General features: G+C 40.0%; 2 long non-coding RNA genes across 5 annotated transcripts; one reads left to right on the forward strand and one right to left on the reverse strand.

Annotated features, from left to right (window-relative positions):
- Window positions 1-40,590: 40,590 nt before the first annotated feature.
- LOC133804241 (uncharacterized) lies at window positions 40,591-45,527 on the reverse strand. Of its 2 annotated transcripts, XR_009878382.1 has the most exons (7): window positions 45,443-45,527; window positions 45,145-45,279; window positions 44,434-44,549; window positions 43,665-43,731; window positions 42,236-42,319; window positions 41,030-41,291; window positions 40,591-40,803 (listed from the first exon to the last, which is right to left on the reverse strand). It is a non-coding gene; the product is annotated as an uncharacterized LOC133804241 (long non-coding RNA). The 2 variants fall into 2 exon arrangements; XR_009878380.1 differs by having other exon boundaries at window positions 41,030-42,319.
- Window positions 45,528-45,641: 114 nt separating this feature from the next.
- LOC133804240 (uncharacterized) lies at window positions 45,642-50,508 on the forward strand. Of its 3 annotated transcripts, XR_009878379.1 has the most exons (7): window positions 45,642-45,763; window positions 45,885-45,964; window positions 46,750-46,809; window positions 46,914-47,097; window positions 47,465-47,544; window positions 48,685-48,845; window positions 49,769-50,508. It is a non-coding gene; the product is annotated as an uncharacterized LOC133804240 (long non-coding RNA). The 3 variants fall into 3 exon arrangements; XR_009878377.1 differs by having other exon boundaries at window positions 45,885-46,809; XR_009878378.1 differs by having other exon boundaries at window positions 45,671-45,767; window positions 45,885-46,809.
- Window positions 50,509-72,089: the final 21,581 nt, after the last annotated feature.

Here is a 72,089-nt window from a genome sequence, read left to right on the forward strand (position 1 = left end):
CTTCGGATTGAAAAACGCAGGTGCGACTTACCAGCGGTTAGTTAACCACATGTTTAAAGAATTGATCAGGGTAAACATGGAGGTATACGTGGATGACATGCTGGTAAAGTCCAAAAAGGCAGAAGGACATGTGAAGGATTTACAAGAATGTTTCGATGTATTGAACAAGTACCAGATGAAACTAAATCCTCTCAAATGTTCCTTTGGAGTTAGATCAGGGAAGTTTTTGGGTTTCATTGTAAATTCAAGAGGAATCGAGGCCAACCCCGAAAAGATAAAAGCCCTGATCGACATGAAATCGCCAGAAAAGATCAAAGATGTACAAAGTTTAACCGGGAGGATTGCAGCCCTAAGTAGATTTATTTCAAAATCAACAGACAAGTGCGTCCCTTTTTTCAATCTACTTAGGGGCAATAAGAAATTTGCATGGACGGAAGATTGCGAGCAAGCTTTTCAGGCCTTGAAGGCCCGCATGGCACAGCCTCCTATTTTATCAAAGCCAATCAAAGGAGAAATTTTGTTCATTTACCTGGCGATCACTGAAGTTGCTGCTAGTGCGGTACTAGTACGAGAGGAGGAGGGCGTACAAAAAGCAGTGTACTATATAAGCAAGAGATTGATCGGAGTAGAACTGCGATATCCTCCCATCGAGAGGTTAGCATACTATTTAATCTTGGCCTCGAGGAAGCTACGTCCTTACTTTCAAGCCCACCCTTTCACAGTTTTAACTGACCAGCCCCTTCGGCAAGTCTTCCAAAAACCAGAGGCGGCTGGGCGTTTACTAAAATGGGCAGTCGAACTAGGGCAATTCGATATCGCATATTCACCGTGAGCAGCAGTAAAGGGACAAGTCTTGGTTGATCTTATTGCAGAGTTCACCGAACTCCCAGACAGCGAGCAGTGCGAGCAGCCTAGTGTGCCTGAGCCCCAAGATGAAACTCCTTCGTGGAAGTTATTCACGGACGGGTCGTCCAACGAATCCCACGCAGGAGCAGGAGTGATATTGATAACGCCGGAAGGGCATCGATTTCACTGCGCCATTAGATTCGATTTCACCGCGTCAAATAATGAAGCCAAATACGAAGCACTCCTCGCTGGGTTGAGAATGGCGAAAGATATGAGCATAAAGACGCTTGATATTTACAGTGATTCACAGTTGGTCGTGAATCAAATTCTTGGGGAATATCAAGCACGAGGCCTAAAGATGGTGGCCTACTTGAATAAAACCAAAGACCTGCCAGCCTAGTTCACAAAGTATACCCTCCAGCAAATACCGCGGGATCAGAATTCGAATGCAGATGCTTTAGCCAAACTCGCGAGCACGAAAGATGCTGATACTTTGAACATTGTGCCAGTAGAAAGATTGAGTGGGCCAAGCATACGAGCAATAGAAGCCAGTATGGAAATCCGAATGGGAGATACATGGATGGTGCCTTACTTGGAGTATCTAACAGATGGTGTGCTACCAACAGATAGAAACAAAGCCAGAACTCTACAAAGGTAGGCTGCTAGGTACATACTGGTCGATGGTGTTATGTACAGAAAAGGATATTCAATGCCATTACTCAGGTGCATTACACCAGAAAAAGCTAAGGAGCTCATGAAAGAGGTACATGGAGGTTTCTGCGGAGACCACGCTGGGGGGAAAAGTTTGGCAAAAAATATTCTAAGGCAAGGTTACTTCTGGCCGACTATGAACGAAGATTCAATGGAGTTTGTACGAAAATGCGATAAATGTCAAAAGTTCTCCAAAATTCCACGAGCAGCTCCAAATGAGTTAAAACAGATGCAGAGTCCGTGGCCTTTTGCAATATGGGGGATAGATTTGATTGGATCCCTGCCAACCGGAAAGGGCGGAGTGAAATACTCAGTTGTGGCAGTTGACTACTTCACCAAATGGGCCGAAGTTGAACCACTCGCTACCATAACGGCCAAGAAAGTTCTCGACTTTGTCATCAAGAACATTGTTTGCCGCTATGGTTTGCCTCGGAAGATTGTTTCAGACAACGGAACCCAATTTGATAGCGACTTATTCACCGACTTCTGCGAAACGCACGGGATTATCAAAAGCTTTTCTTCAGTTGCGCATCCACAAGCAAACGGGCAAGTCGAGGCTGTGAACAAAACTCTTAAGGACACCCTGAAGAAGAGGCTTGAAGACGCTAAAGGAGCATGGCCAGAGCAGCTGCCTGAGGTCCTCTGGTCGTACAGAACTTCTCACCGAACGGCGACAGGTCATACCCCATTTTCCTTAGCCTACGGATATGAGGCCATGTTACCTGTCGAGTTAGATCCCCCCTCACATCGACGCATAACATACGACCAGGACCAGAACAGCCAACTGATGATGGAGTCCCTAGACTCAATTGACGAAATACGAGAAAAAGCCCAACTCCGAGTAGCTGCGTACCAGCAAAAGGTTGCTCGGTACTTTAACTCGAAAGTGAAAGAAAGTAAATTCAACGTCGGTGACTTGGTACTACGACGAGTTTTCTTGAACACCCGCGACCCCACTGCTGGAGTACTCGGACCCAATTGGGAAGAATCGCACCAGATTGAAGAAGTCCTTCACCCGGGCACCTACAAACTTGCATGCCTAAACGGAGATCTTGTTCCACGCTATTGGAATGGAGAACACCTGCGCAAGTATTATCAGTAAATAGCCCTTTTTAAAGGACTGGCTTGTATTAAATTTTACTTTTTACAAGTTTTGAAAAAAAAAGGGTTAGCCACGTTGTATGGCTAATCTCTTATAAATGTAAGATCCTTTTTTAGGATCACTCGTAAAGACATGATTAGTCCATTTTTAATACGAGATTATAAGGGACTGTGCGCAGCCAGTCATTCTTGCCAACCTTTGTAAATTTATTTTTACAAGTATTTGTTCATTACGTGTGTTGTTTTGCTGTATTACAAGTGTTAAATTTTGCAACGAGCAGTAATGTTCGCACAGGTCGTGGTCAAGGCAAGTGACCGAGGACCTAAAGCTCCTCGATCACTTGGGGGGCATATAAGGTACATCGATAGCAAAGCATACCATGAGGTATGTAAACACATGAACAAAATAAGTGAAAGCATGCTACGGTACTTAGAGCATTTTTTCAAAAATTTATGTTTTGTAAAATCAAAAATAAGTACTATGCTAAGTTTGGTCATGCAAACAGGTATTATAATAAAAGAAACATTATAATATCATAAAGGCAATCGTTTACACCGCGAGCATTGGTGCTCGGATGTAAATATGAAATTAAAAGGAAAAGACCTTTACACCGCGAGCACTACTGCTTGGATGTAATTGTTCAAGCATAAGTAAAAAAGCTGCCCTCGCAACAATAAAAGAAAAAAAATTGTCTTTACAAAAAGACCCGTGGGCCATAAAAGCTGAAAAAAATAATAAGAAATATTAATTTTGCTGGGGAGCAGGAGGGTCCTCTGGGTTAGGAGCATTCTGATCAGCCGGAGGTCCAGCCGCAGCATCAGCAGCAAGGGTTTTGGCCTTGGCTCTCTCTTCCGCCTCCAACCGAGCAGCGCACTGCGCCATCAGCGTCCTTTGCAGCCGCTCGAAGAGATAGTTAATGTTGGCCTCCCAATTGTGCTTCCAGAAGTCGTAGAAGCAAAGGAAGGTGGCTTCCTTGTACTTCTTCAGAGTTTTGGCACTATCCTCCTCGAGCTCGCGCACCCGCTCCTCAAGCTTCTTTGCCTCATCCCTGCTGGCGGTCAGATCGAGAGTGAGTTGCTTACACTCTTGGGTGTGGAGTATGGAATGCTCCCTCCATGTGTGCCGCTCATCGATGGCTTTCTTCAGAGCCCCTTGAATTTCCTGAAGCTCCTGGGTGAGGGTGGCTTGGACCTCACATAGCTGTTCATTTAGCTTGGACAGCTCCTTGTTTTCCTCGAGCAGCTTTTGCTTCTCATCCTTGAGTGCTTGCTTAGCCTGAGTAAGCCTAGAGTCAAAGTTCTGTCCGTGAGAAACCAACGCCCCGGTACGGCGCCAGCCAGCAGTCAGAGACAGCAGTCCCTGAAAACAAAAAATGAAAAAGTAAGGAATAGAAGTCAGAATAAATGATGAAACAACAGAAATTGACTTACGCTGACTATTTCATTCAACCCTCGGTTGATGATTTGATCGACCTCCATCGAGGCAGTTTCATTGATGGTGGCCTGGCTGCGCCTGTGCTTCAAGAGCTTATAAATTCTCTCCCTGGCCGACCCGACCACAAGGCTGGACAGAGAGCCTTCAGACAAGTTGTCCAGAGTCTCTCTACCAGCGGCCCTAGAAGAGGGCTGCCGATTCTCAGGCACAGGCGACGACTGTTCGGTGGGAGGCAGAGGTGTCGTATTCTCCTTAGAAGGGCCGGCGCCGGGAGCATCCTCTGTTCGAGCCTTCTTTGAGGGAGTTTTACTGCTTTCTCCTCGAGCCCTTTTGCTGTCCTTCAGGACAGAAGCAGCAGCAGCGGTTTGGTAATGCTCTAAGAATTCCTCAGAGTCCATACCTGCACAAAGGAAAACAATTCGAACAGTTAGATTAGAGGATCACGAGGAGCAGAGATCGAAGTGAAAGGATTACAAGTAAAATACCCAAGCTACACCTACTGGTTGTAACATTATCTACTGAACTACCTAGTTCCTGGAAGAAATCTGAGTTTAAAGAAGGGGCGTTCCTAAAGTTGCCATCCCCATCAAATAGATGGGAAGGAATTGGCAGATTATAAAAAAATGAGAATGATATACCGTTTACTTCCGACGAGTCGTCAGACTGTTCGGTAGGCTCAACAGCCTTTTGTTTCCCCTTGCCCTTGGGGACCGACGGTTCTACTGCTTGGTGGGAAACAGCAGGTTCCCTTATTGTAACCCCAGTTGGCCTCCTTTTAGGAGGAGGCGCCTGAGGTTGCTGCTCGGGTCCCTGCTCAGGTCCCACATCAGCGTGAACACCACCCGCCGCGGGTTCGCTGGTCGCAGGTTGAGAGCCCTTAAGGCCAGCCAACCTAAGGTTAACCTCATTGATCAAGTTTTTTACACTCTTAGCAGCATTTGACATACTGGCTAAGAGTGCTACCCTCGACTCCATTCCTAGAGTGGGGGTCGGGCGTAACCATGAACCTGGAACACAATGGAACAGTGAAGTATTACGACAAGAAAGATTTAAAACGCAGGAACTACCATTTAAAGGATCATTATTTTCCTTACCTCCTCAGGTGAAGGCCAGATTGTCCGCGGCGATGTCGGGCGTAAGGAAGTACTCCATATGATACTTCCCCACGTTGGAGATATGAGTGGTCTCGGATAGAAAGGTGCATCCGGTCTCCTGGTGGAAAAAATGGAAAAACCCCGTACCATCTTGGTTGGGGTTGGACTTGAGATCAAACAGATAATTGACCTCGTGAGGAGAAGGGGCTGGCCATTTCTTGAGTTTATAAAGAATATAGAGCGCGGCCAGCATCCTATACCCGTTCGGGGTAATTTGAAAAGGGGCCACCCCAAAGTAGTTTGCCACCCCTTGGAAAAATGAATGAAGAGGCAGGGTGGCACCCGCCTCAATATGGTATCTCGACCAGGCGCTATAAGCCCCCCCTGGCAGGTTGGCTCGCTGGTCGATGGAAGGTCTGACTAGGGTTATCCCCGTCAGATTGTACTTATTTAAATAGTTGCTGATCATGCGAATTGTCACCGTACTTGGGGATACCACGTGCCACTCGACAGCCGGCTGGTCGGCATGGCGAGGATGGGCACGCCCCTGAACTTCGGTTTCAGGAGGGAATTCTCCTCGACCACTGGTCGAGGGGGCATCAGCAGGAGGTTGACTTGGAGAAGAAGGGTTGCGTCTTTTTCTGGCCTTAGTTTTTGTTCTGGCCATTTTCTGGGTAGGAGCTGGTGGAGGAGTTGGGTTAGAACGTGAAAATGGAATTACTGGAATTAGCGTGGATGGATTCTCTTCGCCTTCGAGTAGTTGGGCTAAGAGTTCGTCTTTGATAGGTCTTTCTCCCCCCCAAGGGTCTTGCATATGAACTGCAAACAGACAATGGAGGAGATAAGACACAATCCGCGAAGTAGTGTTGGGAAGTTGGGATAACGTTGTTCGTGCCTAAATAGCCAACAGCATCCTAATCCTACACTAACTTCAACGTGGGTAGCTTAAAAGACGGATAAAATCGAAAAAGGAAGGAAAAACGTTTTCTGAAAAGAACTTTTTTCGACCTCTGAAGGGCGGGAAAAAATTTCGGTTTTTTTCGCCTAACTTAAAGATTGAATCTTTCGTCAACTTAACGTCCCAAATCAGAGATTCTATCTACCAAAGTATTGACCTAACCTATACAAGGCATAAAGACGCACTTTTACCAAATATTAGGCGGTTTATACCAAAAACCCTATTCAAGAACGCAGACATATCAGAGCATAAAAACGGCATGCATGGCGTAATAAAGAGCTTAAAAGATGGAATCCTAACCTAAGAGAAGAAGGAGACTCGGAAGAAAATGAAGACTCGAACTGGAAAACATTTGGCTAGGCGTCGGACTGATATTCGGAGCTCTGAACTCTGGTGCAAGTTCTTGAGAATATTGGCGAAAATGGTGAATAAAAATTTTCTTAATGGGAAAGAAAAGTTTATTTATAGGGATTGAGGGTATGGCAGAAAGGTGGTAATCATAATTTCCCACTTTCGAAATGTGGGGAAGTGTATAAGCCATCAAAAGTTTCTTTTTGGAAACCGAAAAGGCTTAATTAGACATAATTATATCATGGTTTTCAAAAACGCACGGGGGTTCTAACAAACATCATGGGGATATGAACGGTTGATCCCTTAAGTTTCTTTATCGCTGGTCGCACTAAACAAACTTGGGGGGCAAATGTTATCCCAAAAATCAGAAGTAAATGACATGGCAAGCATTAATTACACATGGCTGACACCTGGAAGAATCTGTGTTCGAATATCGACCAGGAAAGCACCCCCGTGTCATACGATCGGTTTCTCCATACGACCAGCCTGGTCGTACGTACATTATATGCGGAGAAGATCTTAAGCAGTTATGATGGAATCCGAAATTATCTCCCATGATTTCCTGAGTATTCGATTATTTAGGAAATAATATCTGTAACAAATCAATGTAAATCTTCCCTGAGCTTATAAATAGAAGAGGAGGGCTCAGGGAAGATGATCGATCTTTTTTCTTCTTTTCTGACTTCTAGATCGCTGGAGATTAGAGTTATCAAATTAATCATATTGTATTGTTCTTCAGAAGTTGGTGAAACTCATTGAACCCTAGTTCTTTGATCACTCCTTTTGATCTCACATCAATAACAATCTAAGTGGATGTAGGTTATTACCAGATCCTGGGGCCGAACCACTATAAAATATCGTGTTCTTATTATTTTCGTCATCACGTTCTTTTCAACGCATTCATCCACATCAAGCGTATTTTGACTCCGTGTCAGTTGCCCAAAATCAAGGTCAACAAGTCTCATCACTACATGCATGAACCATGTCAATTCTCTTTGGGTTATCATACATTCCTCATCGAATGCATTAATTCAATTAAGGTCACAAAGATCTCATCATAAATTGTATTGACCTTAATCTCATTATGGTTAATTTTACAATTTTCATATCTCACATGATGATCAATAACTTTACAAACAAAACAAGTACAACAATAACCCTTGAATTGTTTATTAACATTCACCATTATACTCTTAATATAAACAATAATCTCAAACTCACAAAAATATGGCAGCAAACACATTTCATTCAAATTCTTGAAATCTACACATTTAAAAATAAGGAACTTAATGATACCAATCTCCTTAAGCATGTAATCTCATTGAGTTGTCTCATCCTTTGTTGATGAAGACCTTGAATCCATATCCATATTCATGTAGAGCATTTCCATATAGAACTTTCTTTGATCTTTCATGGTGATGTATCCAACACAAACCAAATCTTGAAACAAGGATTTGAAGGTTGTAGAAGATGAGCCAATTTCCCCCATTGCTGATTATGCAAAACACAAAATGAAAGTAATTAGAATTAGAGATTTTGATTGTTGGGAATATATGGTTTTACTCTTTGCAAATCAACAATAAATTATGATAATAATGCAATATTCCAAACCCTAGATGTTGATCTAGATTCAAATTCAAAGTATGAAGGCAATTCTTGATAATCAAATAAACAAGTTCATGATATGAATGTTAATCTTGAATATAATGAACTAAATGATGATAATATGAATTTAGATACTGTAAATGTGGAATTTTTTCCTTGTGAATTCTATTCACAAGTGAAGCTCTATACTACGAGACATCTTGAAAGGGCATCGCGTGATGGTGAGGGAGTTGGGGTAAGAGAGTCACCCTCACTAGGCGAGGGACTTCGGCCACTTGCCAAGCTTCACCCTCGCTATGCGAAGGTCCCCAGCTGGCCATCCGCGTGCGCCCCATTCCAGCAGGCATCAAGCCTCGTCCACACTCGGAGGAAGAACGTCAGCCTCGCTATGCGAGGGTGAGGGCTGTGTTGAGGTGTCCGTGCTCCTAGCCTCGCGACGCTGCACCTCAGAGGAAGAACGTCAGCCTCGCTATGCGAGGGTGAGGTCTGTGTTGAGGTATCCGTGTTCCTAGCCTCGCGACGCTGCGCTCAGAAGGAGGAGAGGCAGCCTCGCTATGCAAGGGTGAGGGGTGTGTTGAGGTACCCGTGCTCCTAGCCTCGTGTCTATGCGATCCGCATAGGCCGGCCCTGACCCTCGGCACCTCGACTTCTCAGGACATGCATAGGATGAAGCCTCCTTGGCACAGGCATGAGATCACTTAGGGGAATCTTGTTGATATGCCAAACGAACATGGAGCATTGAACGGGAATTGATGAGGAGCACCGAGTACGGAACACGTGCGCTGACACGGGGTGTACGATTATGGAGAGAACAGAGGCACGACCCTATGATCTGCGTCTGAGGAGTAGTGGCGGTACGGACCTGTACGAAGAGTGGTGAGACCACTTGGACACCCCCGACCATGCGCCAGAGCCGACAGTACTATGTCCAAGGCCACGACTCTGACACCATCAGGGTAGACACCACTACGCCCTGAGCCACTACTTTATCAGAGTACCTATGTACGTCCCAGTGGTCTGGGACTTGTTTGTATCCTGGGCCAATAGAGCCTCCCCTATAAATAGGCTCCAACCCCTCAGGCTAGGGGGTTGGAAAACTGAATGTAAAAATGAGACTTATGAAATATATGCTTCTGGTTCTCATGCTTTCCTGAGTTTTCTCCTGTTGTTTAGAGTGCTTTCTATCTAATTCATGGCTTCTTATAGTATAGAGATTGAAGTTTTCTAACCATCAATCGTTGACGAGTTCTTACCGTCAACAGTTTGGCGCCGTCTGTGGGAACGTAAGCACCAAGCTACTGTTCTTCCATTACTTCCGGCAAGGAGAAATGTCAAGACGTTCGGAGCGACTCAGGGAGCCTCGAGAGGTGGAGGTCCACCTTACCAGAGTCCAACTGAAGGCCTCCATGATGGAGCCACCTCCACCCCGAGACGCAGAGCCCCCAAGGGACCCTAAGGTTCACGATAATGACAGGGAGGCCTCGTCACCGGCCTCCCCGCCTGGTGGGAATCCTCCAAGGACAACTACTGTAACACTCGGGAATGCCAACGAGTTCCCTCCTCCTAAACCACTACAGGAACCGAACTCCGGCCGGCAAGACCCGGGTCCCTCGACGGGTAGACATGATAAGCAACCCCGGGTCCATTCCGTGAGCTCGAGTTCTAAATCTCGTTTCTATGAAGAGGAGATTCATGAACTGCACCGTAAAAACCAAAGACTGGAGACTACCCTGGAGAACATGCAGGAGGTGCTAAATGGCCTGGTGCAAGGAAAGTCGAATGTGACCCTGCCCAAGAGGGAAGAGAAGGGTCGGGAAACCACTGTCCCAGTAGGCGACGAGAGGACCAGGCACTCCACCAGTAACACCCCTAGGAGAGAAAGGCCGAAGTCGGAGGGTGAGCCAGTGATATCTAAGACGCAAGGAGATGCTCCAGAGACCCGGGGAGAAGTGGGAACTATTTTCGGAGGTCCGGGGTTTGGAGGGGACTCCCGCAGAGGACGAGATCGGTATGCTAGAGAAGCCAGGCGAAGTCCACCACCCTGTGTCATGAGTTTGGAACAACGACCCCCGAAAAGCTTCAAGGGAGAAAACGATTCGATCACCTTCACTGAGGAGGACGCGCGGGGGGTACACTTTCCCCACAATGATCCGCTGGTGTTGACAGTTCAATTGGCGAACATGCGTGTGCATCGAGTCCTAGTGGACAACGGGAGCTCAGTGGACATCCTATATCGCCCTGCTTTGGAAAAGATGGGACTGGGCATTCGTCATCTGAAACCCTGCCAGTCGTCCCTATACGGATTCACAGGGGACTCAGTACAACCCCTTGGAATGATCGAACTGACACTTACCATGGGGGAGCAACCCCGACAGACTACAGTCATGTCTAACTTTGTTGTAGTAGATTGTGCATCAGCTTTCAACGCGGTATTGGGGAGACCCTCCCTGAAAGAGTTGAAAGCCATAACTTCAATATATCACTTGGTTGTCAAGTTCCCGACTCCAGGAGGGGTCGCAAGTATGAAGGGAGAACAGAAGGAGGCGAGGGAGTGTTACAACACCTCACTCCGCACGCCTGTAAAGCCGCGAGAGCCAATGGCCATGGTGGTACATGAGGCGCTATGTATGCCCACAGGGGGTCCACAGGAGCTGGACCCTCGGGTCGTGGATGAGTCAAGAGCAGCACCAGTGGAAGAAGTAGAGGAGGTTACAGTGACGGAAGAACCCTTAAGGAAATTGAAGATAGGGAGGAGCCTGCAAGGTGACGTGAAGGAGGAATTGATGAAATTTTTGAAAGATAATCTAGACGTGTTTGCATGGAGTCATGAGGACATGGTGGGCATAGACCCCAGCGTGATGTGCCACCACCTGAACATCTCCCCAGAAGCAAGGCCCGTCAGGCAAAAGAGGCGGGCGCTAGACCCAACGAGATACGCAGCATTAAAGGAAGAGGTCGACAAGTTGAAGGCCAACGGGTTCATCCGTGAGTCTTTCTACCCTGTGTGGGTATCAAACCCAGTACTCGTGCCGAAGCCAAATGGGAAGTGGAGAACTTGCGTCGATTTCACGAACTTGAATAAAGCTTGTCCTAAGGACAGCTTCCCACTTCCCAGGATAGATCAGCTAGTAGACGCGACAGCAGGACATGAGTTACTAAGTTTCATGGACGCCTACTCAGGATACAACCAAATCCCAATGAACCCGGCAGATGAAGAGCACACATCATTCATTACAGACAAAGGGCTCTACTGTTACAAGGTGATGCCCTTCGGGCTCAAAAACGCAGGGGCCACCTATCAGAGGCTGGTGAATAAAATGTTCGCCAATCAGATAGGAAGGAATATGGAGGTGTATGTGGATGACATGTTAGTGAAGACCAAAGAAGCAACGGAGCTCAACAAAGACCTTGGTGAGATGTTTGACACGCTAAGGAAATACCGGATGAAGTTGAACCCAGTCAAGTGCACCTTCGGGGTATCCTCAGGAAAATTCTTGGGCTTCATGGTCAATTCCAGGGGCATCGAATCCAATTCTGACAAGATAAAGGCACTAATAGAGATGAGCTCGCCGAAGAATAAAAAGGAGGTGCAGTGCCTAACGGGAAGGGTAGCGGCCCTTAACAGGTTTATCTCCAGGTCCACTGACAAGTGCCTCCCATTCTTTGACATCCTCAAAGGGAGCAAAAAGTTCGCTTGGGATGAAAGATGCGAGGAAGCATTGTCAAGCTGAAAGAGCACCTGGGGAAGCCACCCCTGTTGGCAAAGCCAGAGAAGGGCGAGAAGCTGTACCTGTACTTAGCAGTGTCTGAGCATGCCATCAGTGCAGCTTTGGTTAAGGGAGAGAAGAAGCAACAACAACCTGTATATTATATCAGCAAGCGTTTGGTGGACGCAGAGAGCCGGTATCCAGAGATCGAAAAATTGGCCTATGCGCTAGTGGTGGCTTCGAGAAAGTTGAGGCCTTACTTCCATGCACATACAATTGAAGTCCTAACAGATAGTCCGTTGAGACAGGTCTTACATAAGCCTGAGACTTTGGGAAGACTAATGAAATGGTCGATCGAACTAAGTCAATTTGATATTGTATACACTCCAAGGGCCTCCATCAATGGACAGGTGCTGGCAGATTTTATAGTAGAGCTCACCCATCAGCTGAATGAAAGAAGGAGTGAAGGAGGGGAGTTGTCTGTTATGGAGGAAGAACTAGGAGGTGTAGAGGAGTGGAGTTTGCACGTTGATGGGGCGTCAAATGAAGGAGGATCAAGAGCGGGCATCATGATGACCGGGCCCGAGGGACATAGAATGTATTGCGCAATCCGATTTGGGTTTGAGGCCTCCAATAATGAGGCAGAGTACGAGGCGCTCTTAGCTGGCCTGCGTTTGGCCCAGGAACTGAGAGTGACGCGCCTTCAAATCTTCAGCGACTCTCAGTTGGTGGTATGCCAAGTAAAGGGAGAATACCAGGCAAGGGGACCCAAGATGGCAGCATACTTGGAGAGGGTGAAGGGCTATTTGGGGTGGTTGGTGGCATATACTATAGAGCAAATCCCCAGAGAAAAGAACACCCATGCCGATGCACTCGCAAAGCTAGCATCCACCAAGGATAGTGATGTCTTGGAATCAATACCCGTGGAGTACTTACCAAAACCCAGCATCGAGGGCGCAGACGTGCACATGATTAGCGTCCCAAGGGAATCATGGACCGAGCCAATCAAGAGGTACCTGGAAGAAGGAACCTTGCCTGCGGATAAAAACGAATCCCGGAGATTGGTGTACAAGGCCGCAAGATACACCCTGGTAAATGGGGTCCTTTACAAAAGAGGATTCTCAATGCCACTCCTGCGGTGTGTAGAAGAAGAGGAGGCGTTGAAGGTGTTACAGGAGATACATGAGGGAGAGTGCGGCAACCACGAGAGCGGACCCTCCACGGCTAGGAAGGCCATGAGACAAGGATACTACTGGCCTTCCATGGAGAGAGATGCGCATGACTTTGCCACGAAATGCGACAAATGCCAGAGGCACGCCAATTACCCTCGGAAACCTCCAAGCGAACTGACCAGCATGACCAGCCCCTGGCCCTTCGCTATCTGGGGAATAGACTTAATCGGCGATCTTCCTACAGGCAGGGGTGGAGCGAAGTACGCAGTGGTGGCGGTGGATTATTTCACTAAGTGGGTAGAAGCGGAACCCCTTGTGAAGATAACCGCCAAGCACATCACCTCTTTCGTCAACAAATTCATTGTGTGTCGATATGGAGTACCCTACAAGATTATTTCCGACAATGGTACCCAGTTCGAGGGAGGAGCTTTCGATGAATATTGTAAGGAAAGAGGCATAAGGAGGAGCTTCTCCGCGGTTGTGCACCCCTAGGCCAATGGGCAAGTGGAGGCCATCAACAGGGTCCTTAAGAAGAACCTAAAGACAAAGCTGGAAAAGATGAAGGGAGCCTATCTGATTGGCGATATCCTTACAAGTAATCAAAGTGCACCAACGGACATGGATCACCCAGCAATACCACCAGAGCATAGGGAGTGTAGCATTAATATGAGTCTACCAAGAAGCCTAAAGACTTCCCAATAGACTGGGGGGCAAGTGTGAATGCCAAAAATTGACCAGAGCCATTGTCAACACTCAAGAGAAAAATTGAGGGTTACCCTCAATTAGCCTCGGGCAAGCAAAGCAGCCCAATACCTTGCCCCACGCGAGACCCATGTCGCATAGAAGCCCTTAGCGAAAATGCCCAAAAGGACCTAAGGGGCCTCGTTGTGCAAGGCTGCCCTTCCCCCGCGCATGCCTGGCAAGGCATCAAGGGTCTCACTATGCGAGGCTACCCTTCCCCCGCATGCACCTGCCAAGGCCACAAGGGTCTCACTATGCGAGGCTGCCCTTCCCTCGCATGCGAGGCTACCCTTCCCCCGCGCATGCCTGGCAAGGCATCAAGGGTCTCACTATGCGAGGCTACCCTTCCCCCGCATGCGAGGCTACCCTTCCCCAGCATGCGCCTGCCAAGGCCACAAGGGTCTCACTATGCGAGGCTACCCTTCCCCCGCATGCGAGAGTACCCTTCCCCTGCATGCGCCTGCCAAGGCCACAAGGGTCTCTGCGAGGCTACCCTTCCCCCGCATGCGAGGCTACCCTTCCCCCGCATGCGCCTGCCAAGGCCACAAGGGTCTCACTATGCGAGGCTGCCCTTCCCCCGCATGCGCCTGCCAAGGCCACAAGGGTCTCACAATGCGAGGCTGCCCTCACCCGGGCGCCTCGCGACCCAGATGCGTGCCAATGCCTCGCACAGCAAGACACACCTCACCACGCTAGGCACCAAGGGTCTTGCCTTGTGATACCCATCCCCATGCCTCGTGAATGCCCAAGTCATGCCTGGATACTCGCTTAGGCACCAAGGGTCTTGCCTTGTGAGACCCATCCCCAAGCCTCGTACATACCTATTTCCAGGCCTCCTACCTGGAGGTAAGGACGGGATAAAAGAAGTATGGATCGACACTTACTAAAATATAAAGAAACCTAGAGAAGATATTTATGTAAAGGGGACCACTAGGGATGAGATAAATGTACAAGCACGGGATGTTCAACCCTGAAAAAGGGCAAAGGCATGACTCTGACATCTGTGTCCTACAAGTAGTGGAGGTATAGATTTGTACAGAGAGTGGAAGCACTACATGCATACCTCTGACTATGTACTAGGCCGACACCATAACCTTCTGCTCCACCACAACTTGTGCCACTACCCTGAAAATGTACCTATGCACAATCTTGTCCCCTGGGACCACAATGTATGAGGAGCCATTAGAGCTCCAGTATAAATAGATCATCACCCCTCTAGAAAAGGGGTTGGAAAAATTGATTGTATGCTAAGGCTGTTAAGTAATATACAATTTCGACTCCATTGGAGTTCTACATATTTACTCTTTCAAGTTTTCTCCATCTTCTTCTGAGATACCTTTGGCAATATAGTCTTAGTTTCCTAACCTTATATCGTTGACGAGATTTCACCGTCAACAGATACATTAAATCATCAATACTAACAATGAATAATATAATAGAATTACAAAATACAAGATTAGGGTTAGAGAGATATAACATTTATATTGAGCAACTTGAACCTTCAACTTGGGGGACTTCTAAGGTTTATACACAATATGAATATTGTTGTCCAAAATCTCTATTCCAAGTCTTCCCAATTGCTTGAAGCTTCAACTAAGTAGAATGAGATTTGAGATTGAACAAGCCTTGAAACTTAAGAAAGTCAAGCAAACTTGATGAGTTTCTTTGAGAAAACTTTGGTCTTAAAGAGCTAGAGAGAGAATGAGTTTTAAAGAGAGAGTTGGAAAGTGTGATCAAGATTTTTTGTAACGCCCTACTACCCAGGGACCGTAATACTGTGTATTTTAAATAGTGCTAAACTAGATAAATGAGTCATTTGGCTATAATCGTGTAGATAAACATGATTAACGGTTTAGGGTTAAAATATTTGGTCAAAGACAGAAACGTTTCACTAAAACGTTTTCAGTATACATGGGATCTCAAAATATATTTAAAAGGTTAATTACAATAAAAGAGTTATAACCAGTCGACCTAAGCGGAAAAATAGAGTTTAACCTTAGTTCCTCTTTAAACCCTCACCCGTGATGGTCGAGCAGCCGCATATGTACACATCGTCACCTGAGCTCTCCAACTCAAGGATGGTCCAGCTTTCTTTTCCTTTTACCTGCACCACATAGCACCCGTGAGCCGAGGCTCAACAAGAAAACTTAAACATGCTCATAAGCAATTAATAACATGTTACCAAATCATAATAAGCATGCTTAGCAATAATAACCATACTCATGCATGCAGGCAAGTACATATAAATGATTATGGAATCATTCTGGCTCAACGCCGTAGGATATGGGACTAATGAGTCACCCTGGGGCCCTGTCCTATGTATAACCAGCTTTGGAGCTAATCTAGCGTACATGGCGCTAAGTTGTCTCCGACCAATAGATCGATCAAACGTAAGATGCGCTCCTGGTTAGGCTGGATAATATGGACCAACGCTTAGCGCGGTATCCCCCTACTTGACTTAATAAGTCAATGCCTTACGACCAACATTTAGTGTGTTAATGTCGTTCTTGACTAATAAGTCAATGCTTTACAACCAGCACTCGCTATGCTAATGTCGTCCTTGACTAATAAGTCAATACTAGGATATGTGACTATTAAGTCACCTCAGGTCTCTTAGCCATATCCTCTATATAAGCATACCTGGCGCTGACCAGCACTCAACGTGCTAAGGTCATTCATGACTAATAAGTCAATGCTAGGATATGTGACTATTAAGTCACCTCAGGTCTCTTAGCCATATCCTCTGTATAAGCATACCTAGCGCTGACCAGCACTCAACGTGCTAAGGTCATTCTTGACTAATAAGTCAATGCTAGGATATGTAACTATTAAGTCACCTCAGATCTCTTAGCCATATCCAATGTATAAGAGTACATGGCGTTGACTAGCACTCAACGTGCTAAGGCCGTTCTTGACTAATAAGTCAATGCTAGGATATGTGACTATTAATTCACCCCGGGTCCCATAGCCCTATCCTTTGTATAAGCGTACTTGACGCTTCTGGTTCGCCTAACCAAAACGATCAGCACTCAACGCTATTGTTGCCCTTGATTGATAAGTCAATGCCTTTATACCAGCGCTCAGTGCTATTGCCGATCTTGACTGATAAGTCAATGCTTTATGACCAACGCTCAGTGTTATTGTCATCCTTGACTAATAAGTCAAGCCTTTCTCAATAAGATAATGCAAACAAGCATATATCATATGTCAAATATCCAGATATAAAGCATTCAACATGCTTAATCAATAATCACAAGCATAATCATAATCATGCATCCATGTACCATATACTGGGTGCAGTTTTCTTACCTTTGGTCCAAGCACATGTTACCAATAAATGATCATTGAGCATGATCCTGATTCTGAACCTCTAGCGATAATCTAGTCACAACCATAATATAGAATCCCATAAAAAATGAGTAAATAAAGGCTTTCGAACCGAGTTCTAGCCTCTGGGACGTCGAATCCTACCAAACCGGGTAGTAGGATCGATCCCGAGTCCTTAGATTTAAGTTCCCATGACTAAAAACACAACCTGGCCAAAAATTCTCAGGCAGGTCGCGACCTAGTCCTGGGGGTCGCGGCGCGCCTTCCAAACAGACAGCCCTTTGCCTGGGCTTCAGAATGCGGGTCGCGACTTGCCCTCTAGAGTCACGGCATAGCCCCCAGGCAAAACCCCTCCTGGTCTTGGGTTCACACAGGTCGCAGCGCCCAAGAACAATGCTGCGACCTAACTCGAACCCATCCATTTTCTCCATTTTTCCCATCTCAAAATCCTCCAAAAACCTGCCCGAACTTATCCAAATCCCCAAAACAAAGTTCCCAAACATCTCAATGGCCCAAAACCATCAAAACCCAAGTCCCAAACCATTCAAAAATTCTTCAAAACATAAAATCCAATGAAAGCTTAAAAACTCAAAAATTCAAAACTTAAAGCTTGGATTACCTCTTATTGAGTTGTTTCCCAGCTAAATCATCTATCTAGCTTCTAATCTTTCCTAGAATCGTCATGTCTCTAACCTTGCTTAAATCTGAGTTCTAAAACTCGAGTTTCCTTCAAAAATGCTAACGGGCGTCAAATGAACGAACAACAGAGAGATAGAACGTACCGAACGTTCTTTTTATTTACGACAGGTTACTTTGGGCTTAAGTAACCTCAAGCAAATCCCAATGCTCGGGGTCCCGAAAACGCCCCCCGGGGTAAAATAGTCAAAATTCCCAGAATTACCTCCTGATCTCATTAACTCTCTATATATCATCAAATATTCATTTCCAATACCCAGTATCTCGGTAATGTATTGAATACTCAACATACCCATTAACTCACACCGAGTCAAATATGGGTCTGGTTGTGACTTTCCCACTAGCTTGCTCCCTAGGATCGTCTCGTGCCGAGTAACCCAAATATATCCACATAATAATGTGGTCTCACATATATATCACATACATGCCAAATATACCCATAACGGGTCAAATTACGAAAATTTCCCTTTTAATCAGAAATGGACCCACATGCATATTTAATACACCAAAACATGCATATCAAGTCATATTATAATATAACTCATATAATCACATATTGATACACATATATATCACATAATTTCCATAATTTTCCATCCTAGCCCCCTAATTAAGGTCCTAAGCCTTATTAGGTAATTTGGGACATTAAAACTATCCCCTCCTTACAGGAATTTCATCCTCAAAATTTTATCTGAATAGCCCAGAATATAGATCCCGCATATCTGATTCCAGTTCCCAGGTCACTCCCTCGACCTTACTGTTTATGTATAATACCATAACCAAAGGTATAACTTTGTTTCTCAGAACCCTGTTCTTTCTGTCTCATATCCAGACTAGTTGTTCCTCACAGGATAATTCAGTCTCCAATTCCAGATCCTTATAACTCAACACATGAGTTATGTCTAACATATGTTTCCTCAATAATCCTCTCAACTACCTCATAACCCAATTACTTTTTCTCTCACCCATCTCATCCCAGTGAATGGTGATCTATACTTCCTACCCTACAACATCTCATAAGGTGCCCCTCCAATAACTGGATAACTCTCTCTCTGATTTGCCATCAGTCTGAGGATAATAAGCTGTACTGAACTCCAGCTTTATACTCATCGCTTTCTATAACTTTCCCCAAAACTTGGAAGTAAAGATAGGGTTCCTATCCATCAGGATAGACCTCAAAGTCCCAAAAAGGCATATTATCTCTCTCTCACAGAGAGATCTGCATACTGGTCAACTGTATTATGCATCCTTACTGATAAAAAATGAGTTGACTTCAAGTATTGATCCATAATAATCCGAACTGAGTCACACTGGCCCACTATCCTGGGCAACCCCATCACGAAATCCATCGTGATGTCCTCCCACTACCACTTTGGAATACTCAAAGGCTATAATGGCCTTACTGGTTTCTAATACTCTACCTCGACCTGCTAATAGGTTTGGCACTTTGCCACGTACTCAATTACGTCCCTCTTCATCCCAAGCCACCAACATAAAGCTTTCAGATCCAGGTACAGCTTCACGGTGCTTAGATGTAGAGAAAAAGGGGTAGTATAAGATTCATCCAGAATCTTCTATCTAATCCAAGTGTCCATCGGATCCCAAGTCCAATCCTTATACCTCCATAAACTCATACCTAACACTGCATAATCCTTAGTTGATTCAGCTAAGACATTTCCCCTCAATCCTTCCCATATGTGGGTGACTCAACTGCTTTCCTTTGATTTTCTCTAAAAGAGTAAACTTAAGCATAACGTTGGCCAACTAGTCCACCAATAACTCTACTCTAGTTCTGGTTATATCCTTCAACTAACACGATGCATAGGCAATCACCTTTTTTGTCAATGAGGTTACAATCCTCGAGAATTCTTCCACAAAACACATGTAATACCCTGCCCATCCAAGGAAACTCCTGACCTCTGAGGCGTTCCTTGGCCTTGGCCAATCTCTAACTAAGAGTACATTGCAATATCGTCGATAAGGACGATCACAAATCCAATTCAAATAGTCCTTGAATACCATGTTCATCTAATCCATCAAAACAAGTAGGCATTAGTCAAACCCAAAAGACATGAATCAGCACTCCTAGTGCCCATATCTGATGTAGAAGGCAGTCTTCTGCATAACCCTTCTCCCTGATCCTCAGCTGGTAATGACCAGCTAGAAGATCTACCTTGGAGAATACTATCTTACTCAATCATTGAACCTTTAGTTCATACAGCTCTGCTGAAGCCGTTCAATACAATGCCCTAGACCTGGTTTCATCCCTGGCACCAACATAATCACCATTCTATCTCTTTGTGTAAAGGTAACCCTGATAAATCCCCTGTAAAATATCCAGAAACTCACAGATTAATCCAATTTGTCCTGGTCCCACTGACACGACCTGAGTGGTATCCACCACACTACCTAGGAGTCCTATGCATCCCCTACAATAGGTCCCTAACTCTAAGTACAGATGTCATAAGTATATACGGTCCATGCACAATGCCACTAGATACAGGGTTTCTCAACCTCAAGTGCAAGGGTTACTATAATTTCCTTGCAATCTATCATTGCCCCGTACTTGGCTAACCAATTCATATCGGGATCATATCAAAGTCAATCATAACCAACTCTATCAAGTCAACTGATGAGTCCATTCTAACCATAACCTAACCCATCTCTTAAAATTACCAATAGAGTACCACATTATCATCACAACATAACCATGTAATATGCATATCAAGTCTTTCTCTCTCTTAAATGCAACAAAACAAAGAGTAACATGGCACCAGAACCAATCAACATAATACAAAAATCAGAATTAGGAAACTGACCTGCCACTACTGAGGAACCAGCCTCAGTCTCAGTCTTAGTCTCCGACCCTGACTACGTCAGAGCGAACACTCGAGCTGGAGTCGAGCTGTCCGCCCCTTTGGCTCATCCTTCCTTAGCTTTAGGCAATCTCTCTTGAGGTGCCCAATCATCCTACATAAGAAACATGCCTTTGCTTGGCATTCTCCCAGATGACGTCTCTTACACCAAGTGCATTCTGTGTAGACTTTCCAATACTCATCCTCACCGTGATGGTCTATCTGAGCACTTCGGAACCCTTTTTCTAATCTAGAGGTATCGAATACATTGATAACTTTTCTTTCCTGATCACTAGGGCCTCTGCCCCTACCTGGTCCAATAAACGGAGGTATCACTGTCTGAGCTCCGCGCTCTCATGCACTCTCCCTCCATATCTCATTTCTTGTGCCCTCGGCAACAAGAGCCCTCCCTACCACCTGAGCATAGGTAGATATTGTTGGGAATTGTGCCCTAAAAGCATATGTAGTAGACATTGTTTTAAGAAATAAATAAATAAATTGAATTTGTTATGCATATATTTTATGGACCATATTATTCTGTGATAATATTAAGTAAATATCTGAAAAATTCCTAAGTTCATATATGTGATCTTAACCACGTATTGGTATGGGAGGATTGTATTTGAGATAAATGAACTTGAATAGTTCGCAGTAAAATAAAGTTATGGAATCTTTAGATTAATTACTGCAAGTATAGTCCACTAGTATTATGAATACATGCGATCTAGATCCAGATTACTAATGTAGTATGACACTTTAGTGAAGGTACTTTATATATTAGAGAATATATAGAACTGGACCAAATATGTTTATTAATACTTAGTTAAATACTGTTTCGAAGTATTAATTAAATATATCAACTGATGATCATATATACAAATAGATCTTAATCCTGAAGTTACTATGAACTCCTATTTATGTTATATGAGTTCTTTGATTCACTCGTTAGGGTTTGTCCGAATGATCAGGCTAGAAACTTTTGTTTTGAGAACTCACTAATGTAAATGGTTGGGGACATAGTATACAGATAAGGAATCTATACCTTCTCGCAAGAGATTGAATAATGGTTCTCTTAAGGGTTGACTTTTGGGACCGAAAGGTTATTGAGCTCAAATTCATAATTTGGTTATGAATTAACCTTCACTAGTAAAGTCGGTAGTACTTAAGGAAACAAGATATAATTAAATGGGTAAAACGATAATATTATTCCCAGTTAATTATGAACCATTATTAGAGGGTTAATTTGTATGTAATGATTATATCAATGGACGCTTTATTGTTATAAAGTACTCGGTAAATGAAATGTCTATAATTACAAGTGTGCAGTCTCATATTTATAGTGGAGTAATCATGAGATTAATAAATTAAGATGATTTAATTAAAGAGTTTAATTAATAATCACAAATTTTTTGGAGTTTTAAATTATAGGTCCCCACAGCGGCTCTATCAACACTATTCAAGGCAAGAGTTTATATAAAGGGTAAAATGGTAAAATGACATATTTAAGAAGAAATTTGTTCTTCGGGTCAAATATGCAATTAAGTGATAATAGTGATTAATTAATTAATTACAAATTAGTTGTAATTATCAAAATTAATTAATAATTAATTATTGTGTAATTTTCAAAATTATATATAAATAATTAATTATAATTTTCAAAATTATAATAAAATAAATATTAAATTTTTCGAAATTAAAATTAGTTTTAATTATTTAGTAGAATTAATTAAATATCTTTATTTGAATGGGAGATAATAATCTGATAAGTTCAAATTGGATTTGAATTTAAAAGATTAATATTTATTCAAATAATTAATTATATGTGATAATTAATTAAAAAGATAGTAGATTCAAATTTGAATTAATTATCAAGTTATTGGATTTTATCTGATAATGTAGTTTGAATAAATAATTGTGGAAAAAAAATCTTGGACCCTATTTTGTAGGGAGCTACACGTACCAAGGAGTCCGAGGGACTCACTTGGGCGTGTAACACAATAAAATGTCAAGATTGGATTTTTCACTTCTATTTAATTAATTAATGGATAAGTCAAAAGTTAGTTTTGATGTTGACATTATTAAAATAATTAAATAATGGTTGAGAAAATAAATCCCCCTATTTTATGGGGTACTGCACGACACACACAGTCTTTAGACTGTGTGTGGCGTGCAGCTATAGAAATCAGGGATTGAATTTTTTCACTTTTATTTATTTAATTAATTAATTAATGAAAAATTCAAAAATATAGTTTTGATATTTTCATTAATAAGATAATTAATTAATTAAAAGATAAATTGTAATTGGTTACATATTTATTTTTTAAATTTAAAATATTTTCTATATAAGTTAGACTTATCAAAAAATAACCATATACTCAATTATTCGCTCTAAAAGAAAAGAACGATATTTTCCATCTCTCATTGAAAAAGTTACAGAGCAAATCTCAGGCCTATTCTCTTGATCTCATGTGTTGAGTACGTCAAGTTGAATAAAAAATATACCATCCTTTATTCTCTAAGTGCCCACACACTTCTTGAGGTGTAGAGAACGTTGTGGAAGATCTTGATGTGAGTACCTGGGAGCAGCTTGGATAGGAAGATCGTTTATTTTACGAAAAGATAACAAGGACACTTGATAGGCATCAAGAGGTATGTTCTTTATTCTTTTATTTTTTATGATTAATGTAATGTATGTATATTAATGGATCCACATATTTAAAAGTAGTTTAAATATGTTACAACATTTTTGTTGTACACTGGGCCAACCCATCACACAATTCCGCTGCGTATTAGGAAACTTGTTCCTAACAAAGATTTCATGTACTGGGGCAATTCTAACGCCCTGAGCTATTCTGAGATTCAATCCCTGGATAAAACGCTCCTCCCGAGCCACATCCGTGGGTATCATATCAAAAGCAAACTTGGCCAACCCATCGAATTTGTTAACATACTCGGTTACTGTTGCATTTCCCCAAACTAGGTTCAGAAATTAATTTTTCGTAGCAGTCTTAACTGCATCATAGTAATATCTTACATTAAACAACTGCTTAAATTCTTTCCAGTTCATTGCAGTTGTATCTCGTGTCTGGGATACCACTTCCCACCACGTTCGAACATCTTCCCGCAACACACATATATAGCACAGATCACCCTATCGTGACCTACCACCCCATACTATCGAGGATGGAACTGATCATGCCCATCCATTGCTCAACTCTGAATGGATCTACGCCTCCCTCAAAAACTAGAGGGTAAAATTCCTGAAATCTTCCACATAGAAATTCCCACTTGTTCTCAATCCTAGGCTGAGCCAATACTGGTGCCACTCCTGGCATAACAAAGGAAGATGTGTTCCCCTGATCTCTTCCTCTTGCCTTTGCAATCCTAATTGGATATCTGTAAACACCTGCTGCCAATTTTGAGGGCCAGGCAGAGGGCTCAGGCACTAGCTGTAATTCCCAGCCTCGGTATAACCACCACCAGGTCCCATTAACTACCTTGGGTTCATAACCTCTGATCTAGTCTGCAATCAATAACTTGACCCATCAAGCATGATGAGCACATTAACAAGCCTTCCCCCATGGGAACAATCACACAACACCACATTCACATACCATTGTAGTGCTAAAAACATGCCCATAACATTCATGCATCAATCCATAACTCCTGCTCTTTCCAACATACATACCATGCTCTCAGCCCCGGCATGGTAATAACACATTCATATATTCACTGAGCAGGTAATCACATAATCATCACATAATCATATCAATAATCAAGGGCTAGGCCCTATCAGAATCTCATGCTTCCTAATAAGGCATGCATGTAAAGCATTTACATCCTATTTAAGTTGTTAAACACATAACCACATAAATAGTTACCATACCCTGAGTGGAACTTGCCCTTAGTGACAAGTGTACATGCCCAGCTTGTCTTTAAGAACCCTTAACCTTGGCTCGCTCTAATACCAAGTTGTAACCCCTACTACCCAGGGACCGTTACACCGTGTATTTTAAATAGTGCTAAACTCGATAAACGTGTCATTTGGCTATATTCGGGTAGCTAAATGTGATTAACGGTTTAGGGTTAAAAAATTTGGTCAAAGATACAAACGTTTCACTAAAAAATTTACTGTATACATGGGATCCCAAAATACATTTAAAAGGTTAACTAAAATAAAAGAGTTACAACCACCCGACCTAAGCAGCAAAATAAGGTTTAACCCTAGTTCCTCTTTAAACCCTCAACCGTGGTGGTCGAGCAGCCACATATGTACACATCATCAACTAAGCTCTCCAACTCAAGGATGGACCAGCTTTCTTTTCCCTTTACCTGCACCACATAGCACCTGTGAGTCGAGGCTCAATAAGAAAACTTAAACATGTTCATAAGCAATTAATAACATGTTACCAAATCATAATAAGCATGCCTAGAAATAATAACCATACTCATGCATGCAGACAAGTACAGATAAATGATTATGGAATCATTCTGGCTCAACGCCCTAGGATATGGGACTAATGAGTCACCATGGGGTCCTGTGCCCTGTTTGTATAACAAGCTTTAGAGCTGATCTAGCGTACTTAGGGCTAAGTTGTCTCCGACCAATAGATCGGTCAAGCGTATGATGTGCTCCTGGTTAGGCTAGATAATATGGACCATCGCTTAGCGCAGTATCGCCCTACTTAACCTAATAAGTCAATGCCTTACGACCAATATTCCGTGTGTTAATGTCATCCTTGACTAATAAGTCAATGCTTTACAACCAGCACTCGCTGTGCTAATGTCGCCCTTGACTAATAAGTCAATACTAGGATATGTGACTATTAAGTCACCTCAGGTCTCTTATCCATATCCTCTATATAAGTGTACTTGACGCTAACCAGCACTCAACGTGCTAAGGTTGTTCTTGACTAATAAGTTAATGCTAGGATATGTGACTATTAAGTCACCTTAGGTCTCTTAGCCATATCCTATGTATAAGCGTACCTGGTGCTGACCAGCACTCAACGTGCTAAGGCCGTTCTTGACTAATAAGTCAATGCTAGGTTATGTGACTATTAAGTCACCCCGGGTCCCTTAGCCCTATCCTCTATATAAGCGTACTTGATGCTTCTGGTTTGCCTAACTAAAACGACCAGTGATATTGCCGCCCTTCACTGATAAGTCAATGCCTTTTGACCAGTGCTCAGCGCTATTGCCAACCTTGACTCATAAGTCAATGCTTTATGACCAGCGATCAGCATTACTGTCGTCCTTGACTAATAAGTCAAGCCTTTCTCAATAAGATAATACAAACAAGCATATATCATATGTCAAATATCCAGATATAAAGCATTCCGCATGCTTAATCAATAATCACAAGCATAATCATAATCATGCATCCATGTACCACATATTGGGTGCAGTTTTCTTACCTTTGGTCCAAGCACATGTTACCAATAAATGATCGTCGAGCATGATCTTGATTTTGAACCTCTGGCGATAATCTAGTCATAACCATAATATATAATCTCGTAAAAAAATGAGTAAATAAAGGCTTTCGAACCGAGTCCTAGCCTCCGGGATGTCGAATCCTACCAAACCGGGTAGTAGGATCGATCCCGAGCCCTTAGATTTAAATTCCCACGACTAAAAACACAACCTAGCCAAAAATTCTCAAGCAGGTCGCGACCTAGTTCTGGGGGTCGCGGCGTGCCTTCCAGACAGACAACCCTCTGCCTGGGCTTCAAGACGTGGGTCGCGACTTGCCCCCTAGAGTTGCGACGCACCCCCCAGGAAGAATCCCTCCTGGTCTTGGGTTCACATAGGTCGCGGCGGCCAAGAACAAGGCTGCGACCCAACTCGAACCTAGCCATTTTCTCTGTTTTTCCAATCTCAAAATCCTCCAAAAACCTACCTGAACATATCCCAATGCTCAAACATCTCAATGGCCTAAAACCATCAAAACCCAAGTCCCAAACCATTCAAAAACTCCTCAAAATATAAAATCCAATTAAAGCTTAAAAACTCAAAAATTCAAAACTTAAAGATTGGATTACCTCTTATTGATTTGTTTCCCAACTATATCATCTGTCTAGCTTCTAATCTTTCCTCGAATCGTTGTCTCTAACCTTGCTTGAATCTGAGTCTTAAAACTCGAGTTTCCTTCGAAAATGCTAACGGGAGTCAAATGAACGAACAGGAGAGAGATAGAACGTACTGAACGTTCTTTTTATTTCTGACAAGTTACTTCGGGCTTAAGTAACCTCAAGCAAATCCCAATGCTCGGGGTCCCAAAAACGCCCCCCGGGGTAAAATAGTCAAAATTCCCAGAATTACCTCCTGATCTCATTAACTCTCAATATATCATCAAATAATCATTTCCAATACCTAGTATCCCAGTAATGTATTAAATACTCAATATACTTATTAACTCACACTGAGTCAAATATGGGTCCTGTTGTGACTTTCCCACTAGCTTGCTCCCTAGGATCGTCTCGTGCCGAGTAACCCAAATATATCCATATAGTAATGTGGTCCCACACATATATCACATATATACCAAATATACCCATAACGGGCCAAATTACGAAAATTGCCCTTTTAATCAGAAATGGGCCCACATGCATATTTAATACACCAAAACATGCATATCAAGTCATATTACAATAGAACCCACATAATCACATACTGATACACATATATATATCACATAATTTCCATAATTTTCCATCCTAGCCCCCTAATCAAGGCCCTAAGCCTTATTAGGTAATTTGGGACGTTATATTTTTCAACTCTAATAACCCATATATATAGTGTAGGCAACATCACTAGTCTAACCAATAGGATTATAGCATTTAAAACACATCCTTTGGAGAATTTTACGTAAACTATACAACCCTCGAAGATTTCCCAGGCGATGCATCCCTTACTAGCAGGCGATGGGGCTTTTGAAGCGTGTCGCATTTAGGCAATGTTACACCACTTAGGGGGCGACGTATCGCCACCCTCTCTGACTTTGAACCACTCTAATGGTCCTAAAATTCTCCAAATGCCACCAAAATTTTTGGGAATGTTTGGATACCTCATTGTATCACTTTAGACCCACAAAAGTCACTTTTAGATGTCTTCTACACAATCTCATGTTTTCACTTCTCTTTAAGTGAAAATCGTTAAGTGTTTTGCACCTCAACGTGTAAACATCTTAACCATTACACTACACTTGCATATGCCAATTGAGCCATCACTCTTCCCTCATTCTTTTCAAACTTCATGTTTGAATCGAATGGTGTATTTGCCTCTTTGATTTTGAGATGACTAAATTTGTCAAGCACTTTCTCGAAATAGTGGGTTTGACTCAATACAAAACCCTCATTATTCCTTCTAACTTTGATACCTAGAATGGTATCCACCTCGCTAAGGTCCTTCAATATAAAGTTAAAATATAGAAACATCTTCGTTTCCATTATTCCTCTCATGTCATTACTCAAAATCAACATATCATTACATATAGACACACTAATATGACATAGTCATCACAAGTCTTAGAGTATAAGCACTTGTTCGCATTGTTGTGTCTAAATCCATATGAAATAATGACTTTATCAAACTTCTCATGTCATTGTTTGGATCTTGTTTCATACCATATAATGATTTGACAAGCCTACACACTTTATGTTGATTTCCTTGAAGAACAAAACCCTCTGGTTGTGTAACGACCCAAAATTACTAATAGGGCTTAAGGGCCTTGATTAGTGTGTCGGGAGGGCATAATTGGTTTATGTGTGATTTACATTATTAAATGCTTGATTATGTGATAAGGATGCTTATATGATTATATGGATATATGAGATGCATGACTATGAGTATTAGTATGCATGTAGGCCCTACTTAGCTTATAGGGGCATATTTGTAATTTTGGTCGTTGAGGGCATAAATATAATTGATTGCGATAAATTGTTGAGACCACATTATTATGTGGATATATTTGCAGTTTGTGACTTGAGGCGATCCTAGTGAGCGGTTTAGCGAAATAGTCACAGCGGGGGTTTATACCCGGTTCGAGGGGAGCCTGGGGGTATTTCTGGGAATTTGGGAAATATATTGGAGACTATTTGACATTGGGAATAATAATTGGTGATTAGTTAAGTGTCGATGTTTAACCGGTAATTATTAGGGACACTCAAGGAATTAGCGGGAATTGGGAACAAATGAGCAAAATGCCCTTGGAATGTTTAAAGGCTTAGGTTTTAATGGGAGGGCAAAATGGTCATTTGATAGTAAGAAGAGGATAAGTGTTATTCTGCCATTTAGCCTTAGTGGAAGTTGTAGATTATGTTGGAAGCTGGAAGAAAAGAAAAGAAGAAGGAAAGAAGAAAAAACAGAACACTTGAGTTACCTCTCTCTTTCTCCCTCACGATTTGCCTATCCCTCACCATTTCTTGTGGACTTTGAAGCTGTAAACTCAGAGGAAGCTCACGCTAAAGCTTGGGGCTTTAGTTCTTGGAGAAGCTAGGAGGTTCAGCTAGAGTTAGTATCCAATTAAGGTAAAATTTACAGAGTTTGGTTTGAATTTAAGTTTTAAATGGAAACCAAGGGGCTTGAGCTTGGGGATTGAGGAGCTAAAGGCTGGAAGGGTACTAAGGGCAACCTAGGATCGAATTCTCCATTAAAGATAAGGATTTTCGGGTTTGATCATTTGAATTTCTGGGTAGTTTCTGGGTTTTTTTGATGAATTTCTTGAGCCTCAATTTCAATTCTTGTTTCTTATGTTTGATGGTGCATGTGGCCAAATTTGATGTTGTTGGGCCATGTGGGATGAGATGTAGTGGATGGTAGGCTCCATTTGAAGTATGGTTGAGGCTTGGAGGGGTTTTAGGGAGTTTTGGCTTGGGAAAATTCAAAGGAAAAAAACTTAGGGTGTTCTGGTGTTGTTAGTAACGTCAGCTTTAGGGCGCTACAGCGCTAGGCCTGGCTTTTCTGGGCGTTTTTGTCTCTGCTTGTAGCGCTGTAGCGCTACCCTGCCTCTAGAATAGGGATTTGGGTATTTTTCTTAGGGTTTTCGCTTGGGGGCTCGGGGGTCGATTCCACCACCCCGTTTGGTGGAATTGGGGCTTCCCGAGGGCTTGGGATTGGACCCGAGGTTAGGTTGCAGAATTGAATGTTAATGAGGGTTCCATGTTACGTTTGTGCCTAGGTGTACGCTAGGGCTCGGACAGGATTGTGCTCTAGGATCATTTCAACTAACCAAAGTGCTCGAAATCAAAGGTAAGAAACTGTACCCGGTTATGTGATTGTATTGAGACTAAGGGTTCCCTATATTTGTATGTGATGTCATGAGATGGTATTATGCCATGGGGACATATGATAAACGACCTAAGAGTGCCGAAATCAATATTTGCGCACAGGGCGCAGCTCGGCCACTGGTTGCTGAGGTTAAGTACATAATCACTAAGCTTGGCCTAAGCGAGCCGGAGTCAATGGGATAATCAGAAGGTGCGGCCTAAGGGCGTCGACCCTGGATTTTGGTGTGATATGTTTATTGTTGTTTAAACTAATGATTGTGACGAGTTTGTTATCTGTATAACTAATTATTGGCTTGTATGTTGGTAACATTGTTTATGTGAGCTATATGACTTGTTGTATGTCTTATTGATGATTTATAAATTATTTGTCTGTTGGTTGTCGCTTATGCTACGCATTATAGTTTTCTTACTGGGCCTTGGCTCACGGGTGCAACGTGGTGCAGGTAAAGGCAATGGCAAGGTGGACCAGTCCTGAGTTGGAGAGCTTTGAGGCTGAATGTATATAGTCAGCTGATCAATCACCATGGCCGAGGAGTGGTACAGAACAGGAGAACCTTAAATGTCTATTTTGCCCTTAGAGAGGCCAGTAGCTGTATATAACCTGGAATTTTTGTAAACTATCTTTTAAACTCTATTTCTTTTGGGATCCCATGTACGAAATGTTTATTTAAATGAAATGTATCTTTTATGACCAAAATCTTTTAACCCTAGTTCAATTATAGTTTCAGTAACACGTTTCTAATTGAATGACTTGATTAGCAAGTCCTGCACCTTTATAAATACACAGTGTAACGGTTCTGGCTATCCAGGGCGTTATAGGTTGTTCCATATAGATCTCCTCCTCTAGATCCTCATTTAGGAATAGCATTTTGACATCCATTTGGTGAACATAAAAGTTATATATAAATGATAAGGCAAATAGCAATCTAATAGAAGTAGTTATTGCTACAGGTGCATAAGTGTCAAAGTAATATATTCTCTCCTTTTGTTTAAATCATTTGGCTACTAATCTAGCCTTAAAGGTTTGTATGATGTCATCGGTATGGCATTTTCTTCTAAATAATCATTTTCACCCAATTGGTTTAGACCCCTTTGAAAGGTCAACCAATTCTCAAATTTGGTTTGACATAATTGAATCAGTTTCATCATTAATTGTCTCCTTCTAAAAAGCGGAGTCCCTTGAGTACATTGCTTCTTTGAAAGTTTTGGGATTATCCTCTATTTGAAGTACTATTGGATATTGCCAAGTCATTTCATCATTATTACCTTCAACAAGGTATAGTGTCTCTATTTGAGAACACTTCTCACTTGATCCCAAGTCTTTGAGCATTTGGCTCCTTCTAGGCAATTGAGGTTGTTCACCAACCATTTTAGGAGTCTCCTCTTGAGGCTCTCTAATTTGAGTTGGTTTTATTAACTTGTTGTCATCGCATGACATGTTCCCAAAGAACTTAAACTCTCTTGATTATATTATCACATCAAACTCCAAGTCTAATAATCTATAAGCTTTGTTATTTTGGGCATAACCCACAAATGAGCATCTTATAGCCCTTGGACCCAACTTGGTCCTTTTAGGATCGGTGTTCTTGCAATAAGCAAGACACCCCCACACTTTAAGATAGCCAATTTTTTGTTTCTTTCCTTTTCAAAACTCATATGGAGAGAGATTATTTTTCTTCATGATAATACGATTTAAAATATGACAAGAGGGTAACAAGGCTTCACCCCACAAACTAAAACTCAATTTTGAATCCAATAGCATAGCATTAATCATCTCAAGAAATACTCTATTTTTCATTTTCGCTATACCATTTTGTTGTGGAGTATAAGGGGTTGTACATTCATGTATTATTCCATGCTCTTCACAAAACAAGTTGAAATCATTTGAAAAATACTCACCACCCCTATCACTTCTAAGCACTTTAATTTTCATTTCTAAAGTATTTTCAATTTCCACTTTGTAAGCTTTAAACACATTAAATGTTTCATATTTATTCTTAATTAAATATACATATGTAAACCTATAACAATCATCTATGAAAGTAATAAAATATCTACTTCCTCCTCTAGTCAACATTCCATTTTAGTTCACATAAGTCACTATATATCAAATCTAACAACTTAAAGTTTCTTTCAACACTTAGAAAATGTTTCTTTACCATCTTAGATTTAATACATAATTCACATTTATCATGCTCAACATTATCACAATCAATCAATCCACATTTAATTGCTCTTTTAATTGTGTTAAATCCTATATGTGCAAGTCTAACATGCCACAAATTAATAGAATTTGAGTCAAGCATATAATAAGAAGAATAGAAAACTTTATTGTTTGAGTTATCAATAGAAGTACAAAGTTTGAACGTGCCATCACAAATATATCCCTTTCCCACAAATACATTTCCTTTGGACAAAGTAAGCTTGCCAGAATCTATCACAACCTTGATTCCCAGTTTGTCAAGCAAATTACCACTCACTAGGTTTCTACTATTTTCTGGTGCATACAAAATATTTGTGAGTAGAACCTTCTTGCTAGAAGTGAAGAACAAATCAATAGTGCCCTTGCATTCAACCTTGGACCTTTTCTCATTGCCCATTTGTATCTCATGCCCTTCCTTTGAAGATTCAAAGGTCTTGAAAATAGATCTATCATAGGTAGCATGAATGGTGGCACGAGTATCATACCACCACCCATTCACCTTTCCATGGATGGCATTGACTTTGCTTAGTGTTGCCACTAGCTTTTCATTGGTTGAGTTGACTCTTGTTTCATTGTTATGGTTCCTCTTGAACTGACAATCTCGAGCAAAATGGCAATTATTGCCACACATAAAGCAAGGTCCCTTGTAACTTTTGAATTCTCCCTCATTCTTCTGGGCCCTAAGAGTTTTTGACCCTTGCCCTTGTTCTTCCCAATTCATTTGCCCTTGTTAGGAAGATTGGCCACCGCATTGGCCTTTGAAGTCTCTCCATTAGACTCGGGATTCCTCCTCAATCCTCGTGTGTTTGAGGATTTCCTCCAATGAAATCTCCTCATTCTTATGAAGGATCTTCTTCCTATAGCCTCTTCAAGATGGGGTAACTTGGCTATTATGACACCCACAATGAATTGTTCCAGTAATACAATATTGAGTGTGGACAACTTATTCACAGTAATTTGCAATTCATGTATTTGGGGTAGAAGGGGTTTCATATTATAAAACTTAAATTCCATATATTGAGTAATAAAGAATTTATTTGTAACTTCTTCTTCTGCTTTGTACTTTTTCTCCAAAGCTTCCCAAATATTTTTGGCGGTCTTGGTGTTGGTGTAGAGATCATACAATTGATCTAATAGCAAATTGAGGGTATGACCCCTACATATCCACTCATCTTCTTCGCGCTTCTTCCTTTCTTTGATGACTTCTTAAGTGTCATCTTCCTTGGAGGGATCCAAGGCCTTTAAGGCTTTATGCAAGACATAGAAAACTTTGAGAGTTGATAACTCTACAAAATAGAGTTATTTTACCATATTTTATATGCTAATTGTTGCTTAGTTCTTGAGTTTCTAATTGATTTATTAAGTTTTTAAGTAATTGTGAATTTATGAAGTTTATTTTGATTTTATATATTTTTGTGTATTTTTATAGTTATTTTGTTGTAAAATGTTGTAGTTAATTATTTGAATTATTGTTGTTTAGTTTGAGATAAAAAAAAATGTTGTATTATTGAACTTAAATGTTAGATATAAATTAAGTTATAATTAAAATTTTCAAAGAATTAAATTGATTTATTTTATAATTGAAAATATTTTATTATGATTTATTTTATATTTATTTTGCAGAAAATAATGTTGCATTTTGGTACTTTGGAAAGAAGAGGAAAGACAAGAATTAAAGCTGAAAAAATATGGAGAATGTGGCATTTTTCAAAAGCCCAACACTGCACCTGCAAGGCCCACGGATCCAGCGCCCCAGCCAGCCCATCAACGCCTGGGCCCGTCTCCTTCCAGCAGCTCACGGATCCTGCCCAGGCCCATCTCGGCCCACAACTCCTCAGCCACAAGCAGCCTCCAGGCCCACGCTTCCTTAGCCACCAACAATCTTCCCTGCTGCCCAACCAAGGCCCAATTCGCCCAGCCAGATGTCCCAGGCCCACTCGGGCCTCTGCCCAGCCAAACCCCTTCACCAGTCAGGCCCACCACTCAGCCCAGCATCTCCCTTCCCAGCCGAAGCCAGCCAACTCTCCCAGACGTGCACCACTTAGGCCTGCGCCAATCACCTGAAGCCCAACAGCCGAAGCCCCTGGCCATCCACCCAGCAGGCCTGTGCCTCCCAACAACCCAATCTAGGTGGCCCAGCCACCCAACCAGCAGCCTTCTTTTCCTCTTGAGCCCAAAAAAATTGGTCTCCTTGTCCCCTTGTCCCACAATGCCCTAAATTGCCACATTTTTACCCAACTTTTCTACACATTTTCACCAAAATCATCATTACACCCTAAAATTTACCTCTATTTTCCATATTATTATTAATTTAATCAATTTAATTAATTTAAATTGATTATTTTAATAATTTCATTTTGGCTATAAATAGGAAATTTTCAAGACCATTTTTGGTGTGCTTATTTTAGGAGAGGTCATACCACAAAATTCCTACACTTGGAAGACCACTCCATTCTCTTCATCTTTTTCTTCTTTTTGGTCATTTTTTCTATGAGTTTTTAGAGGAAAATTTTGGGGGTTCCTCCTCCAAATTTTCCTATTTATGTTTGTAATTTTTTGGTTTGTAATTTCTATGCTAGTTATGAGTTTCTAATCTTTTTAAGATTATTAAGAAGATGATGAAACAATATGTAACTAGATAGTATTTATGTTGTATGTTGATTTCCCATTTTGTGCAATAAAGTTTATGGATTTTCTTCTTCAAATATTTTCTTTCATCTTAAATATCTGTCTTTTTTATTGTTAGAACATATTTACACTTTGTTCTTCATTAGTGCAAAAACATAATATTCTTTGTGTAAGATGTATCATTAAATTGTATACATCCAATGCTTAGAACAAAAATATTATGGTTTGCCTTATAAATAATGTTATTTGATTTTTTGTTGTTTCATTAGATTGATTCACATTAAATACTTTGAAATTATACTTTTTGAAAAGTGAAGAAAAATCCTATATTTTTAGAAGTAATTTGCACTTAAAATTATAAATCTATTTGGAAAATGATAGTTTGATTTATTTTAACTATCACTAAAACTTGGGAATCAATGTACTTATAAATATTATTGAACTTATATTTTATGGATTCTAATACCTTAATAATCTTCTTCTACCATCTTGATTTCTACTATTAATTTATGTTTATATATTGTCTTTAATTTCTTTATTATTGTCTCTTATTGATTTTCTTGTCACAAATTCTCATCAATCTTTGGAGCTAGATTAGAATTTATTAATTTTGGTTTAAAATAGTTTTCTTTTTTATTTTATACAACTCATTTGGGTTCGATCTCGTGCTTACAAGAACACTATATTTTATATACGATTCTTGCGCTTGCGAGTTATAAATATTAAAACATACCCGTTTTGGGTCCATCAAGAGTGGTTAGCAAGAATCTAATCTTGTATTGACAATGAACAAAGTTAGTCCCATCAAACCTATCCAATCTTACAAAGTCTTGAGTCATGAACTTCAATACCGAAAAAGAGTTAGATTCTTCCATGATGGTGTATCTTAGATAATAGAGAATTATAATGTTAGGGAAGAGTGAGATTACACTACCATAATAACTATAATCTACACAAAATTATGATTGAAAGAGACCAAAGAAAGATTGAGAAAGATGATGCAAACCCTAGTGTTTGAACACAATTCTTCAACCTCGATGATGCTTCAAAACCCTTGTTGAATACACTACTTTGAACTTCTTCTTCTTCTTCTTCAATAGAAAAACACAACCAAAGACTTATACATGATTTGTATTGTTGTCATAATTCTCTATTTCCTAACCCAGCATAGATGCTTGAAGCTTTTTCTAAGAGGAAACGAGAATTAGGATTCAACAAGCCTTAAACTCACAAAGGCAAGCACTTTCTTTATGAGTTTCTTGGAGAAAACTTTAGGTTCTTGAAAGCTAGAGAGAGAGAGAGGTTAGAGAGAGATTTGAGAGAGTGATCAAGTCTTCCAAATCTCTATGAGGACCCTTTTATAGTGTAGGCATTGTCATTAGGTCTAACCTATAGAATTAGAGCTAAAGAACTCATCATTAGGCCTAACTTGTAGGTGATGCATCACCTAGGGCTTTTTGAGTCCTTTCTCTGACTTGTGACCCCTCCAATGGGCCTAAAATTGCTCCAAATGCTACCAAATTGTTTTGGGGATCCTAAGATACATCCATGTATCACTTTGGACCCAAAAATACAATTTTAAAGTGCCTACAATTGAAACTCAAATTCACATCTACACTATGTGAAATTCACTAAGTGTTTTATACCTAGCTTGTATAACAACACTTATCATTTGTCTAATACATATGCTTTCAAGGACACCATTTCTAACATCATTACTAGCCAAACCACGTAAAAAAAAAAATCTTGTTTCGTTTACTCATTTAAGATAATTTTGTGAATGATTTGTAATTGACATTTCTTAGTGTCAACAATGTCTTATTCTACAATTGTACTAATAAACCTATAAAAGTGTTGAATAATAACTTCATAATAAATAAATTAACAATCTAAAATCTTATAACTTTAAATGCATAATAATAAAATTGACTAGAATATTTTTTTTAAGAGGCAAAAATATGTTATATGCATAAGATAATATTTTAAACAAATTATAATGCAAAGAAAAATATAAAGTAATAATTAACGAAATACATCATATATATATATAAATTTGAACTATTTTAAACTAAATTACTAGAAAAAAATAACAAAAAATAATGCCCAATATTACTATTTACAGGCCACTTGAGGCTAACTTAGGTGGTTGGGTTTTTGAGTGTGTGGGGTAGGGGATGTTGGTATTAAATTATCAAATCAGAGGTACAAAACGGAATATATGGACCAATTTTAATAATTATTAGTACCAGCCAGAATCATACACATATAAATATTAAATCACATACAAAACAGACTAAGGATTACCTCTTGTAGTCTATCAAGTGTCCTTAAATCTTTTTGTATAAAATCAACGATCTTCCTATCCAGTGTTCTGAAAGCTCACACATTGATCTTCCAGACCAATCCTCAAACACACAAGGACGTGTGTGAGCACATAGGATTCAAAATATTGATTTTGACTCTCTAGATGTACTCAACACATGAGATCTAGAGATGGTTGACTGAGAGAATAGGTATTGAATAGTTTTCAGATTTGTAGAAAACTATCGCTTTTCTTATAGAGAGAAAGTCTAATTTTTAATCGCTTAAAAATTCCTTAATGAAAACCCTTAATCTGAAAGTATCGTACTATCAAATTTATAAAGATAATTAATCTAATTAATCTTTATTTTATTAAAATAAAATTCAAATTAAAACTAATATGATATTTATATTTAATTATTTATTTAAATCATATTTAAAAAGAATAATTAAATAACTGATTAAACAAATAAGTTGAAATTCAAAATATAAATCCTAGGGATGAGGAATCCCTTTGTGTTATAGTGAGTGTGTCACCCACATCAATTAGGGTTTCCCTAATTTTTCTCATTTGTTTGTTTAATCAACTTTTAAGACAATATATTTATCCCAATATAAATATCAGTTAATTCAAAATTAACTTTATCTTAAAATATCAATTTTAAATTAAATAAATATCATATTCTAAATAAGATATTTATTATTCTCTCTATATATATTAATTCAAACAAGAATAATATTAATTTTATCCTATACTTTTTCAAAATAAAAACTATATAATTAAATAATTAATTAATCAATTACCCATAACTATCACATAATTATTTCCTTGCCCTGAAAAATTAACTCATTTGCAATTAAGTCCTCTTTACATATCTTTCTTTTGACATCCTTACCCTTGTTAGTGTAGGACAGAGGTGATCTGGGGACCATGGACCTATAATATGAAGCTCCAATAAATCAAATTATTAATTAAACTATTTAATATAATAATCTTATTTATTAATTGTATGATTACTCCACTATAAATATGAAATTGCACTATCTGGGTACCATGGACCTATAATGCGAAGCTCCAATAAACCAGATTATTAATTAAATTTTTTAATCTAATAATCTTATTTATTAATTCCATGATTACTCTACTATAAATATGAAATTGCACTCTAGGTATTTATAGAATTATATTACAGAGTTTTCTCTTGTAGTCTATTGATATAATTAATAAATGTAGTTATGTCCTCCATTTATTGGTTCGTTAGTTAGAGCTGATAAAAAATATTGTTTTACTCTTCTAATTACCTCTTGATCCTTAAGTACTATTAATTCACTAGCGAATAATTAATCTATAATCAAATTATAGATTTGATCTCAATAACTATTCAGTTCCAGAATTAACCCTTAAGGGAACCAATATTCGATTTGGTAGGAAAGTATGGATTCCATTATTGTAATACAAGTTCCCAGTCATCCATGATATTGAATCTCCAAAACAAAAGTCATTAGCCTCATTATACTAAGAGACCTTAACGAGTGAATAAAAATGTCCAATAAACACAAACAGGAGTTCATGAATACTCAAGATTTAGACTGATCTGCAAATGATCATCTATTATGATAAGAATTAAATATTTATGTCAAACGAGAAGTTTATAAAGATAATTATTTCTCATCGACCCTGTCATAAATAATCTCTATTATATACAACACCTTTACTAAGATGTCTATCCACATCAGTAATCTGAATCTAGATTACGTGTATCTCGTATGCTTAGCAAACCGTACTACTAATCATTCATTAAAGATTTCATACTTTAATATGTTACTGACTATTTTATTCATTATATATGATATTAATTCTCTAGTACTAAAACAAGATCATATTCTCATGAATGAATGAATAATGAATTTTCTTGATATTAGCTTATAATTAATTCAAACAATAATTATAACGTTCAAATATAATAAAATCATCCTTTTTATTTAAATTCAATAAAATGTCTTTACATGCTTTTAGAGCATTAATTCTAACAATCTTCCACTTGCCCTCAAAGCAAGTGAGGCATCTCCCTTAATCCCATATTGCGCATGTGACCCATGAACGACTTTGATTGAAGTGTCTTAGTAAACGGGTCAGCCAGGTTCTTTTCCGATGCTATCTTCATAACAGTCACATCACCTCGGTGTACAATCTCTCTTACCAGATGGTATTTCCTTTCTATATGATTTCCTCTCTTGTGGCTTCTTGGTTCCTTTGAGTTAGCTACTGCTTCACTGTTGGCACAGTATAGGATTAGTAGCTTATCCATATCTGGAACTACTTCCAGATCTGTGTAGAACTTTCTCAACCAAACCGCCTCCTTAGTTGCTTCACAAGCTATTATGTATTCGACTTCCATGATTGAATATGCTATGCTAGATTGTTTAATACCTCTCCAGACCACAACTCCTCCACCAAGAGTGAACACTGACCCAAACATCAACTTTTGACTGATTTTGTCTGCTTGGAAATCAGAATCAGTGTATCCAATAAAGTTTAGCTCACCCCCTGAATATACAAGCATATAATCTCTCGTTCTCCTAAGATACTTGAGAATGTGCTTTACTGCAATCAAGTGTTTCAAACCAGGATTTGATTGATAACGACTTACAATCCCTATTGCATAACATATGCTGGGCCTAGTACACAACATAGCATACATTAGACTCCCAACTACTGAAGCATAGGGATACTTTCTCATATCCTCTTCCTCCTGAGATGTCTTAGGACATTATTCCTTGGAGAGAGCAATTCCATGTCTGATCGGTAACTGACCTTTCTTGGAATTCTCCATAGAGAATCTTTCAAGCACCTTATCTATATAATTAACCTAAGAAAGTGCCAAGAGCTTGTTCTTCCTATCCCTTAGGATTTGGATTCCCAGAGCATAGCTCGCCTCACCCAAATCTTTCATTTGGAACTTTTCGGCTAACCACTTCTTCACGTTTGACATTGTCTCTACATTATTCTCAATGAGAAAAATGTCATCAACGTAAAGAACTAGGAAAACCACCACTTTTCCTTTGATATATTTGTATACACATGTTTCGTCTACATTCTGTTTGAAGCCATATGTTTTAATTGTTTCATCAAAGGTGATATTCCAAGATCCACTACAAGAAAAAATATTTATGATAACTCTCGAAAAGTGTTATCAAATGCAGTTTATAACACTTTAGCAAGTGTTAAGTCTACCCATGTTATTAAAAGTCTTGCCATTTGATTACATTTTTTACACGTTATTAAATAGACTATTATAAGGTTGTTTTGGTGTTATATATTGTCAATAGTAACATTATCTAGATGTTATGATTCTTTATGTTAAGTATATTTTTTTCATTTAATTACATTTTCAAAATGTAATCTAATTATTTTTATTACATTTTAAAGATGTAATCTAATTATCTTTAATTACATTTTAAAGATGTAATCTTATTATCTTTAATTATATTTTCAAGATGTAATCTAATTATCTTTAATTATATTTTATTGATAAAGTAATCTATTATTTGTCCCAATAATGTAATTAGAATTTGATAAAGTCCAATGTATTTTTTGTATCAACCAAAATATTCAATACATGTGTCCCAAATAAAAAATTTCAAGTGCAAAATACCATAATAAAAGTCCATGCTTAGAAAGAGTATGTATAATGAGTCTAATAAAAGGCAAATTATAACATTTGTCCAATACTATTTCTTTATTAATTGCAAGCATCAAAGTCTCATGTCGTTATCTTCATTACCTAGATAACATAGAGAAAAAATGCAATAAGAAAACAAAACTCATATGTTATCTTGTTAACCAAGAAGCATAACAGCATGTTGCTATTTTAAAATAAAACAGCAGCATAACAACTATTTTTTGATAATCCTAAATTTTGAAACCTGTAATTAAATCTCAGATATTCCAAGAACAAATCCAAAAACAATACGACACAACTCATTATAATATATAAGATCAATCTTTACCTCTGACTTTGTCGGCTGGCCAAGCAATAACACTTCCAACACTTTCTTCAATTCAAGTTATCCCTGAAGTTGGCTTCCACAAAAATGCATCAGGCCTTTTTGCAAAATCAACACCAACCTTCATAGCAAATGGTCCAATAGGGACATCAAGAACTAAATCTTTCAGATCATTTGAAATGAAATACCCATAAGCAACAATATTCCTAGAACCATTCCAATCCAAAAGCTTGCATCTTTGGCCTTGAGTTCCAACACTCCCACTCTATAATCGTCATCCAACCAAAAAAATTCCAAATAACCAAAATATTATGAGAGTTTAGAATGAACGAATTTACCTTGGGATTCATGAAAGAGTGAATCAACTGCTCCATAACTACCACTTTTTCCTTCAACTCTTTATAATCATTTTCCATTCGAATTATATGATCATCTTTTTCAGATGCAATTGCAAACTTTGTTTTAGTAACTCATTTGCCATAAGCTCTCACTAGGATTGTTACCTGCTGGATGTACTAGCTTCACTAGGATTGCAAAACATGTTGAGATACATTTTTCTCATTATTTCTGTTATGATTGAATTCTTTATCTAATACATAGATATTTCATCCAATTCTTAACACAAATTGTGTAATAAAATGTCCACGACATATCCCCTACAGGAGGGGCCACATATTTTCTTACAATATATGCAGTCTTTGATTTCTAATCTTAATGATATGATCCTGCACTAACTGGTTTATGCATTTAAAGACTTGTCATGCTCAACTCTACTGTCATTGCCTAGTAACCTGATGACAAAGAAGATTACTATTTGTATTATATTTATAGCCTTTCTCTTCTTTGCAAGTTACTCATTGTGTACTTTTTCTGGAAGATATAAATTGTAATATATCATTTAACTTTTTCTTTAAAAAAAATATAAAATATATTTCTCTTCTTTGTCATGACTTTTTGTTTATGCCTTATGAAATAAAATGTTATAACAATAAATTTCAAAGAGAAATTGTAATGTTTCTTGTACTTAAAAGTTTTTCAAACAAAAGATACAATACCATAAACATATGCATATGGCATTCAATAAGAAGAAAAGTTAGATAATATACCATCTTCATCCTCTATAAATACCCAACTCATCAAACACCAATATTCCCATCTAAAAAATATACCATCTAATCAATCTATATATATTGAAAATAATTCACTCACATTGTTTACTCAAAGTGTTTGGTTAAGTTTATGTTAGGTTGTTAGCCCATAAAAAATATTGTAGTTCATCATCCACTTGTGCATCTGCAAAATAAAAAGTACACTATTACTCGACAAAAATATTATATAATGTAAAATTTTAATCTTCTATCGTTAAAAGCTAGAAATTTTAGGATGATCAAGATACATTGTTTCTACTCTATTATTGAGATGATCAGTACTTTTTGGTGTAGATTATTTTCAGTACTTTTTTTCAATCAAAGTTCTAAACACGCCTAAAAGAAGCAAATGCAATGCCTAGTCACGCATGTTTTTCCACTAGAAAAGAAATGTTATATTAATAAATTAGTTTCTGAAATTAAATTAAGGAGTATCATATCAATAAAACAGTCACGCCTAAGTAAGTGGCTACTCACGCATGTGTTTTCACTATAAGAACATAATGACTAGTCTAACATTTAATGATATAATATTCCCAAATTACTTATTATCTCTCTTCATAAATTTTCATTATAAAATTTGCAAGTGATCCAAGACATGATACCAAAAGAACTATATCTTAAAATTAAAACATAAATGAATTTGCCTTTACTAAATTACCCAATCCAAAGTCCAAATACTATAGCTAGGTGATTATCAAATCCATGTAAAGAAAAAACAACCAATCGTCACTATTTGCATGCAAAAAAAAAGAAAAAAAGAACAAAAATATGAATAGGCACAAGGTATATATAAATTATAATATTCATTAGCTTTATTCATAATCTTGATAATATATACCAAGCTTTCTTAATACAAGAGTAGTGTGGCAGCTAATGCTCCCTTGTAAGCATGCATGGGCATCATCCACAACTAACAATCATGAAATACAATAATAATAATAATAATAATAATAATAAAAAAAAAGGAACCTAAATATTGCTACAAAATACTAATCAATCACAAATATTAATCAGTCATAAAGTTATCTGCCTACTATATAGTTATATTCGAAGTGAATTGATATATTGGAAAAAGAAATCAAAAAGTAGCAATTCACACCTAATTATGAACTATTGATATCATATATATATATATATACACACACACACACATTAATATATATAAATTACTAAGAAAGAACTAATTGATTAACATTCTTTTTGCTTGATAAATATATACACATATATAGAACATTTCTTGTACCGCAGACTACAGGTGTATAAATTCTGGCATGTCCAGCTTATAATAATTAATTCACTTGTAGTTGTATATATGAATGATATGTACTATAGTTCTCATCACCTTGTCATATAGAATCTTCCAAAGCTCTCGGTAACAAGCAGTATTTTCCCCCTTTTCTACTCAGCATATTTAGTTTCAAAAGACATGCTACTATATGTAAAATATATTATCATATAGAAAATTAGAAGTCAACTATAAAACTTACTCAATGCTCAATCCAAAGCCAAATTGAAGCTTGTTGTAGTCAAAGAAGATCGCATTTACCCAAATACCTTGAGCAAAAAATTTAAATTTCCAATCAATTTTCTGGTTAAAATGGTAGAACTGCAAAACTATTCCAATTATGACAATTTGTATCCATGACAAGGTGACATCAATATTCTAATTTGCATCAACAAAAATATATTAAGATTTTTTTCTTTTTAAAACTACCAAAAAAGAAAAATGTATGAATAATAGAAGTTGTCACTATTGCACAAGAAAATGTTAGCATGTAGTCTTATTTAAAACAAAGAAAAAATATATGAACAAAAGTAAAAAAAAAAATGATAGTCTTTCTACTATCACTCTATAAATAAATCCATGTGCAGAGTATAATAAGTTAATCAATTATTCATTAATATAACAACTTTTAAAAGTAACAAAAAAGATAGTCTTTCTACTATCACTCTATAAAACAGAGCATAATTTGATAGTAAGTTGATTGAAAAGAGCAAAAGATATAAATCAATTAAACCTGCCCATTTGAACCATATGCAGAGTATAATAAGTTATTTCTTGTTTGGTTAATTGCCTAATGGTAGAACTTACCAAGAGAAATCAAACTTAAATCCTTATTACACATAACTACATAATGGTAGAACTTAAGTTTATTGCAGTATTTCTTGATACTAGATATGATAATCAGTTAGTGAACCTTAATTTGTAACATCAGCTGCAAAAATAACTTTAAGAAAAAGTTGTTAAGAGCTTACAAAGAAATTCAGAACATGGTCTTTCATTGTATCGAATCAGCAGCATTGTCCATTTCCACAAATATTCCTGAGCTTGCTATTAATTCCTGATCAGCAGCATTGGCCCTTTCCACAAACTGGTGAAAACTCATAATCACATCACTTTTATTCAAATGAAATACAATTAATTCAAGCCAACACATTAAGAAGTGGTTGAACACTAGCAAAGACAGACTAATAGATGCATAACATCCATGTCTAATTGTGCAAAGGGAATACAAATGCCTATAATTTTATCCAGATTACATATAAATATCAAATACTAATTGAACAACAATATTAAAGACTAACAAATAAAGTTCAACCTCATTTATAGATCATACTACAAACATATTCAGAAAAATGAACACAAAATAAACCCTAACTCCACATATTAATTGCTCCCATCTATTAAGCCCAAAATACAAACATATCAAATAAAAAAATTCAAAGCATGCATCAAAACGAGAATCAAGATACACACTCGTGTATGATGCATATATATATTATATTTATATATGTGCGTGCATGCATTCCATAAATCTGTGCATGATAGATGGAGAGTAAAATTTCATGATTTGTGGGTAGCCTCGTCCAAAGTCTAAGACTATTGGAGAAACATATAAAAAGAGGCAAATGATTGCTCAATAAACTCTTCGACCTATAATTGCACAAGAGGAGAAATAAACATACCTAGATGACGAGGGAAATAGGTTCGAGAACAATGACGAAGAAGAGGATCGGAGAAGCAGACGATAGCTGAATTTCCTGGCGATTAGGTCAGGTGGGCGACAAGGTGACTGCCACCGGTTCGAAGGAGACCACACACTACAATATTTTTTACCAAATATTACATAATTTTAGAAGTGTTATTAACACATGCAAATAAAAATACACGGACAAATAAACACGAAAGATATAGGCGACAAATGAAAACTAATAGGCGCCAAATGAAATTTCACTTAACAAATCTCTATTCTCTCATTCTCACTCTTTGAATCCCTAATCTCTCTCAATCTCTCAGTTCTTCATCTTCGAGCTTCCAACCCATTCCCCTTCATCTTGTTCTGTCTAAATAGTTGAGCCCAAACGTCATTCATCTCTGTTCTTGAAACCCGAAGCCTGTTCTTCAAGCTTGAACTCAGATGGCTCCATCTACGTTCGTGAACCTAAACATCTCATCTATGAGTATGAATTCAAATGCCTTTATCGCCGTTCGTGAACCCAAATGCCTAATCTTCAATTTGGAACCCATACTGCCACCGTTTGATTTCCAAGCCACCGCTATCCGTTTTCCAAGCTATCGCCATTCGTGGGTGTTGTTTTTTATTTTTCTTCTTTGTAATTTAACACATCTCTATTGGTATTTTGGTTTGAGAAATATAATATTTTTTGTCTTGTGTATAATCTACGTACTTTGTATTCTTTTTTAGATTGCTTGGTTCTGAGGCTTTAGGATTTTGGATTGGCTGGAGGCTTTGACGTTTTCAAAATGGATTAGGAGATTGTTGAGGTTTTAAGATTGCTTGAGTTGATGTATTTTTTGTATGAACGCAATGATTAAATCCCCAATAATCTGAAGGATTAATGATGTTCATTAACCTGAGGCATATTTTTTCAATGTTTCTATACTGCCATGTTTTATGGATTTGAAGTTTTCAGATTGCATAATTTTTGTATATATTTTTAATATTGATATTAAAATGAGAGTTGTAATGTTATTGCTCTATTTTGTATTATTATGTTTATACTGTTCTATTTTTTCTACTAACATGTTGTTACCAAAATATATATGTATATTTATGCTATATATATATATACATTACATATTTTGTGTTGGATGTTGAATGTAGGTTTATTTCAATATTGAGGTTGTTTGGTTTCAATATTGCTTTTATTTTGATCATTTCAATATAATTTGTCTTCTAAGTTAAATATTTTGATAGTAATGATAAGATTATTTTGGTTGGTTGATTCATGTCTGTGGTTAATTATTCCGAGTCTTGATAACAAACTGTGCTGCCAGCTCACCCTTATTGACTTCAGATTATGTTCACTCACTGCCTATATATATATATTTAAGTGAGCCATTTCATTTAGAATGTTAGGCCATTTTTAGTTTTCATTGTAAACAACTACACATATGTGATTAATTCTTCTTGAGCAAAAGAGGGGTTTTTTTTTGTACATGTGTGAGAAATATGCCTTAATTTTACTTTGTTGTTCTATGGTTTAGAAATATGCTCGCATGTAGTTTGATTTTCAGGTAGTTAATCTACTTTTATCACTTGATTATAGAAAAGCATTATCAAGGTTGTTGGACATGGAAAAATTGCTACCACATGTGTTCTCTATTAGGTAATCTGAGATGAACCACTGCTGAAATACATATATTTATTGTTAATTCTTAAATAGACTTCTAATGACTAATAAATGATTCAACTGTTTTTGACTGAATGAAGTGAAGCTAATGGGAGATATGCTAACAGTACAACGTTACTCTGTGCGAGGATGCAACCAAGAAACAGCTTCAAGAATTTGTTTCAGCTCTACACGGTTGTGAATTAATGGCCCAAGCCTATTCTTCACTTGGTGCCATTTTGGAAAATGTTGAATCTAGGCAGCTTCGTCATTTGCTAAGTTCTGGTGTGTATTTGATATATATATATTAAAATCTTTTTTTAAAGTATGATCTAGTGTAACCAATTTATCTTTTATAGATTAATAGGTCCATCATCTAAAGAGGTTAAGGAGATTGAGTCTAGCTTAGAAAAATACCTCAAAGAATAGCGCAAATTACTTGGAGACACATTAGTAAAAAAAAATTGAACTTGATTTTTGATCTCTTAGTAGTTAGTAGGTTAGTTGAGAAAACCATGGTGATGTGAGTAGATTACATGGCCAACCCAACCATACGCATTTGACTGTGTTAATTTTGTAATTTATAGTGTTGTGGAGATTGTTAATTTAATTTTATTACTTTGTAAATATGAAAGTTCTTTCATTTTTTCAGAATATTACGGGTTCACATTCACGAAGCATTTATGGAAAATCTCTCTATCAAAGTGAAACGAAATAGAAAATTTGGAAAAGGTTAATCTTTCTTCTTTCTTTCATTCCTTTTAGATTTCTTATTGATTTTGGTTTTGACACACTCTCATTATACATTATTACATTAAATAGGTGTGTTCTGACATTGCTTAAATAAAGTCTTCATCATTTTCAAATCTCATTTTTCTAGTCAAATCATCTATTTTTCTAGGTTTCCCAGCTTAAATTTTGTTTCATGTATACCTTGTATTATGATTTGGTAGATAAAGTCCTTATTTGTCACTGTTATAGAACTTACTTCATCCCTATGGAAGCATATGTGTGCTTTATGTGTTTTTTTAGGTAGCTCTTTAATGAAAAGGGTATTCTGAAACCTTCAGGTATCTACACTTACGTTAATATGAATCTTGCCTGTTTTACAAATTATAAGATTTGTGCTATGAAAAAGGTTCTCATTCAGACTAGCTAATGCTGCTAATGTTCCATTAAAATAAACCATATTTTTTTTGGTAGGTGCATATTTATGTAGATTTCTTGTTTAGATGCTATGGATTGCTTGTTCATTTAATAAATGAAAGTCTTTTGTTCTCATATGTATCTATATATTTATTTATTATAAAAGTGATAGAATCTAATGGCAAGCCATCTACATGTTTTCTGCATTATATTCAGATTGAACTCATGTAAGCACATTTCTAACAACATATGCAAATATACTTTTTTTTAGTACGGTACCATCAACTTTAATTTATATATAGGTTTCTTATAACATTTGCATGAACACATACAAATATGTTCTAGATTTTTAACTTATCAATTATTTTTATGCTATAATTTTCAGCTTTACTTTTGCTCAGAATTTATCTTTTGTCAAAGATGTATCCATCTACATGAATTTAGTATTGTCCCCATATGTATTCCATTTTGAAAAACCATTCATGTTTTTCTGATTTTTTGTTTTTGTGTCTTGTGGAATTTTGTACAGTTGATTACATTTTGCAGAGCATAAAAAAGCAGAGGATTTCAAAGATAAAAAGTGTGTTTGATGATGTTGATAATTTAGTGTAGTTTCTTTGGCTTCATTCTCTTATTTGCCTTTATGTTTGGAAGATTATGTATGTGTGTGTGTGTGTGCATACATTGGTGTATACAAAGATTTGAATTTGATGCATGTAAACGCAGCTTAGGAAAATGGATCTTGAAGCTAGAAGTTAGCAACCAAGTGTAAAGGCAATGCTCCTTTCTAAGCTAAGAATATATGTGTTGAGCAGAGCTGAGAAGAAGTTATCTTTCATTGGAGCTTATGAAAATAGCAAGAAAACATATGTGGAAACTCAATTGAGGTAATAAACAAGTCAATTCATTCCATCATACATAAAGTACTTGTTCAGACTAGCATAGATTAATAAAAACACTTACACTAAACAATGACATTTGTCATTCAAAATTGCAATTATAAAAACAATTATAGTGAACCATAGTCTTGTAAATTTCAATAATATAACTAGACACAAGCATGAGGACTTGGAGGGGAAAAAGACAGAATATGTGGCTGGTATCAAACTCATTTATTTACTGGGTACTTAACACTTTCTAGTCAAACTCTCTCCATCTTTTTGTTATTTTTGTAGATTATTTTTTAATTGTTTGATATTATCTTTTACACGCCAAGTTTGGCATTGATTTATCTTTGGTAAGTTTCTTGATCATTCTTTATGACTGAAACTTTTTTTTTCTTTTTTAGTAATTGATGAGTTTGATATATGGGTTTCTATTTTTTTTAGCTTTGGAGAGCACATCAAAACTAGATGATAAAGAACTTTATTATTGGATTTTTTTTAATAAAAATGGTATAGCTTTTTTTTTCTTTTGTTTTGTACATAATCAATATGTGTATACATATATATATATATATATTTATTTGTGTTTGAATTGTTTTAGATTGAGAGAACTCAGAAAGAAAAATTAGAGAGAGGTTGTAAGTATTAGAATACAAGAAAGAGCATAGAGTTTTTATGCGTTGATAGAAAGCTTGAGAGCACGACTGTTGTGTAAGTGTTGGTTCTTGTTCAGTGTTAAAGAATATGTTTGAAGAGTTCTTGTTCTTAATTAGTTTATGTACATACCAGCTGTTTGTTTAATTGTTTTTCTTTAATTTGAGTAATATGTTATACTTTTATATCTAATTTGAGTAATAGAAACTAAGATTGATAAATATTATAATTTGGTCAATTGCTATTTTCTAAATCTAATATCTTGATTGCAGGTTTTGAGTTTGAGTGAGAAGCTTCACTCTGTGACCTGCTGAGAGCCATATGCTTCCAAGAAGCCATTAGTAGAGCAACACCAAGAAGAAAATTTAAGCATATTACCAAGCCAAGTTCGGAAAATTCATCTCAATTAAACAGTTTTGAGCCTAGAGAAGTTGATCAATTTCAATCAGGCCTCTAAAAGTCAAGCAATAGCTCTTGGATGATGAAACACGTGCTCTTCAGTATATTATTGTGATTGCTCACCAGTGGTGTATCTTTCTATGTTTCATCATGTCTGTCCTGTATTGTTCAACCTCAATCTTTAGTGGTTTCTTAAAAATTGAAGCTTTTGTTGCTGATTTGCAGGTAGAGCTGACTAGCCTCCTAGATGCAGTTCGAGAAATAGAAACGAAGATGGTGGAAATGTCATCATTGAATCATCTCGTGGCTACACATGTTTTGCAACAAGCCAAACAAATAGAACAACTATACGATCAGGAAATATGTTTGTTCTATTTTTTTTTTAATTATTATTCCAATAATAAATTTGATAGCAGACAAAAATTTAAGGGTCTCTTACTGTTGGTTTGAATAAGCCTCTAGTCTTCAGGTCACTTCTCATTTCTATTTTCTATGCTATTTAATTATTGTTTAGTATCTTTATGCTTTATATTCACATGGATGCTTGGCAGCAGACATGGACCATTTTTCTTCCCTATACATTAATATTAATTCTAAGACATATTGGTTGAGATACATTAGTGCTTATTTCTCACAGCAAGTTTTTGGACTATGTTAGAGCCTAGAAACTTGTTGTGCTCTTTGTAATTTCCCTATCCATGCCTATGCCTATGCCTATGTCCATGTCTCTGTCTCCATGTTCTTTTTCTCTTTGTAATTTTTCTGTTAAATAATTTCAGGTTTGTAGTTGATTATAAATCTTTGATATTTTCCATCTTTTCTCTGGGTGAATGAATGCTTTTTATGTACACATAAATGATCTAGTTCATTTGGCTAGCAAAAGAATCTGACTATGATTTTTATGTACACATAAATGATCTAGTGTTGGATTGGAATAGTTCTGGGAATATTGTTGCTTATGGGTATTTCATTTCAAATGATCCAAAAGATTTAGTTCTTGATGTCCCTATTGGACCATTTTCCATGAAGGTTGGTGTTGATTTTGCAAGATTGTTTGATGCATTTTTGTAGAGGCCAACTTCAAGGGTAACTTGTATTGAAGAAAGTGTTGGAAGTGTTATTGCTTGGCCAGCCGACAAAGTCATAATGAGGTAAAGATTTGTAACGCTCTGGATAGTCAAGACTGCTACACTGTGTACTTATAAAGGTGCAAGACTTGCTAATCAAGTCATTAATTTAAAAACGTGTCACTAAACATGTATGAGCTAGGGTTAAAAAGGTTTTGGTCTCAAAAGTTTCACTTTATATAATCAAACAGTTATATACATGGGATCCCATAAGAAACAGAGTTTAAAAAAAAAAGTTGGATTACAAACTCTCCAAAATACAGACAACTGTCAGCCATACTAAGGCAAAATGAACATTTCTGGGTCTCGCGTCCCTGCCTAAACCTCAACCTTGGCGGCTTAGCAGTTGGTCATGTACATTCCGCTCGCAGAGCTCTCCAAATTAGGGTTGAATTCCCTTGCTAAAATTGAACTAATCCCTCAAGACCCAAGCCTAAATCACAGAGCTTTCAGTTGAGTACCTCTAAGTTCCAAGAGTTTCCTTTGAGAGAGAAAGGGAGAAAGAGGAAAGAGTCAGTTTATTATGCTCTACTGTTTTCTGTAGCTCCTTAAGTCTATCCTTAGGCAATTAAGCTAATCACAAAGCTCGAGGTACCGGAAATGTCCCCGAGGGCAAAATGGTAAAATTCCCCAATATTCCCACCTAGACTTCCTAACCTCAAATATATCTCCAATTATTTATTTTCATAACCCGATAATCTAAATAACCACCTGATACCTGAAGTACCCCTTGACTTGTCCAAAGTCAAATATTAAGCCCCGTTGTGACTTTCCCGCTATCTAGCTCCCTAAGATCGCCTTAAGTCGTCTGCTGCAAATTTACCAACATAATAATGTGGTTCTCACAAGCATAACATTTATTCACATTTATATTCATATAATCATACAAGCATGCTTATCATGTAATCATGCATTAAATCAATAAATTTACACATAAACCAATTATGCCCTCCCGACACACTAATCAAGGCCCTTAAGCCATATTAGTGATTTTGGGTTGTTACAACTATCCCCTCCTACTGAGAATTTCGTCCTCGAATTTACCTGAATAGCTCGGGATACTGATCCCGCATCGCTGTCTCAACTCCCAGGTCGCTTCCTCGACCTTGTTGTTTCTCCTCAACACCTTAACTAACGGAATTGTCTTACTCCGTAAAACTTTGTCCTTCCGATCCAAAATCTAAACTGGTCGCTCTTCATAGGACAAATATGTCTGTAACTCTAAGTCCTCATACTTTAGCACATGCATCGTATCTGAAACATACCTCTGCAACATGGAGACATGGAATACATCATGAACTCCTGACAGCGACGGTGGCAAGGCCAACCTGTAAGCCACCTGTCCAATCCTCTCTAGGATCTCGAAAGGCCCAACAAACCGAGGGCTCAGTTTTCCCTTTACACCAAATCTCCTCACCACTCTCAATGGTGAAACTCGCAGAAACACGTGGTCCCCAACCTGGAACTCCACATTCCTATGCTTAGAATCAGCATAGCTTTTCTGTCTACTCTGCGACACAAGCATTCTGGCTCGAATCTTCTCAATAGCCTCATTGGTCTTTTGAACCATGTCTGGCCCCAAATACCTTTTCTCACCCATCTCATCCCAATGAATGGGTGATTTGCACTTCCTTCCATATAACATCTCGTAAGGAGTCACTCCAATCGTGGACTGATAAATGTTGTTATATGAAAATTCGATCAATGGAAGATACTTACTCCAAGATCCCTCGAAGTCAATCACACATGCCTTAAGCATGTCCTCCAATACTTGAATCGTCCTCTCAGACTGTCCGTCAGTCTGAGGATGAAAAGCTGTGCTAAACTTCAACTGAGTTCCCATGGCTCTCTGCAGAGCCCCCAAAATTTGGAGGTAAAGATAGGGTCTCGATCAGATACAATAGACCTTGGAACCCCATGGAGACGAACTATCTCCCTCACATACAACTCTGCATACTGTTCCACTGAGTACGTCGACTTCACTGGCAGAAAATGAGCTGACTTGGTGTATCTGTCCACTATCACCCACACCGAGTCACAAAGTCCCACTGTTCTGGGTAATCCTCCCACGAAATCCATAGTAATGTCATCCCACTTCCACTTTGGGATACCCAAAGGCTGAAGCAATCCCGCTGGTTGCTGATGCTCAGCCTTTACCTGCTGACATGTCAAACATCTAGCCACATACTCTACCACATCCTTCTTCATCCCGGGCCACCAATATAATGTCCGTAGATCCTGATATATCTTCGTGGTACCCGGATGAAGCGAGTATGGCATAGTGTGTGACTCATCCAGTATCTCTCGTCTGATCCCCTCATCTGCTGGAACACAAATCTGCCCCTCATATCGAAGCATACCAGTCTCAAAGACGGAGTAATCCTTAGCTGTCCCCGCTAAAACATACTGCCTGACTTCCTGCAACTGTGCATCCACCAATTGTCCCTCCTTAATCCTCTCTAGCAGGGTCGGCTGCAGGGTAATATTAGCTATCTGGCCCACCACCAATTTTATCCTTGCTCTGGACATTTCATCAGCTAACTCCCTCGAGATCTAGGTGGAGCTATACAACTGCCCTGGGCCCCTCCGGCTCAATGCATCCGCCACCACGTTGGCTTTCCCTGGGTGGTAAAGGATATCACAGTCATAATCCTTAACCAGCTCCAACCAACGCCTCTGTCTCATGTTCAGATCTTTCTGAGTAAAGAAATATTTCAAACTCTTGTGGTCAGTGTATATCTCGCACTTCTCCCCATACAGATAATGCCGCCAAACCTTTGGTGCGAATACCGCTGCCGCCAATTCCAAGTCATGAGTAGGATACCGCTGCTCATACTCCTTCAGCTGCCGAGATGCATAGGCTATAACTTTCTCATTCCACATCAGCACGCAGCCTAAACCCATCCTCAATGCATCACAGTAAACCACAAACTTTCATTCCTCCCAAGGAAGACTCAGCACAAGTGCAGAAATAAGCTGTCACTTCAACTCTTGAAAACTATTCTCACACTTCTCTGACCAAACAAACTTCTGATTCTTCCTTGTCAACTTTGTCATCGGTGAAGAAATCTTTGAAAACCCCTCTACGAACCGTCTGTAATAACCTGCCAACCCAAGGAAACTTCGCACCTCCGAGGCGTTCCTTGCCCTCGGCCAATCTCTTACTGATTCTACCTTGGACAGATCCACCTTAATCCCTTCTGCACCAACTATATGCCCAAGAAAAGTCACCTCTGGCAACCAAAACTCACACTTCTTAAACTTGGCATACAACTGATGCTCCATCAACCTCTGTAAAACCTGACGAAGATGCTGCTCATGCTCTGCCTCTGAACTGGAGTATACCAAAATGTCGTCGATGAAGACAATAACGAACTGATCTAAGAAGTCCTTGAACACCCTGTTCATCAAATCCATAAAAGCTGCTGGGGCGTTGGTCAAACCAAAAGACATGACCAAGAACTCATAGTGCCCATATCGCATCCGGAAGGTTGTCTTTGGTATATCCTCATCTTTGATCCTCAGCTGGTGATAACCAGATCGTAGATCAATCTTTGAGAACACTGTCTTTCCTTGCAGCTGATCGAACAAGTCATCAATCCTTGGTAGAGGGTACTTATTCTTTATGGTCAACTTGTTCAATTCTCGGTAGTCTATACACATCCTCAACGTCCCGTCCTTCTTCTTAACAAATAACACTGGAGCGCCCCATGGTGAGTAACTAGGTCTGATAAATCCTAAATCCAGAAGCTCCTACAACTATATCTTTAGTTCCTTCAACTCAGCTGGAGCCATCCTATATGGTGCCCGTGATACTAGTTCTGTCCCCGGTGCCAACTGAATCTCCCTGCGCGGCGGCAACCCTGGTAGATCCTCAGGAAATACATCTAAGAACTCACACACCAATCTGGTCTCTCCCGGCCCTGCTGACATAACCTTGGTAGTATCCACCACACTAGCCAGAAAACCTATACATCCACCCTGTAACAAGTCTCTGGCTCTCAATGCTGAAATCATGGGTACGCGGGATCCAGACACCGCACCCACAAAGACAAAAGGATCCCCGCCCACAGGCTCAAAAGTCACCATCTTCTTCCTGCAGTCAATAGTAGCTCCATACCTGACCAATCAATCCATCCCTAAGATCATATCAAAATTCTCCATATCTAACTCAATCAGATCCACCGAAAGTTCTCTACTATCAACCATCACTGGCAATGCCCTAATCCATCTCCTAGAAACTACCAGTTCCCCTGTAGGCAATAAAGTCCCAAACCTTGCAGTCCGATACTCACTAGGTCTACACAATCTATTAATCACTTTACTAGAAACAAATGAGTGTGTAGCACCAGAATCAATCAATACAGTAAAAGGAGTGCCAGCACTAGAAAGCTGACCTGTCACTACCGAGGGACTAGCCTCGGCCTCTGCCTGAGTTAAGGTGAATACTTAAGCTAGAGTCAAGCTATCCACCTTTCCTACTTCACCTTTCTTCACTGTTGGGTAGTCTTTCCTGAGATGCCCCACTATTTTGCACACAAAGCAAGCCTTGGCCCGACACTCGCCCAGATGGCGTCTTCTACACCTCGGGCACTCCGGATAAGTCCGCCATGCCTCGCTGCCACCCTGACGGCCACCTTGTCCGCCCCAACCCCTCCTATCAGGATTAGCAGCGGTCGAAGTGTCAGGAGTCTTTCTCTTGAAGTCACTGGGGCCTCTGCCCCTACCTGCCCCTGAATAAAGAGGCACCACTCTGCGGCCCTCGCGTCTCACTGCACTTTCTTTCCAAATCTTGTTCTCCGCTTCCTCAGCGATAAGAGCCTTCTCAACGGCCTGTGCATAAGTTGTTCCTCCAGGTACCGTTGTAATCCTAACATCCCGGGCTATCATAGCATTAAGCCCCCTGATAAATCTATCTTGCCTAGCAGCATCAGTAGGCACAAGATCTGGTGCAAACTTTGCAAGCCTATCAAATTTTAGGACATATTCAGTAACAGTCATATTGCCCTGAACCAAGCCCACGAACTCATTGACTTTTGCTGCCCTGACAGCAACATTGTAGTATGTCTGACTGAACAAGTCTCTGAAACCTTCCCAACTCAAAGCAGTAACATCCCTGGTCTGCGATGTCACTTCCCACCAGATGCGGGCATCCTCTCTCAACATATACGTGGCATAGGCCACTCTATCATGTCCCTCTATCCTCATGAAATCCAGAATTGTAGTAATCATGGTTAGCCATTGCTCAGCTTTCAATGGATCCGGTCCACCCTCAAAGATTAGGGGTTGTTGCTTCCTGAACTGCTCATACAATGGCTCCCATCTGTTCCCAACCTCCCCCGGCTGTACCACTGGTACCACTGCAGGTGGTACAATAGAGGCAGTGCTCCCTGATGGAGCCTGCTGTCGCAGTAGGCAAATTTGTTCATCCTGGCTCTGTAATCGAGCCTGCATGTCGGCCATAAGTTGCTACTAGTTCTCAGGGACTGGCGGAGGAATCTGGCCCTAGTCATCACCCCCGGTCCCAGACCTCGTGTCGGCTAGTTGCATAGATTTTCTTGGACGCATAGCTATCCAAGTCAATCTGCAATCAACGACTCGGCAGTCAGACCATGATGACAGGGTAAAAACTTCTCGAAAATCCACCAATGGAACATAACCAATCACAAACAATTAACATATAGGCATCCATCCACATGCACCGGCTGCTGATAAGCATGCCTCCAATCTCATCACACAATAGCTATGAAACAAACATGCATCCATGCACAATATACAATTAACCACCCAAATATTCATTTACACGCACGGCGATGCTAATAAACATGCCTCAATATTCTCACACAACAGTCAAGGGCCAGGCTCTATCAGTATCTCATGCTTCCTATTAATCCAATAAGTAACAGTATTCATAACTCATTTCAGGCATATAAGCATGTAAACACATATACACATTACCAAACCCTGATTTGAGATTGTCTCTAGCAGCGAATGTACATGTCCAGCCGATCTTCAGGAACCCTTAAACCTAGGACGCTCTGATACCAAGTTGTAACGCCCTGGATAGCCAAGACCGCTACACTGTGTACTTATAAAGGTGCAAGACTTGCTAATCAAGTCATTAATTTAAAAACGTGTCACTAAACATGTATGAGCTAAGGTTAAAAAGGTTTTGGTCTCAAAAGCTTCACTTTATATAATCAAACAGTTATATAAATGGGATCCCATAAGAAACAGAGTTTAAAAAAAAAGTTGGATTACAGACTCCCCAAAATACAGACAACTGTCAGCCATACTAAGGCAAAATGAACATTTCTAGGTCTCGCGTCCCTGCCTAAACCTCAACCGTGGCGGCTGAGCAGCTGGTCATGTACATTTTGCTCGCAGAGCTCTCCAAATCAGGGCTGATCAAGCTTGCCCTTGCCTTTACCTTCACCACGTAGCACCCGTGAGCCAAGGCCCAGCAAGAAAACATATTACACATCTCAACAATCATATCAAGAGAATAATTCATCAAGCATGATCAACCACTTAACATTCCACATTAATCACATAGCATGTAATCAGAATCAGAGATGCAACCAATCATTAATAACAGTCAAACCACATAATAACTAGGGCCGACAACTTAGGCCGCACCCTCTGTTTACCCCACTGACTCCGGCCCACTTAAACCGAGCTCAGTGCATAATAAGCTGTCCTCGGCTACCAGTGACCGAGCCGCGCCCTGTGCGCAAATGTAACATTTGGCACCCTTAGGTCGTTGGTTTACTATTTACATGGCATAATACCATCCTTTTCAAAGCATACATATTAGGGAACCCTTAGTCCCATTACAAATACACAACCAGGTGCAGTTTTCTTACCTTTGGCTTCCAAGTGATCTAGTTATGAGCGATGCTCCTTAAGCGCGATCCGATCCCCGAGCCCTAGCTTAGCACCTAGTCACAACCAAGATAAAGGATACCATCAACAATCTTAAATGAGCTTCTAGACAAAGTTCTAGTCCCCGGAGCGTTGAATGTAATGCCCTGAATTTCCTAATAAGGGTTAGGACCTTGATTAGGAGGTTGGGAGGGTCATAATTGATTTATTATGGTACTCAATGATTATGTGCATGTTTATGTGAATTATATTGTAATATGATGTTATATACATACATGTGGGTCCACAAATGTTTATGAAACTGTTTTGGCAATTTGGGCCGTTTAGAGCGTAATTGTTTATTTGGGTGCATTTTTTGATTAGCGAATGAGATCCCATCATTATGGAGATATGTTCGAGCATTTCGGCATGAGACGATCATGAAATGCAAGTGTTTGGTCTAGTCATAACGGGTTTAAAATCGGGGCTCGAGATGAGTCTCGGGGTGGTTTTAATGATTAGAGCATTACCAGGAATTAAAGGGTAATGGGATATGGATTATTGGTGTTCGAGAATATTGAGAATAGCGGGAATTTGAGAGTGTTAATTATGATTAACGAAATATGTGCGAAAGGACGGTTTTTCCCTTGGTGGCTGTTAAGGTTTTATTTTAGACTTAAGGGCATTTAGGTCTTTTCCCCCTAAAGGATTTATATAATCCATTAAGGCTGTAGAAGAGAAGCAAAAACAGAGTATCATTTCTCCTTCTCTCCCGATGGTCTTTTTTTTTCCTCCATTTTCTCTCTAGATTTTCAAGCTTTGTTTGAGGAATCAAGCCAAGGAATCAAGCCGGGATAAGCTAAGGTTATGCTCCACCATTGAAGAGGGTGTGTTGCTGAGATTGAGGTGAGTTTTTAGCCATTAGAACTCTTGATTTTGCTCTGTTTTCTTAGTTAAGCTCCAACTGGTTTTTGGGTTGGAAGATTGGGAATTGGTTGGAGTTTTGGCTTGGGTTCTTGGGGTTGTGGTCCCTAGGACATGTGAGGATGGTTTTTAGGTTCATTTGGGATTGAATTTGATGTTTGGAAGCTTTTGATTTGGGTTGGAAATGGTGGAATCGAAGGAAGAACTTTTTGGGCTAAAGCTGGCTGAAAGTAGCGCTACAGAGCCCAGTGTAGGGCGCTACAGCGCTGCCTGCAGAGGAGGTTGGGCGGTTTTGGTTCTGTCTTGAGCGTTGGGAGGGCAGCACTGTAGCGCTACCATGTTTCTTCATAACCCTGTTTTAAGTGTGTTTAAGGGTTTTTGGCTCGGGGTTTCAATCCTTAAGGCCTGGGATCGAATCTACTCACCGTGTGGGCATGTTTTGAGGTCCCGAGAGTGGGGTTTATACCAAGACCCTATCATTGTTGATTTTCATTAATTGGAGATTATATTTGGTTATGACTAGGTGACCGCTAAGGGATTAAAGGATCGATCGTTCTCAAGGGTCGTTCTTGTTCTAATTCTCGCTCGAACCTGAGGTAAGAAAACTGCACCCCATGTGTGACATGCATGGTCATTCTTGATGCATGTTGGATGTCTAAATGTGAACATTGATAGCATATTGAATGCTTAGCAATCTTGCTCATTTGCATATGGTTATTGTTGAGGCATGCTGGATGATTAAATGTGATGCACGAGAAACATGTGACTAGGGCATGCCATGAATGTTGACTGTGAGATTGATCAGAGCTTGAGTCTCTGTGTTTGTACATGATCATAATTATGCTAGCAACTATTAGGTAAGCGTGCTGAATGTCCTACTCTTGGATAAATGACATATGATACATATTGATAGCATTGCTTACTTGTGCATGGTACTGACTCATTAGTCAGAATTGGCAAAGGTGTTAGTATCAACTGTGAAGTCGTGACTCATTAGTCAGGTTCGGCAGTGGTACTGGGCACTGGTCACACGGTGCTGACTCATAAATCAGGACGGCCTTCGCGTGTTCAACGCAAGCCAACAAAGATTAGATCTAATCGATAATCTGCATTGAATGACTCAAAGAGCATTAATGCCGGACCGACCTTGAGTTCGATGAATATTATAAGCACTTGTGTGACTTACCCATCAATCACTCATCTGTTAAGTTAGAGACTTACCCACCAGTCTCTCATCTGTTTAAGGCTAGTGGCTTACCCAGCAGCCACTCTTCTGTTTAAGCTAGTGACTACCCATCAGTCACTCATCTGGTTAAAGCCATTGTAGGAAAGCCTAGGTAACGGTTTCGTTACACGACTATGGGCACTGAGCCCCATAGTGACTGGTTTGACAGTCACTCATTATGGTTTAACAGAATCTCAAAGTGATATTCACTCATCTGATCAGAGCTATGAGCTATGTGTGATCATTTTGATCATCATATGCATGGCTTTGGGTGCTAAGCCCCGTAGTGACGTGCTTGTTGGTCACTCAATATGGTTTACCAGAACCTCAAGTGTTGAAACACTAATCTAATTAGGATTGACTTGATATTCATCCATTCAAAAGGGCAGGATTTCTTATCCTGGATACCCCAACATTGTTTGAACTTATTTGCATGCTTGAATAAAGTTATCCTTGCTAGGCATGCCAGATATGATTTGATATCATGATATGCTGTTTATGAGCATATGAGTTTTCTTGTTGGGCTTCGGCTCACGGGTGCTGTGTGGTGCAGGTAAAGGCAAAAGGAAGCTGGACCATCCTTGAGTTGAAGGGCTTAGGTGATGACGTGTACATATGCGGCTGCTCGACCAATACTTGGACGAGGTTTGAAAGAGGAACTAGGGTTAAACCCTGTTTTGCCGCTTAGAACGGCCTGTTGTAAATATTTTCTTGTAATAGACCTTTAAATTATATTTTTGGGATCTCAATGTATATAGTAAACGTTCTAATGAAACGTTATATCTTAACCGAAATTTTTAATCCCTAAACCGCTAATCATACTTAGTTACACATTTATGGCCAAATGACTCGATTAACAAGTTTAGCACTGTTTGCAATGTGCACTGTAGCGGTCCCTGGAGTTGGGGCATTACAATTTTGGTATCAGAGCATGCCAAGGTTTATGTGTTCCTAAAGACAAGATGGGCATGTACACTCATCACTGAAGATAGCTTCACTCAAGGAATGGTAACTATTTCTGTAGTTATGTGTTTAGCTGCTTAAATAGATCGTAAACGCTTTACCTGCACATTGTATTAGGGAGCATGAGATTCTGATAGAGCCTGGCTCTTGACTATATGATTATATGCTCCGTGAATATATCTATGAACATGATCATTTGATTACCTGCTCCATGATTACATAATTGTGATATTTGCATACTGGAGTTGAGGCATGGTGTGAATGTTGGAAGAGCGGGGATTCTAATTGATGTATGAATGCCATGGGAATGTTGATAGCACTGCAAGTTAGTTGTGAATGTGGTGTGGTAAGATTGATCCCGTGGGGAAAAAACTCTTGATATGCTCATCATGTTTAATGGGTCAAGTTATTGACTGCAGATTCAATCAGCAGGTTTATAGCCAAGGCAGATAATGAGGCCTGGTGGTGGTTATACAGAGGCTGGGAGTTTCAGCCAGGGGTTGAGTTCTTCATCTGCCCCTCAGAATTTTCAATAGATAGTCACAGATTTGCAATCAAGATTGCAGAGGCATGAGGAAGAGATCAGGTGTCTGAGGCAACAGCGGAATCTGTTGGGGAGCACCTCTTCCTATGTTGTGCCAGGAGTGGCACCAGCTTTGGCTCAGCCTAGGGTTGAGAGCAGATGGAAATTTCATTGTGGAAGATTCCAAGAGTATTACCCTCCAGTTTTTTAGGGAGGCCTAGATCCATTCAGAGCTGAGCAATGGATGGGCATGATCAGTTCCATTCTTGATAGTATGGGGCTGGTAGGTCACGATAGGGTGATCTGTGCTACATTTGTATTGCGGGATGATGCCCAGACGTGGTGGGAGGTAGTATCCCAGACACGAGATACAGCTGTGATGGACTGGAAAGAATTTAGGCAGCTGTTCAACGAAAGATATTATTGTGATGCAGCTAAGACTGCTAAGATGAATGAGTTTCTGAATCTCATTCAGGGAAAGGCATCAGTATCCGAGTATGCTAGCAGATTTAATGGGTTGACCAAGTTTGCTTTAGACATGGTACCCACAGATGTAGCTCGGAAGGAAAGGTTTGTTCAAGGATTGAATCCTGGAATAGCTCAGGGCATTAGAGTTGCCCCAGTGCATGAAGTCTCTACCTATCCTCAGGTGGTAGAGAAGGCTCTTAATGTTGAGAGCATAAGAGATGAGAAGAAGAGTGCCACGGAGCATGGAGCTCAAATAGTGGTATCTCCATTTATTGGAGCAAGTAAGAAGAAATGCTGGAAGCCTTACCCAGAATGCGCTCGGTGTAAGAGGCATCATCTAGGAGAATGCCGAGCAAGGTCATGTTTTTCTTGTGGTATGGTTGGACATTTCAAAAAGGGTTGCCCAAGGCTAAGAGAGCTTGAGCAAAAGAGGATAGACAACTCGACTCCAACTCGAATGTTTATTCCGAGGCAGTCAGAGTCTGAGACAGAGACTAGTTCCTCAAGGGTGACAGGTCAGTTTTTTTTTTAGTTCTGATTTCTAAGTTATGCTGATTGGTTTTGGTGCCATGTTGTTCCTTTGTTTGTTGTATGTATGGAAGTATAAGGATGACATGTAGATCACATGGTCATGTTGTGATGGGAAGATGATACTGTATTGGTGACGTAAGAAATAAGTGAGAGTTGTGATAAAAAGGACTCCTCAATGGTTTGGATAAAGCTGGTTATGACTGGCTCTGGTTTGATCTGAGATATGGATAAATTAAGTAAGTGTGGGGCAATTTTAAATGGCAAGGAAAGAATAGTATCTCTTGGGCTTGAGAGTGGAAAGCCATGTGGCAGTTGGCGCTATGCATAGCTTTAGTATGTTGATGACATCTGTGTTGAGAGCTAGAGTTTTATGACAGAGAGATGCGTAGAACTCCTAGCTAGTGTGGTGGATATCACCTAGGTTGTGCCAGTGAGATCAGGACAGACTGGACTAGTCTGTGAGTTCCTAGATGTGTTTCCAGGGGATTTTCCAGGGTTCTTTTATGTGGAAGAGATAGAATGGTGATTGAATTGGTGCCAGGAATGGATTCAGGTTTTAGGGCACTATATTGAATGGCTCAGTAGGGTTGTAAGAACTCGAGGCTTAGGTATTGAGTAAATTGGAATTCTCTAAGATGGATCTTGGATCTGGTTAGGACCAGTTAGGGATCAGAGCGGAAGTTATATAAAAGATTTTGTTAGTATCAGATAAGAACACTGAGAGTGCTGAATATGTCTTGAGAATTTGTTTAATGCTAAGCGTTTATGGACTAGATGAACAGAGCGTTCAAGGGATTATTTGAATGGGGATTTGTGATCGTCTGGGACGATGGTATTGTGATGTTCCAAGAGTTTCCTTTGAGAGAGAAAGGGAGAAAGAGGAAAGAGTCAGTTTATTATGTTCTACTGTTTTCTGTAGCTCCTTAAGTCTATCCTTAGGCAATTAAGCTAATCCCAAAGCTCGGGGTACCAGAAACATCCCCGAGGGCAAAATGGTACAATTTCCCAATATTCCCCCCTAGACTTCCTAACCTTAAATATATCTCCAATTATTTATTTTCATAACCCGATAATCTAAATAACCACCCGATACCTGAAGTACCCCTTGACTTATCCAAAGTCAAATATTAAGCCCCGTTGGGACTTTCCCGTTATCTAGCTCCCTAAGATCGCCTCAAGTCGCCTGCTGCAGATTTACCCACATAATAATGTGGTTCTCACAAGTATAACATTTATTCACATTTATATTCATATAATCATACAAGCATGCTTATCATGTAATCATGCATTAAATCAATAAATTCACACATAAACCAATTATGCCCTCCTGGCACACTAATCAAGGCCCTTAAGCCATATTAGTGATTTTGGGTCGTTACAAGATTGATCTTACATATTATAATGAGTTGTGTCATATTGTATTTTGGAACTGTTATGAGAATATCTGAGATTCAATTGCAGGTTTCAAAATTTAGGATTTATCGAAAGATAGTTGTTATGCTGCCGATTTTTTTTTAATAGCAACCTGCTGTTATGCTTATTGGTTATTAAGATAACATATGAGTTTTGTTTTCTTATTGCATTTTTTCTTTATGTGTAGAGTCCTAGAATGTTTACTTACTTAGCTAGCTAGTAGTAGTTGTAGTATTTTAAATTTCGTGGATTTTGGTTCAAACCGAGACTTAGTTGGAAACTCCTAGCAATAGTTATGGATTTTATAAGTTTAACCTATAGTATAAGAATATTAATTATAACATAAGGTTTGATTAATATTGCTGGTTATAAATATGATAATTATTATAACCTAAGATTTAGATAGAGCCAATAGGATTATGACACTTGTCATATGCATGATTATTAAGGAATTATTATTTTAATGATAAAATAAGGGAATATAAGACTTAGTCTTCACCAGAATCTGTTATGGTCATAATTTGACTCAGTCAAAGTAGTTATCCAACCTTAATTATGCTGAAAAAGTGCAATTACGTGTTTAAAATAATCACCTGACGCTGAATACGGAAAACACGTTGACGTTGTACGATTGTACGAACGGAGGCTCGGGATTAGAGTCTGTTATACCCAGATTTCGAGCTATGTTAAATATGACCTCGAAAGTTGGATTCAAAAACAAGTGGACTCATAAGGTTTGAAGTATGCTCCAAGATTGAATATCGAGCCTGCAAGTCATGGACGACCTTGAGTATGGTGACCTCGAAGTATTCATGACCTCGAAAGATAGCTCCGGAAATGCATCCATTCTCAGGGATGACCTCGGACCAGGGGTCCCGAGCTCAAGCCATGTGACCTCGGGAGATGTCTCTAGCTCGAAAGATGACGGGAAACCTGGGAAGCTAAAGCCTTAGAGATACATGATAACCACCTTGAATATCTATAAGTGTTGTAAATACGAGATGTAATCCTCATTTATTACTGAAAATCCCCTAGAATCGTGGGATATTATTTGGTCAGTTATACGTCCCCTGGTCTTCAGGGGACATTTCCTTTTATATCTGATTATAGGCATTTAAAGCCATTAATTTTATTCACAAAAAGAGTAACTACCCAAAATATGTGGGATAGTATTCTGCAGCCTTCTCTATAAATAGAGGGGTCATGCACCATTGTAAGGGACCGAAATTCTGAACCTTGAGAGAAAACTCTGAAGAATTCATGCTGAAGGATTTTCAGAGATAATCTTGAGTTTAATAACAAAGACTCGTGGACTAGGCAGATTTAACTGTTGAACCACGTAAAAATCATGTGTTTGTATTGTCTTATTTCAATTGGTCATTATCAGTTATTGTTTATGTGCTCTTCTTTCACTGTTTGACGAAAAATGGCGTCAACAGTTTGGTGCTTTCATTGAGAGCCTTAAGCATTCATCCCTGAAAAAGTCATGGCCACTAACAATCAGAACACACCTGAGGAAAATTACCCAAGACGTCCTGGAAAACAACCAATGGAGAACCCGGATGTTGAAGAGAGAAGTGGGTCCTCTGATTCCCAGGGACCACCTCCACCACCAAGAGATGAGGATATGTACTACAATCCTGAGCGGTACGTTCCTATTGTGGAACTTGAAAACCAACAACTGAAGCAGCTGTTGACAGAAGCCAACAAACGGAATGAGGAGTTGACAAGGATAGCCGCAGAGGCGCAGGTGGCTCAGCCCCCGCCTCCGTGCGAAAACCAAGTCCCTCCTCCAAGAAACGTACATGTTCCTCCCCGGAGACCCCGCGGGCGTCCACGAAAGGATGCTGCCACAAGGAGGCTGACTCAACCTCCAGCACCAGCAGAGCCATCTGCTCCACCTAGGCCCCAGAGGAGTACTCGAGCTCGGGCCCCGGCTAACCCGCCTGTGGAAGTGCCTACAGGAGCTGAGAATAACCGAACCCCTGCAGAGGCTCGGACTCAGGTACCTGGGAGCGCACCGAATTCGACTGACCCATCTCGGGCAAATTCTGGACCCTCTAGGCCGCGACAAGGGTGGCAGCCACCGTCGCCTATACGGTTCCCTCCGTCACCTATAAGATATCCTTCGCCCCCACACAGAAACGCTCAACCTGTTCGAGATCAGGATCAAGGGCGTGCGGGGGAAAGACAAGGAAACAGGGAGACTTTCCAGGAGTGGAGAGGCGCTCCATCTAAGAGAAGTCAGACGTCTCGGTCTCACACTGCGGAGACGAGGCGACGTGGAAAGAATCCATCGCGAAATAATCGAGCAATGAGTTTCACCAGTGATGAGTCCGGAGAGACCAGGTCTGTCATTAAACACGACCGAGGTCGTAAGAATACTGGAAGCCGCAAGAATCGTCCCGACCTGCGAAATCATCTGAATCGGAGTCGGGGAATGGAGATCAAACAAATCCGGACCTGAGGGATCGCTTGAATAGGCATAGAGATCCCTCGCGGAGACGCGAGCCTGGAATCACGATCAATGACAGTCAATTCCAGACAGCACCTCCTACTGACCCAGTCCAAGAAAGAATCGATCAGCTCGAAAGAGCCTTTAGGCTTTTAAAGAATGAACGAGGAAGTGGTCGATATGAGGACTCTGATGAGGAGCTCGAGCCGTTTGCTCCCCATATTTCTGACACTCAATTTCCTCAAGGGTTTCGGATTCCTCACGTCCCTACATATGAAGGAAAGACCGACTCGTGTAGTCACCTGAGCACGTTCAACATAATCATGAGAGCCAGTAACGTGGGTTACGAGCTCAGGTGCATGTTGTTTCCAACATCATTGGCAGGACCTGCCAAAAGTTGGTTCGAAAAGTATAAGAGACACTCAATAACCTCATGGGAGCAGTTGCCTAAAGACTTTAAGAAGCAGTTCGGAGCAATGGTAGGGGTCAGACCAGAAGCGTCCACCTTAACTAACGTCCGGCAGCAACCGGGCGAAACATTGAAGAGTTACTTAACAAGATTTAATCTGGAAGTAGCTCGAGCTCGGGATGTGGATGACAGTGGACACCTCATGGCTATCCGAGCTGGCGTATTACCGGGAAGTGCCCTTTGGGACGACATGCAAGGGAAACCGGTAAGGTCAATAACCGAGTTTAACAGACGAGCGCAGAGATATGTCAATGTAGAGGAAGCGAGGTCGACGCTCAAAGCGACCTCCCAGTCCAAAACTACAACGATAAACATCAACTCTGCCTCAACCTCGGCGGACCCAGCGGCACCAAAGCCTGCCTCGGAGAACCCCTCCAAGAGGAAAAAGAACGAAGGAAGTAACCCCGAAGCTGAGGGAGGAAAGAAAAAGAAAGGGGAGAGGTATTTCTCCGTGTATAAGGTATACACCGAGCTCAATGAGTCTCGGGAGAACATATATCTGGCTAATGAAAACCAGGTCCCCTTTAGGCGTCCGAACCCGATGAGAAATCAAAAATCCAAGAGGGATTCCAGTAAATATTGTCGGTTCCACAGAGACACTGGACATGCAACCGATGAATGTCGACAACTGAAGGACGAGCTCGAAGGGTTGATCTCGAGAGGTTACTTCCAGAGTTATGTCAGAAACCAGAATACTGGTCAGGCGACCGCAAGCTAGAGAGTAGCCGCGCCTCCGACCACACAAAACAATAACTCCCGATCTCGGGAAGAAGACAGGCCCCCGCCGATAGATGGAGAGGATGTAATAACCATCTCGGGAGGGCCTCACCTCGCAGGGGGGGCCAAGAATTCCCAAAAGAGGTATGTTAACGAGTTGAAGACATGGGACGGGTCTCCTTACGAACCCGAACCTAGGGCACCAAAAAGCCAGAGGGTTGAAACACAACCAATAACCTTCACCGAGAAAGACGCCTCCCATGTTCAGTTCCCTCATCATGATCCGCTGGTTATTACTCTTCAGTTGGCCAATAAAAGGGTTCACCGAGTTCTCATAGATAATGGGAGCTCAGTCAACATCCTTTATAAAGCAACCCTCGAGAAGATGGGACTCTCCCTTCGCGATCTGAAAGCATGTGCAACTACTTTGTACGACTTTTCAGGAGAAGGAACTGCTTGTATGGGATCCATTGAGCTCCCCATGACCTTGGGAGACTATCCAGTCTCGGTGACCAAGATAATGGAGTTCGTGGTAGTAGACTTACCATCTGCCTACAATGTGCTGCTCGGGAGACCCGCCCTGGTCGGGCTGGGGGCAGTCTCATCAGTAAGGCACTTGGCCCTTAAGTTCCCGACCCCAGCGGAGTCGGGACATTAAAAGGAGACCAATTGGCAGGGAGGGAATGTTATAGCATCTCCTTGAGAGGAAAGAAACAAACGAACGCTCAAGCACTCGTCATCGTACAAAACAAAGACGGAACAGTTTTAGAAATTGACGAGGAGATTGATCCAAGGATTGAGGAGAAGGTTGACCTTGAACCTTTAGAGGAGCTCGAAGAAATTCAGCTCGAAGAAACTGATCCCTCGAAGAAGGTGAAGGTCGGAAAACACCTCCAAGACGAAGCCAAATAGCAATTAATCTATTTTTTGAAGAAAAACCAGGATGTCTTCGCATGGTCGCACTCAGACATGGTGGGGATAAGCCCGAATGTTGCAAGCCACGCACAAAACATAGACAAAAGCTTTCCTCCAAAGCAACAAAAGCGAAGACAGCTGGACGAGGACAGAAAGAAGGCGTTAAAGGAGGAGGTTGACAGGTTAAAGGCAAACCGATTCATTAGGGATGCCTTTTACCCTGACTGGGTAGCCAATCCGGTGTTGGTCCCAAAGCCCAATGGGACGTGGAGAACTTGTATTGACTACTCAGATCTCAACAAAGCTTGCCCAAAAGACTGTTTTCTGTTACCAAGGATTGACCAGCTCGTAGATGCCACGGCGGGGCATGGCCTGATGTGGTTCATGGATGCTTATTCTGGATATAACCAGATTCCCATGCATGCCCCCGACCAAGAACATACGAGCTTCATCACGGATAAAGGGTTATACTGCTATAATGTCATGCCATTCGGGCTCAAGAATGCTGGAGCCACATACCAACGGCTCGTAAACATGATGTTTTTAGAACAAATAGGGAACAACATGGAGGTTTATGTTGATGACATGCTTGTAAAGTCTCAACTCAACAAGAACCATGTTGATGACCTCGAAGAATGCTTTGGCATGCTCAGGAAATACAACATGAAGCTAAATCCTCAGAAATGCACTTTCGGGGTATCTTCAGGAAAATTTATGGGCTTTATCGTGAACTCTCGTGGAATCGAGGCTAACCCCGACAAGATCAAGGCCCTGATTGACATGCCCTCACCTCGAAGGCATAAAGATGTCCAAAGTCTGACTGGCAAGATGGCGGCCCTAAGCAGATTCATCTCGAAGTCTACTAATCGTGGTCTTCCATTTTTCAACTTACTGAGAGGAGGTAAGAAGTTCGAATGGACAGAGGAATGCGAGTTGGCCTTTCAGGAGCTCAAAAAGCACCTAGCGGAACCACCAATCCTGTCAAAACCTGAAACGGGAGAAGTATTGTACCTATACCTTTCAACCACCGAACACGCGATAAGCGCAGTGCTCATTCGAGAAGAAGAGAGGGTGCAAAAACCCGTTTACTACATCAGTAAAAGATTACTGGGGGCAGAGTCAAGATACCCATTGATGGAGAAACTCGCGCTCAGTCTAATTCATTCATCCCGTAAGCTCCGCCCCTACTTTCAGGCACATCCCATCCATGTGCTGACTGATCAACCACTTAGGCAAGTCCTGTCTAAACCAGAAGCTTCAGGTCGGCTTCTTAAATGGGCTGTTGAGCTCGGACAGTTCGAGATCACCTACCACCCAAGAACGACCATTAAGGCACAGGCATTGGCGGACTTTATAGTGGAATGTACTGGTATAGCCGACGACGAGGTAATAACCACAGCCCACGAGCTGTGGAAACTTTACGTCGACGGCTCGTCAAATGAAAATGGAGCCGGGGCAGGGGTCATTTTAGTTACCCCCGCGGGAAGTAGATTTCATTCTACCCTAAGATTTGACTTCAAAGCGTCGAATAATGAGGCCGAATACGAGGCTTTACTCGCGGGACTTCGTATAGCTAAGGAGCTCAAAGCTAAAGCTATACATTGCTACAGTGACTCCCAGCTAGTGGTTAATCAAATCTTAGGTGAATATCAGGCTCGCGGCACGAGAATGGCAGCTTATTTGGAGAAGGCAAAATCAGCGTTAGAGTGTTTCGAATTCTATACAATCGAACAGTTTCCCCGCGAGGAGAACTCGAATGCAGATGCCTTAGCTCGACTCGCCACGTCCGCCGAAAACGAAGAACTGAATGTTGTACCCATAGAACACCTATCGGCACCTAGCATTAACGAGCCAGAAGAGGAAGATGTGTGTGTGATCGAAACAGAACCGACCTGGATAACCCCGATAGTTGATTATCTCGAAAACGGAGTTCTTCCAAAAGATCGGAACCAAGCTCAAAAGTTGATGTATCAACTTCCCCGTTGCACAATTTTGGATGGAAGGTTGTACCGAAGGGGATATTCCATGTCGTTACTCAGGTGCGTAACCCCTCCCGAAGCTAAGAAAATCATTGAAGAAATTCATGAAGGGTTCTGCGGAGATCACACCGGGGGGCATAGCCTGTCCAAGAAGATCATACGCCAGGGATATTTCTGGCCACCCATTAAAACGGATTCTTTCGAGTATGTGAAGAAATGCGACAAATGCCAGAGATTCACCACGATACCCCGAGCCCCACCCTCCGAGCTGACCATGTTGACATCCCCATGGCCTTTCGCGGTATGGGGCATCGACCTCATAGGCTCTCTCCCGACTGGCAAAGGCAGAGTGAAATATGCTGTAGTCGCCGTGGATTACTTCACAAAATGGACGGAGGCTGAACCGTTGGCAACTATAACCTCAAAGAAGATCCTTGATTTCGTTGTAAAGAGCATCGTGTGCCGATACGGAGTGCCGAGGAAGATCGTATCCGACAACGGAACCCAGTTCGATTGCGACCTATTCACCAACTTTTGTAAAAAGAACGGTATAATAAAGAGTTTTTCATCAGTAGCTCACCCTCAATCGAATGGCCAGGTCGAAGCTGTAAACAAAACTCTCAAGAGTTCTTTAAAGAAAAAGTTGGAGGAAGCAAAGGGACGGTGGCCCGAAGAATTGCCCCAAGTCCTTTGGGGATACAGGACCACGGCTCGAACCTCTACAGGACACACCCCGTTCTCTCTAGCATACGGTTGCGAGGCAATGTTGCCCATAGAAGTCGAAATCCCCACGATCCAAACTCAGATTTACGACCAAAGTTCAAACCATACTCAGCTCGAGGAAACCTTAGACTTGATTGAAGAAAAAAGAGAAGAGGCTCAGCTGAGAAATGCTGCCTACCAGCAACGAACTACCAGATATTTCAACAAGAGGGTTCGAGATCGAAAGTTCGGAATGGGAGATCTGGTGTTGAGATGCGTATTCTTGGCAACTCGAGATCCAGCAGCTGGAGTGCTCGGGCCGAACTGGGAAGGGCCATACCAGATAGAATCAGTCATCCGACCTGGTGTGTATAAACTTGCGAGATTGGACGGGAGCCTAGTACCGCGAGCATGGAATGGCGAACACCTTAGACCTTACTATCAGTAGTGTAGGAAAAGTGTTGCATATAACCATGAGCCCCTATTTGTATTAGTTTGTTTGTTTTTGAATTTCATCAAATAAAAGATCCATTTCGTTCAAATATGTTATTTCTTTTTATTTTTGCAACCTCTCTTAATTTAATAACCTATGGTCACACTCATAGTATATTAAGGGGGCATCATTGGTACATATACCATCAGCTTAAAAAATAAAATAACATATACAAAACCGAATTATCAAAAACATATAAAGCATTTGGATATAACCAAATACGCGAGCCTTGATAGTTCGGACATAACCGAATTTTCAAAAACATATAAAGTATTTGGATGTAACCAAATACGCGAGCCTAGATAGTTCGGACAAAACTGAATTATCAAAAACATATAAAGCATTTGGATATAACCAAATACGCGAGCCTAGATAGTTCGGACATAACCGAATTATCAAAAACATATAAAGTATTTGGATGTAACC

Source organism: Humulus lupulus, chromosome X, assembly GCF_963169125.1.
Source record: "Humulus lupulus chromosome X, drHumLupu1.1, whole genome shotgun sequence".
In the NCBI taxonomy this organism is placed as follows: domain Eukaryota; kingdom Viridiplantae; phylum Streptophyta; class Magnoliopsida; order Rosales; family Cannabaceae; genus Humulus; species Humulus lupulus.